Source organism: Hyalella azteca, unplaced genomic scaffold (assembly GCF_000764305.2).
Source record: "Hyalella azteca isolate HAZT.00-mixed unplaced genomic scaffold, Hazt_2.0.2 contig278, whole genome shotgun sequence".
NCBI lineage: Eukaryota > Metazoa > Arthropoda > Malacostraca > Amphipoda > Hyalellidae > Hyalella > Hyalella azteca.
This window is the reverse complement of record NW_025930633.1, coordinates 163,198-235,286: the sequence shown is the minus strand read 5'-3', so window position 1 is coordinate 235,286 and position 72,089 is coordinate 163,198. Positions and strand designations below refer to the sequence as shown.

Sequence of the window (72,089 nt, the reverse complement as noted above, 5' to 3'; positions counted from 1 at the left end):
CATCATCAGTGATACTCGTGACTACCGACGCGACGCATGGACAGTTTTATGAGCTTTGGAAATTCTTACCGTAAATCTTTCGGGTTTACCGACAGGAGCACGTCCAGTCATTTTACGAGCCTTTCCTTCCATCGTTCACCGATAGTTTTCTCTTGAATAATAGTGGAAAATATAACTCAGTACTCACTGCAGTGAGTGACAGAGAGTGCATTTTCTCGTCGACGAAAACCTGAAGTCACGGACAGAAGGAAAGACGGACCTGACGAGCACAATAGCGCCTTTTTTCCATAAATGAGAAAATGTGCTAAAAATAGCATTAATTATTCTCTATGTGAGTATTGCTTCAGGTGAAGCGTGCTAAGTTGAGATACATTATAATAGTCTACACGCATCGTTAGAGGAGGAATTGTGATTTTTTATTGAAAAGAAGTCAAATGACGTCGTTGCAATGAGCGATCGCTGGGAATCAATCTCTAGTTGTTAATAAGAATATATCAAAGTATTTGAATATTGTGTATTTATATATTATAATACAATGCCGATAATTTAGAAAAAAAGGTGTGTTATAAACGTAATTATCAGTAAAATAACAGATGTTAAAGGGACTTGCTGCTGATTCCAGAACGATTAGTGTATAAATATTTTAATCGAAAATTTTCCATTGAAAACTTTATCCCTAGAAACTGAGTTACTCAGACACAGATTAATACCCAGAATATTCCCTTCACTCCTTTGTTCCGCATTATGTTCATCAGAGTTAATGACATCGCTCTGCATAATGCGTTAGTGATAAGACAGGTCGTAATCTCGTGACGCGGTGACCCCAAGATATCGTTGAAGCTGAGAATCACTTTATAAATTTTAAGTCACAAGGTTTCTGCATGAAATCTTATACACATTTTACTGCAGCGATTATCGTATATATGTGCAAAAAATCTTCAATTAGTCACTAGAAAAATGCGGTTATTTAGTTGATAAAAATGATTCTGCAAATCAAAGCATAAAAGTCACTGCTATACATACCCTAACATAATTTAGAAGCAATTTTGGAGCAGCTGGTTTAACGATCAATTCAGACAAAGATATAGATTAGGATTAAAATGAAGATAAGGATCGAAGCGGTGTACGCTCAAAATATGGCACAGGCGTACCTTCATATTACGAGTACATGTTTGATCATACAAAGTTAAAAAATTAATTAGACATTGCAGTCCCCGGCTCATTTATAAATCATTCTTTCCTTTTTACTAAAAAATAAGAAGTTTTAATTGTGCTTTAAGATTTCGCTTGTATCGATAGCATTATATTTAATTTATATTAATATTAATATATTATATTTTCTTACAGTTCATGCCAAACTAATGACCCACTCGCCACCAATTAAATAACGTCATTGTTCTGAAATTAATCGTAATTTTATAGCCTTTAAACGATATAATGAATGAAACAAAAAATCAGGAGAGAAAACATGAAGCAAGCACGTTTACTTTCGAACAAAACTGCCTTCCACTGGAGCTCTAAATTTGTTAAAGATTTTAACAAATTTAAAATATTTAAAGAATAAGCGTTTTTATGCAGTCAAAAGAATTGGAGCCTTCATAGTACCAATATAAAATATTCCTCGTAAATGCTTTCTCAGATCCTCGGACTGTTGCAATCTTCTTCATCGATTTCCGATTTTGTACACAGAAAGACGCAGCTTCTAAAGGCGAAACGAGCGTCGCACGTTCCGACGTGCTTGCTATCATTCATTATAATTGGGGAACTAATACATTATGACATAACATATTCTTTTATATTATAATTGGGAACTAGTTCATTATGGCATAACATGTTATTTTATAGAACTTTGTGTGAAAAATTGGGATATAAAATTTTATAAAGAATAATATATTGTTACCTAATAAAATGTACTGTCATAAAAAAAATAAATTTTCTAGTCTTCGTTCTAGCTTTTATTGAAGTAAGACGTAATTTAATGTATCGATCCTGAATCATGAAGATGGAGAAATGATAACNGAAGTGAGATGTAATTTAATGTATCGATCCTGAATCATGAAGATGGGGAAATGATAACTCGTAAGAGATCATTGCGGTTGAACCGACAATGTTGTCAGACATGCGGTGCGAGAGCTGTAACCTCGGTATCCAATCTGAGGTTTACTGAGAGTTATATCCGGTTAACTTATCTTACTCCATTGCGGCTTGTAAACAAAAGGGTATCTGACTACATAGCAGCTTGTAAACTTTTACTGTTGATCGTCCAGTTTATATTTGATAATAAAATAATCAGCAAGAAACTCGTTCATATTAAAGTGAAAAATTCCACACGAATTCTGTCTAAATATTGCTAAACAATACTTTATTTCAGTCAGTAACTTTTCTGACTACAGTTTTATGTCCAAACTTTTTAGGGTCTAAGTAAATATCAAATATTTTACATGTTTTTTCGCTTCTATTTAAGGAAAAACTGTGCGCTTCCGAGCTTCAGCAAAAGCAATCACATATTTTTGAACTGATATCTAATTGTTGGATCGTTGATGGCAGCTGGCATTGCCAGAATGTAAACGTAATGCGGATGTTTACAAACATTTTCCGGGCTCCACGATTTATTAGGCACAATCAGGCTTCCGAAACATAAATATAACGATAGTCAACATGTATGGGAAAGAACTCATTCAACAACTCATCTCTACCAATGTATGCAAAATTTTTTAACCATTTCATAACAAAATGTTGAACCTGATACTTTCAAATTTTGATAAAGACTATTGAACTCATTAAATTTTCCTATTACGGGCGATTCCCTCAATTTTTTTTGTTCATAAATTCTAACTGAATTTTAAAATAAAAAGTAAGACAGAAGATAATGCACGAACAAAATGTGAAAAACGGATGCATATGTAATTGTAGAGTCTGAACTCACACAGCGCGTTCCCGCTGACACAATCTCCGATCCGAGCACAGAAAATTATTTTCTGATTAATATCCTTACAGTATTTGTGAACGCTATTAATATCCTTACAGTATTTGTGTAAGCTATTAATATACTTACAGTATTTATCCACGGTTTTTTCTCAGACTTGATATAATCTGGTATTTGTTAAATCGCACTTGAAGGAATGTGTTTCCGATAAGTTTTCAGCGAAGGAAAAATATATTTCTGAGGAATAAATTAATTAGAATGATCCTCGAGAAATTACTCTCGAAATTCTACGAGTGGATATGACCAACAACTTAAAGGGATTAAGATTGTTTATATATAGGATACTTAAGATAATATTTTCATTAGATGATGCAAGCGATGACGTAAACTGATTTAAAGGGGACGTATCAATAACTATAATATGTCTAACCAATGCACAGTGTTGGTGTTTCTAAACATTAGCAGAATTTAACAACAGAATTTATTCAACTTTTGAAAAGTAGGAAAAAAATAAATAGAGACCCTATTTATTTAAACATTTCTTAAAAAATATGCAGTATCTTCACAGATACGAAATTCCGCAAAAATACCGAAGTAGGCAAAAAATTAGGCATTCAAAACATAATATGGTTTCATGCTCATGATTTTAATTAATTTTCACAACAGAGTAAGAATGATCTCAAGAAAACCACTAAAAGTGATAAATAAATATAATAATTCAGAAAGAAAAAGTTTCATTTTCTCCTCGTCAGCGTAACTTAGTGAATTTCAATGCAACTTCTTCAAGTTCTTGGGACTCACACTCGTTGAATCTTTAGTTTCAGAAAATATAATTTCTTTTATCAATCAGAAAAATATATGGGCCATATTGCCTAGATATGAAACACTTGCTTAACCAAAACATGAACAGTGAAAGGCACTACGTAGCACTGACGTGCGTCCATTTGCTAGGTCGATCTAGATCAGGATGAGTCTTGTTTCTTTTTGCAACTTTTACAAATGTACAACTTTTGCGCTGTTGAAGCAAGCCACATAGATGATGAATTACTCATTAATTTCCGTTTTTACTATTTTTTATTTGCTCGTGAGCTTATTGGGCAGTAAATGTTTGCGGCGTTGAAAACTTTTGGGTTTACTTCGTGACTTTTGATGAAGGCGTCAACTGGAAGATGGCCTCATATGTCCTCACCCTTAGCATGGCAATAAGGTTAATGAGATCAGACTCGCTTTTTTAACAGCTCCTCCGCTGTCATTACTGTCGAGCTGATCTGCTAAAAATTTGATTTGGAAGCTGCCAGATCTATTCACGTAGTTCCATGTCATGTGGTCAGATTTTATTTTCAATTACTTTTCGTTTCAACTGAAGTTCTTTCCTAAAACTTCGATTTAGAAGCTGCAAAATCTACATATTCAGGTGGTTCCATGTCATGTGGTCAGACTTTATTTGTAATTACTTTTCGTTTCAGCTGAAGTTTAAAATAATAATAATGAAGAGTTAGCTTTCCTACAATGTTGTATCTTTTTTTTGTAATTTGATACTGTTAAATTGTAAAGGCTCCTTGACATTTTCGATGTTTTCAAAATCTATCATCACTTGGAGTGATGATGTGCACTGCAGCACATTTACTCGTAGTAATGCTTTACTACTATTTTTCTATGACCTTTCATTAGTTCGTCACCTCAAGTTTGCGGAAACTACTCATCCTAATCCTTAACTAAATTTGGTAACCCCAATGTTTCGGGTATTAATTCGAAAATATTACATCTGCGAACGTAAAACTGTACCAAAATTATATATGCATCCTTATAATGTGACGAAAACATTTGGCTCATATATGTCTAATGAAAACTTTTAAATATTTTTATTATAAACTCCAAAATGGTATTGCCAGACTATATTGCTTCGGTCCAAGCCGTTAACATAAGTCAACATATTTATGTCGAGGTCTCTTCAATAACATCAAATGCTGAGTCAACTTTTCAATGGAATTTCATATATTCATAAGCAAATGAATTTGAATAAAGTGCTACTGCTGCTGTACAATTGACCCGGCTAGGCCTATTGAATATCAGAGGCTGGTTATTTCTGGTAATGGGAGGGTTTTTCAACTAGCAGTTTCCGCTGCAACACGTATACTGCTCCTGAGTTCTGTTAATGTTTTGCCAACGAAGTATCTGTGTAGTTAAAAGCAGCGTATCAACATGAATATTCAGATTATATTGAAAATAAAATATTTAAATTCTAGGATGGACCATCAATCATGCCACAAATCGCTACAAAAATGACACTGGGGTTCATAAAAATTACTTGCTTTGACGTGTATTCCATGTATAAAAACGGAAGCGTTTCCAATTTCTGTACCGTTTATTTATGGCGGGTCTAGAATTTCTTTTGAAATGCGTGGAAACCTGAGGAATTTCCATTTATTGAGCAAATGCATAAAAATTCAGGCGTCTTAACGGCCCATGTTTCCACAACAATGCTCGTACGTGCCACGGCCTAATGATGCGGAATCGGACATTATTTTTTGTCCGTCTCCGAAAAAGTCTGTGGAAAGAGCAATTTTTTAATATATGCGACAGAATACATTTTGAATTAGAAACATGAAAATAATAGCAACAAATATTTTTGGTTGAAAGTAGTCTACTCAGCATTCAACTGACGCAACAATTAGGCCGAAGATAAACAGCATACATGAAAATGAATATGTCATTTTGTTCAAATAGTCATTTCTGTCACTACCTTGCTTCGGGTCCTTTTCGGTTATGTGGATGCAAAAAGGATAAAAGTGACAAAGTCTCATTTTCATTCAAAGTCTCATCCATTTTGTTGAGTGAGATAAGTCAAGCTGTTAATTGCTGAGTAACTTTATGCCTCTGTTTATTTTCAATCTGGAGCACAAACAGCGTCAAAGCGATGACAGCTTAAATCACGGACCAAATTGAACCTTGGATCTGAAATACCTCGTTTCAAAAGAAGTTTATCCTATTTCCCACGTGCTGTATGAGGCATGTATTAGTAGAAATTTTAATTTTTTTCCTTTCAAGATCACAAAACATTTTTTGTACATGTCTCATTGTGAACAATGGACTCGGAGTGTTTACATCCTCGAAGGGAGTAACACGTTCGACCGCACTGGTGAAAGTCGCAGTGGTTTATTTTTGATTCATTCAAGGTTTGAAACAGCAGCTGAACACGAAGGGCTCTTTCATTGTCTTATGAATTTAACGTGCTGTCACACTTTTAATTTAAAAGCTTGTTTTTTCGATGAAGATGACGAAGAGCTTCTGCAATAATATCAAATTTGGATTGAAATAATAAGACGTGCAACTACTAACTAATACGGGCATCAACGATGAGCTGCCAATTATCTTGGTTACGCAGTCCCTTTAGGTGAACCGCAAAACATTCATATAGGAGATACACACTCACACTTCAGCGTATGCCATGCGAAAATTACTACAAGAACGAACCTTTTAAATCATATAATCCTGACATGGTTGCAATACGCATTAATTGTTTAAAAATGAAGATCTTTGTGTTTCTTACAATCATCCGCAAAAGGCAAAGGCAGATGTGATGACGGCCAAACTTCTGATCGTAAAATATCGATGCATAAAGCCTTGGAATGACTTAGGCGCAGCTCGTTGATTGTCCTTCACCTAACTTGTTTTTCTAACATGAAACTCAATTTATGCTGACAGTATTTTCATCGCTGTCGTTTCATTTGATATTCTCATCTCAGATTTGTATGACTGCCATCATCAACAAGTAGCGAAACTCTCAAGATGGTTCAGTTGTCATTTAACCGTTGATTGTCCTTCACCTAACTTGTTTTTCTAACATGAAACTCAATTTATGCTGACAGTATTTTCATCGCTGTCGTTTCATTTGATGTTCTCATCTCAGATTTGTATGACTGCCATCATCAACAAGTAGCGAAACTCTCAAGATGGTTCAGTTGTCATTTAAGCGCTAATGTATCACTGACTCGGCGATTCAGAAGCACGACAGCGATGTTTTTACGACCGATTGTGTTCCCGGGCTTACGACGCCCTGAATTCCATTCGCATATTGGATTCGGAGTGCAATTCTAATTTGCGTGCGAATGCTGGGATCCACTCCCTCCTTAATTTCGGGGAAATATATTAATTGCTTATAAATTTTTATTAGCTGTTCGAAAGCGAGAGTACTGATTTTGAGAATTATTTTAAACTGATTAAAATCCATGCTACAATGAAAAACCAGAGCAAATAATCTTGATATTTCAAATTTTTTCATAATGTTCGTCGTCCAAAAAAAGAGCGTCTTATTTTTGAGGTTGATGATTGAACGAATGTTCATAATCTTTGTCCTTAAAATGGTTAAAATAAATTTATGATGTTTTAGTGACTGGATATTTAGTTAGAATATATATATATATATATATATATTGCTTATAGTGATCTGGCTGTGATGGTTGTTTCATTCATTAAAGATGATAAAAAAAGGTGAAATAAATGATTAAATGAGTGAGAAAAATTAATGCTAAAATACACAATCGACGAAGAATTAGACGGAATGACTATTAGTAGAGAACTAACCGTTAATTTTTCTTAAGTTCATTAATCGTTTTCTACCAGTGAAATAAATACATAAATAATTATTTATCAATAATTACTCTAGCAAAATAATCAAATTACCGCCGGAGGCAGCTCATATATACGCTTAATATTATTCTAATACTAAAATATCTCCTGATTCTTGGTGTGTATGAACCATGGTTGAACAATATAATTAGTAGTGCAACCATGATCGGAACAGCCCGATGGACACGCAACGAATTATCGTTACACTATGACAAAAGTTTCGATGTACATTGTTTTCCGTTGTCGTGTGTCACGAAAGGTCAGTCAGAAACAAGAAATAACACGTGGCACAATATCAGTTAAGCTATTCCACGTGCGTGCAAATATCATAAGAAAATTTGTTGTACATCACTGTGCAATTTCATCAAAGCGACTAAACCTGAAGGTTAAAGACAAAAAAATACGATGTAACCACTTTCTACTTCACCGTGCCTCTAAAAGGTTGTGGATTAACTTGAAACGTGTTTCCCACAGAATAAAATCGAACGAGTTCTTTGTTGCATTTTTTATTCACTCTATGATAACAGTGCGCCTGCAGCGCGCTAACAGAAAATGTCAAGACTGAAGTCGTACAAAAAATCCCGTCAACCCAAAAAATCTTTATAAGCGGTTTTTACCGCATGTCTCAACACACATAAAATATAATCGAGTGTTAAATGTTGGTAGCGGTGAGTACTCTTCAGTTAAAAATTGGTGGTAAATCTTTTAATTTTTAGTCCGATATCCGAAGTAGAAAATAATTTTTATTGCCACCATCGGCTAATACTTTCTACGTGTATAAACACCCATACCGGGAGGTCAACGTCGTCCTGCTTGGTCGCTATACGACACGATCGGATTAGTTTCCATCCTAAGTCCTATATAATTTAATTCAAACAAAGAGTATTTTTAGTATTCAAATATTGAATATTACTGAAGATCTCATAAAATTATCGTATTTATGTAATTATTATCGATTATTCATTGTATTCATTGTGACCAAACATGATTAACATAATACCTGGAAAAACCCGGAATTCGGGAATATTTAATCTGCCTATAAATTGCCCATTGATATTTTGGAATAGGATTATTAATTGAGTATGAATAAAAATATCTTCGTTAGACAAGAACGTTTCCAGTTCGTTTCACTCAGGCTTCCAATACTGAATTGTTTGAATGTGTTCAGTCAGCTGCTATTCATCTAAGTTTTATGAATGGTTTGCCCGAAGTCGGAGTTTCATTGCCAATTAGAAATAAATTATTCAAGTATGCTTCAGTTGAGATAACTGTTTGTTGTCATGGTTTTTATTTTGAAAGATAATAAGAGTGCTTAAGAATTTAAGACTGTCCATGGCAAGTTGTTAATTGAGTTGAGCTAGACCACGATTTTCCATCCGCTATTGTGCTTGGCATGAGCAGTATTATTCTCATTTAACGTAGATAATTATAGTAAATATCATTATTCTCTATTCCTATATATAACTGCGCTACATATATAATAAATTGAACGGTGAATCTTAGCTGCCGTTTTCTGCGAGGCTGCTAACAAATTACGGGATTTGTGATGTACAAGCAAGGATCCACTTTCACTGCAGGTCCTAAAGTAAATCTGGCGTCTGACATGTGAGATTTATTTATGAAGGCACTTCCAGGCTCCCTAACCGCAGTAAGATTTATTGCTCGGCGGTCATAATTCCTGTCAAAATGCTTTGAAATCGCGCCGTTAAGACACTAATTAGTTCAATTAAGGAAAAGTTCGTTTTTCGAGTGCACTAAATGAGCATTTCGTAATTTTTCCGACAATCATTGGTTAGGAATTGATGCATTAAAATTTCATTGGATTATGACTTTATTGGTTATAAATTAACTTTATTAAGTTTATGATTCCTCTGTAATGCAGGAATATCTTAAGAATTCATGCGTAATAATAAGCTAAGGATACGTAATTTTCTTGATGATTTAAGGATCACCTGGCCAAGTGTATTTCGTTTTAAATTTGGTTATAGTATATAATAAACGGAATTTAAATAAATTTCGTATAAATTTCGAATTATAAAATAAATTTAAATTTAAAACGATAATAAACGAAATTTAAATTTTGTTGTGCATGAAATAATTTTCTAAGACTCCATTTTTAGCGCATTTTCTTATTTCTGGAAAAATGCACTATTGTGCTCGCCATGTCCGTCTGTCCGTCCATCCGTTTGTCCATATGTCTGTCCGTCTGTCTGTCCGTCCGTGACTTTACGTTTTCGTCGACGAGAAAATGCGCTATCTGTCACTCACTGCAGTGAGTACTGAATTATATTTTGTACTATTTTTAGATGTACTTATATTCTTTTATAACATGGTTGTACTTTTTTCTCCGGGTTGCAAGAGTCGGATATATATGCAATCAAGTGAAGTATATGTTGAAATGAAGATATTGTCCAAGACATACTCGTAGTAAAGCATTTCTGTGGACAACGAAACACAAGACACTTCTTAAGAACAGCCGAGCTCATTTGAATCACAAAACAAGCGTGCCTGGCTGTGATATCTAGCATGCATGCACACGCTTATGACTCCTAATGATGCTGCGAGTCTAATTAACACAGAATATATGTCTATAAAAAGCTTAATGCAGAGCCGCATGAAAGAGGCTAGCCTGGCTTCAGTCATGGCTATGCCCGTCATAAAACTGGCTACAAGAGACGCATCTGGTTGTGATATGTCGGTCATAATTACAGCTTATTTCATGAGGAACACTGCTATCGTTACAACGCACCATCAATGTATCATAATTTCAGTTCATCTGGTAAAAAGACACCGTTTTGAAATTGATTATATCTGTCATAATTACAGTATAGTTCAAGATGACTCCAGCTCTGAATTGCAGAGCGCCTTAAATGTATCATAATTTCAGTTCATCTAGTAACATGACACTGCGTTTCGCATGTTATTTCCGTCACAATTACGATTTAATTCATCATAATTTTAGTCCAGTCTGGCAGACGACATTGCGTCGCAAGCGTTCTGGTATTTATTATATTGTAGCTGGGATATGAGCTCAGTTTTCATGAGTAATGACGTAATTTATAGGCCACATAATTTCAGATGTTCTTATTAATTTTTCAGCGCAATTTATCAAACCAAGCAGCCAAGTAATTTCTGCCGCATTTTTGCCCCAATTTTTAAGCAGGAAAGACACATGGCAGATGTCGCCCACTTGTGGACGCAATTTATTTGCTCGACGCGTCCTGTCCACAGCCTCCGGCAAAACACTTACCTTTCCTATTCGCTAAGGAATTCGTAATTTTTTACAGAATAATAAATTTCCGCGCATTTTTTTTTCAAGGTAAAGTGTAGTTATCTATAAATTTCTATAATGTATAAATCTCTTATCAACTAATGACGGAATGAATTTTTTTGAAACGTCGTTTTCCGCTTCAATATTGGACTTTAGATAAAACATTTTATTCCTCTAGTAATATATTAGCCTGAAATGGATAAATATTTGAACAGTTTCTTTTGTAATCAAATGGAACTATTTTGATTCTCTATTAAGAAATTCTCCCAAAATGATTGAGCATTCCGCAAAGTGAAAAGGAAAGCTGTTCGTTTAAGCGAAGTTCATTTCATAGATCATTCAATCCGGGCGTAGAATAGAATGGATGGAAATCTTATTACAAACGTAGCGTTCAAAACTCCAAGGCAGAAGTTGGACGGCATAGAAAAGTCTAACGAACATGTGTGAAAACATCGATACAAAAATTCTATTATTATTGGATTTAGACGAAATTCATGACACTTGTGATGATTAATACAGAATAAATAATTTAGCGTAATGCAGAAGATTCTTATGACATTTATTAATAAATCAGAAAAGGTTTCCTAGCAAAATTAGAAAAATTCAAAAAATAATTTCTAGTACCATTGGAATATTTTTTTTATTTTCTACCACAAATTCGTTTTGTCTTGACCATAATTATGATAAAATCAAATTTTGTTTAAAAGAAGTTGAGGACACTGATGTTAGTTTGGGCAAAATACAAATAAAGAAGTACCTAAAAATGACATACAATAACAATCTATGAATAAATATTTAACAAGAAATAGTTTGATGGCGCCTATTCAATCTAAAAGTGATTTGAATCTTCATCATACCACCGCGCTATAAAATTGCGTTGCTATAGAAAAAAAAATATTTTCCGAATCATGCATGCACTTAAATTACTGTTCCCACTTTTTCGAGGTCCTTTAACAATGCAACTTCAAACAGCATTTACATTAATTTAAATTTCACCAAGAACCTAGAAGGAATTTAGCTTTCAATTCAAAATATTTTGGGAACTCAGTACAATTAACAGAGAAGAGCCATATTTGCACAAACGAGATTAAAACCAAAGTAACGAAAACCGACAGCGTGCAACGTTATCAATGAAGATATGATGAGTGTAATCGGTATTTTCGTCGCTTTTAAATTTCTAGTAAACTTTATATTCGAGTACTAATTTAACTAATGATATAATTACTAATTAAACATAAATTAAAGCATTCATGTGATCATTGTTAATTTAAACTCATATGCAATCCTGGCACTCTCACCGGGTATGATGAACCAAAATTTTATGCTTTTCGGGCCACGCAACTGTCCCCTTTGACTGCTCTGGTTTGTGCTGATATCGACAAGAATTTACGATGCGGAAAATAAAGTTTGCTGCTCGTCTTCCCCGGAAACATCTCCAGGCTGTTGCAAATTTTCTCACGGTCCATCGCCCTGAATTATGTCACTGCACATATGCAAATTTTCTCAATTTGCTGCTATTTCTCTAGAGAAAAACAAGCACAAGGAAAATATTTTTTTTAAGTTTTCAGAAACACAGAAATTTCCGGGGTGTAAGGGCCTACTGCAATAATTTGAAAATAATCTAAGCCAGTATAATTAGATCCCTATAAGTTGTGTAAAAAAATTACTGGTGCTGATGAATGGCGTTTTCCAAATAATAACTAAAGGTTACGTGTCGCTCCTAAGATAGTTAATATAAATTAGCATATAGCATATAACTGCTCGGTTGTCATAAAAATTTGGAGGGCGCTTGGGTAGAAAAAAAAACACTTAAACTTAATAAAATATTAAATAATCAGAACTTGGCGAGAATAAAAAGCGGTCAATTTTCTGCTCGCAGGTGAACCACTGCATTAAGGAACATAATTATAATAATAAACAGCTGCTGCCATCATAACCATTCCCATAGCTATAAATTATAACTCTGGAAGCTGACAGGTAGTTACAAATGCCTTCTCAAATCTTTTTCTTAATTAGGTGTAAGTGAGAGACGTCGTTACAGAAGTTAACTTTGCGACAACTTGCCTACGACCGTGTGACTGCTTGATCGTGTGACTACGATCGTGTGACTTATATATATATTTATTTATGTTTGGTTAAAAATAATGCCAGTTTTATTGAGAACATCTTTTGAGTTTAATCTCTCAAGCTTTCTGATAAGAGGAGGAGAAAAATCATTTCTGGAGGACCAAAAACACACGCCATGGACAACCACAACACCAAATTAACCCGGGAAGAATTGGTGCAAAATACAAAAATCCTTCGTCACGAACCAGACTACAACAGACTACAAATAATGGAAGCAATTCTAATCCAACGGAAAAAACCATACCTCAACAACCAAACGACTGGATCCGAACGCACTTTGAAACTTCATAACTAGAACAAGTGTACAACCGACTGTATAAGAACCTTATTCGTGGCCTCGTTCACTACCTACACTAGTCAAATTTATCGTTATTGCTTTTAAATAAACCGCTGATTCCCGGCATCTGTCTATGAGCCCCTGATGTCGCCTGGCATTTAAAAAAACTGCTTGCTTCGCATTTTAAATCCTTACATTGCATTGTCATGAAAGAAGATTAATTTTTGATAAATTCATTGCCAATACAGCAATATTATTCAAAAACTACATAAATGTTAAACAATCTATATTATGAGAAAAGTTGAACAATACACCTAAAATTAAATAATTGACGAGATATAATGTCTAATAATAATAATACTGCTAAGCTCCTATACGTGAACTTTGTGATGGTAAAACTCTGCGCTACTGATAATCCTCATGCACTTCCGATGCGACATTTTTGCAAGCAGATTAAGTGCCTTGTGCAGAGAAGTGCTGCACTAAAATAAACAATAAAACAACGCGTATAACTTCTAGTGCCATCAGTGTCGAATACTAATGTGAATTTTCAGCACTTACGGAGCTAGCATCTGAAATATCAGAGGAGTATTTTTCTCGTACACGCTCGTAATTTTGAACGGTATTTGTTTTTATGACAATGACTAATGTTAATGAAGTGAAGAGAGTTATGTGATTTAATATTCTCAAGGGTTAAGCAAATAATTATTTACGATGTTAAGGCTGCTAATTTTATAAGAGTTTGTAGATTTAATTTTTTTAACTATTAGGCATTTTTATATTTTCAATTTCTGGTTAATTTAATATTTTCATGGATTTGGTGGTTTAATATTTTCGAGCGGCATAAAAACTTTAACGATATAAAAGTTCATGGAAATAAGAAATCAGTTCTTCCTCAATTCGCTTAATAACAATCAGCGACACATACTTCACTCAACACTATAATTACGTCACTGCAATTTGCTCACTGCATTATTAAAAGTGACGAAAGCATTTTTCTCACTCGTTAACACGTTGACTACGCTTGCTTCATTTTGTACTATTATTTCATTTTTTGTACTGTTTTTAAACACGGTTGCCAGACGGTCATTTTCTCCGGACAAATTCCGCGGTTTAGTTTTTCTCAATTGCGTTGGCCGGCTAAAATTCACGATATGGGTACTTCCTAATTAAATTTTAAATTCTGCAAAAAGAAAATAAATGGAATTTTAATAGCGGAACCTACGAATAAACTAATATATATTGAGTTATGGGCCTTTTTTTGGCCTTTTTTGTTTTCGGATTTGGCCGATTTCATGGCAACCTGAATTATGTACCGCTACGTCCTGGAGAAATACATTTCGTTGTACGCATATGTACCACTTCGTAGTCAACGTGTTAAAAGTTAGTAAAAATAATAACTTGTCATCCAACGCGTAACCAGAAATGAGACCTCATCATAGTCAGACATTTCCCCATACCGATATTTTTGACAATATTGTCATCACCGAGCCGACAACTTTATTTCTTTACCGAACATTCAACGGTGAGTCCCAACCTTGCACCTCGACGGCAATAAGCTTCTACCGCCTGACATGAGTAACCGGAGCAATATTGTCACAAACCTACTTCCCGAAAAGGATACGTTCTAGTGAACGCAAAATGACTTGCACTGATGGCTGCCACCACGTACGACAACTTTAAAATGTTCTCTGTTGCATACAAACGTCCTCAGGTTGCTACACTCAATAGTTTACGTATAATTTGAGTTGAAAGTTATGTTCCCGGAGAGTGACATACAGCGGTAGAGAGTTAACATGGTTCGTCTAGCACGTGGTCAGCATCTGAGGCTTGAATATCAATTAAAGACAGTAACGAGTCCGTAACTCCACCATTGACAGCTTTTCAAATCAACTTGCCAATTCCGGACGAAAAATCTGCAACTACGCACGGTTTACTAAGCCGCTACGTTGTTAGGGGAATAATAAATAAATAAGCTTTCAGTGACCCCAGACATCCGACCAATGATCGTAAATAAAGGATGAATAAAACTGATGAACGAATAACTTTAATAATAAATCATCATACACAAAGGAATAGACCGAGTGCTTTCTTTCCCTGGTCTCTTTTTTTCGACTCGAGATTCCAAAGCAGGCTTCAGAGTCCCGCTGAAAACGCACAATTAAACCCAAATTAAGGACTCACACCAATCTAAAAAAACGAATGAAAATAAGACACATAGATAATAGACTAATAAACATTATAATATTCATTATTACCAATCCATAATTATACACCATTCACTAACTAAACTACTACGTGTATCTAGGCCGCTACGTGTACCTAAACTGCTACAAAGTGCTACGTGTATCTAGGCCGCTACGTGTACCTAAATTGCTACGTGTATCTAGGCCAGTACGTGTACCGAAACTGCTACGTATATCTAGGCCGCTGCGTGTATCTAAACTACTACGTGTATCTAGGCCGCTACGTGTACCTAAACTGCTACAAACTGCTACGTGTATCTAGGCCACTACGTGTACAGAAGCGCTTTATGATACCACGGCCCCTGGACATTGTTGCAGTCATTTCGGGCCGGAGTTATTTTGGTCTCTGAAGCCTGCCAATAATACGAGAGGAAAGAGACATGCGTTCATTTGTTGGTCACGAAGTGGGCTGATGACCGCATTACGGCATTGCATGTGGCGTAAGTCCAGACCGAATGGCAACAAGAATTTCTTCTCGCAGCACTCAAGAATTCCGACACAAGCAGGTTCTTACCGAAAATGAACAAGAGGGAAATGCAATTTTCGCTTTCTGCGTACAAATAATGTATGATAAGTGTAATAGAACGATATTTTATGTACACTCCGCGAAAATGTAGATTGAAAAACATTTCCCTTAATATCTAAATTGGAAATGGTTTCCATAAATATATTCATCACACTGATATCAAAAAACGTAATACGACCTCAGCTTTTGCATGCAAACTACACATGTGATAGCAACCTCAACCAACGTTACCAAAATTTTAACCAACCAACAATTTAAATAAAATGAAGGTGAAGTTTGACTTTTATTTAAAAATTCATGGCTCTTTCAAAATGGAGGAGCAGGATTATTCTCCTGCCCTGGGTACTGAAAAGTATTTTGTTCAAAAATTCTCCTACCATCAAAAGCGCATGTTCCCAGAAACCTATTATTATACATGCAAAAACACGATCTAAGCCACTCTGGAATTACGGTAAATTTAAAAAAATTTTAAAATGAGTTGCGAGTTATGCATATGGATGTAGTGTTGTGCATGCATGGATGTAGTGTTGTCATGCATGGATGTAGTGTTGTTCATGCATGGATGTAGTGTTGTGCATGCATGGATGTAGTGTTGTGCATGCATGGATGTAGTGTTGTGCATGCATGGATGTAGTGTTGTGCATGCATGGATGTAGTTTTGTTCATGCATGGATGTAGTTTTGTTCATGCATGGATCGAGCTGTGAGCTTGGGTTTCACTGATCTTGAGTATTACTGAACTGAACGCTAGAGTTTCATTAGTGAAGCACAATTAAAACATCCACTATATTAAACAACATTCTGTAAATTTTCAACCAAATTAAGTTCACATTCTACAATAAATATGTAGAATGTGACACATCATATTCACTTCTTTCAGGCGTCTTTAAGAAGGTATACCATTTGGCCTATAAACACATTAAAGAAAAAATATTTAAATGTAACATTTGCTAGTTACTTCATATTAATTCAGCTAAGACTTGGACTATCTGAGGCAAACTGGTTATAATTGAAACATCTAAGATTCATACCAGACTTGGTCACATTTAAATGCAAGAGACATTCATTGGTATCTAAATAGCTAAATATTCAAGGTATCGAAAGAGCTAAACGTACATAGGTATCTAAAGAGCTAAATATTCATGGGTATTTAAAGACCTAAACATTCAAGGCAACGAACGAATTAAACGTACATAGGTATGTATCTAAAAAGGTGTACCTAAAGGTATCTAAAGAGCTAAACATTCAAGGTATCGAAAGAGCTAAACGTACATAGGAATCTAAAGAGCTAAATATTCATATAGTTTCTTAAGAACCAAACATTCATATGGTTTCTAAAGAGCTAAACATTCGTAGGTATCTATCTAAATAGCTAAAGAAAATTTGCCAATACAGAGTACACATGCAAGTGCATTACAGGGCTTCAGTTTGCAAAGAGCTTCTATCGGCCAGTTTACTTTTTTTCCTCGCCCAATGTTGAGAAATTATTCTCCTCTGAAATTGATTGCATTTCAATATTGTTGAAAAAGCATCTTTTTATGGGTTTTTAATGGATAAGGGGAAAATAGATCTTCTAAGTCGTGGCTTTGGTTTTCCACGTTTAAAAGCTCTTCCATGGGTATTTGGTAATAAAAGTTTTCTCTTACAAGGATTAAAAGCTAACATGGATGAAATTTAATTGTTTCCGTACGTGACGTCATGATAAAAATCCACTTAATTCAACGCAAATGCATACCCTGAAACTTTTGGCAGTATCAACTATAAGAGAAAAATTGGATTTCATTCTATTCTAAAAGGTATCCGAATCTTGTCGACATCCAAAATGTCGAACGTATTTCTCTGTGCTTTTAGTAAACCGCCATCATTTGGTAGAATGCATTTAACGAAGAACAAAATACAATTTTGCATTGTATTTTACCCTTTCTCAATAGTAGAAGCTATAAAAAACTTGCGATAGAATTGTAAATGAATATGTATAATAAATTAAATAAACTAAATCGAATAAAATAAATTAGAAATAAATGAAGAAATTTGAATATAAATTGAAAATAAGTTCGGTTTAAGAAAATCTTTCATCAGTGAATGCGGCATTTGAGAACTGAATTTAACGCACTCGTGACAAGGACCTCTTCGCTAATCTTGCCAGCAGAACGGGTGTCGAAGACCAAGTCGAACGCGTCCTTTGATGACAAACAAGCGTAATTGTACAATGGGCATCCTAATCTGACAGTCCAAACACAATGCAAGTTGGCAACTGAAGTGCGTGTTTGAACTGGCGCATCAATTCTGGGACTCATCGGCCTTTACGTGTGATATTCCTATGGAAATGGATGATATATCTTGATATTCACGACCATACCGAGTCAAGATTAACTTATTCATAGGACCATGGAGACTCATCTCCACTTGCGTGGCATGGTCATAACCGCACTTGAGATAATCAAAAGCAGGCTGAAGGCAAGCATCAAGCTAATTTAATTTAAATTGCCTTAGGGTGCAAGCGCATGACGATGGTGCTTTACAGTTGATCAGACAATCAGTAAAATGAGAGGGTCATTGTTCAAATAGCGATGTACTTTTTCGTTTTTGTATGGGTCATCCATTTTGAGACTGCAGAAGGGTGCGTCATTGCTACATTTATTCCCTGCGCGTGTTGTGGGTAAAAATAATGCTCCATAATTCGGACAATATGGCTCATTTATTTTCATGAGTGTAGAGGTTGAGCCATTTTAGTTGAAAAATATTTTTTTCATCTCGAAAAATTTTTCTTCTGAAGTGATTGAAATTTTTTATAGCTTTTCAAACGTATATTAACCAATTTTTATCTTAAATTTCAGTGCAGTGATAAAGCGTTGAAATTTTTTATATTAGTGTGACGTCTAAAAGTTTATATTAGTTTTACAATGAAAAAGACTTGACATTTTTTTAATAAATTTAAATCATATAAATGATTTTAAATATTAAAATGTCAAATTTTGAGTAATTTTACAAATCTAATCAACAGTTTTCATCTCTCGTTCTGCTATGTAATGATGCGCAAATACTACCTGAGTTTATTAGTTTATTATTGTAGACACACTCATTTGTGACTTTGCCCAAAGAAGATAAATAACTTCAATCAGGCTATCAATTTGTAGATATCACTCGTTCCAAATGAACATTTGTGTAAAAATTATGTTTGTACTAATGTCATTTCAAAATTTCAAATTCACTTGTTGCAAAACTCGTCCTCTGTACTTGATAATGAATGAAGTTGCATTCGAAACGTTGTAAAATTAAAATTATAATAAAATTTCCCTTGGAAACCTGATATTTGACTTTTCAGTTCCTATATATGCATGTAGTGTTGTGCATGCATGGATGTAGTTTTGTTCATGCATGGATGTAGTTTTGTTCATGCATGGATGTAGTGTTGTTCATGCATGGATCGGCTGTGAGCTTGGGTTTCACTGAGCTTAAGTATCACTGAACTGAACGTTGGAGTTTTATTTGTAGAGCCTGATTAGAACATTCACTTAATTAATCACTTTGTAAATTTTCATNCATTAAAGAAAATCTTCTGCCAAACTACACCAATATATATATATATGTGTACAATTAATGGCCAGATAATGCATTATAATTTCCAATGAGTCAAACAATTCTTTAGATGACGTTGGTTGATCAAAAGGCATATTTAGCAACTAGAAATAATATATCAACGACGTTTCGAATGTAGCAACATTTATTTTCAAGTTAAGAGAAACATTTTATATAATGCTGTACGCATATAAACAAGAAAGTTCTACCATCTTATAATAAATACAATATATAATTGTGATATGAGTATATAAAATTAATTAAACTAAATCGAATAAAATAAATTATAAAGAAATTATTAAATTTGAAAATAAATTGAAAGAAGGTCGTTGTTCAAATAGCGGTGCACTTTCAGCTTTTGTATGGGTCATCCATTTTGAGCCTGCAGAAGGGTGCGTCATTGCTACATTTATTCCCTGCGCGTGTTGTAGGTAAAAATAGTGCTTCATAATTCAGACAATATGGCTCAATTATTTTCATGAGTGAAGAGGTTGAGCCATTACAGTTGAAAAACATTTTTTTATCTCAAAAAATTTTTCTTCTGAGGTGATTGAAATTTTACTCGGCATTATTCAATGAGAATAAGGAAGCTTTCAAGTAGAAAAAAGTGATCGGCTCACTTTTTACCGATTCAATTTCGGCAATCTTAATCAACAGAAAAACTTGAGCAAAATTCACGACACAAATAGCACCATATCGTAGAAATTTACGACGAACATACCGAAGCATTTTTTAATAATGTAAAACTTTCTGCTTAGTCTTCGTTTTAGTTCATAGAAGGTACGAGGTTTTTATATTTCTTCAAGTTAACCTATGTCCGAAAAACTATATTTAAAATGCCAATTTTTTTTCACAAAATTTTCAATTTAAAGATCTTAAATACATAGTTCAGACAATTTTAGCGTAGCAATGCCCACCGAACAAGGAGTGAAAAATGATGATCTTGAATATCATTTATAACTTTTCAAACGTATATGAACCAATTTTTATCTTAACGTGATAAAGCGTAGGAATTTTCCCTATGGTGTGCCGTCGAAAAGTTTATATCAGTTTTACAATGAAAAATACTTGAAGTTTATTTAATAAATGTAAATTATTTAAATGATTTTAAATATTAAAATTTCAAACTTTGAGTAATATTACAAATCTAATCAACAGTTTTTCATCTCTCGTTCTGCTATGTAATGATGCGCAAATACTACCTGAGTTTATTAGTTTATTATTGTAGACACACTCGTTTGTGACATTGTCCAAAGAAGATAAATAACTTCAATTAGGCTATCAATTTGAAGATATCACTCGTTCCAAATGAACATTTGTGTAAAAAGGTAATCCAAAATTTATATTTCGATTGTGCAGCTTCAATACAATTTAAATTCAAATCAACGTCATAATAATTATAATATTAACTAAACTCCAATTCTATTTGTAATCTTTCCAAGAATACCGTGACATCAGTATTCTACTAGAATTCTGCAACGTCACTTTGACGAAAGACGCTGCGACATCACTTTTATCCCGAGAAAAAAGGCGCTTTAGAGTTTCGAGTTTAATTAAACACGACGGAATCTTAATTGATTAATCGTAGATGCCATTGCTCTAGAATCACGGCGACTTGAAATACCTCGAACTCGATACAAAATATTTTAGGTGGCGCACCGGCGGCCAGCCAACGGTATTGCATTCAAATGACCTACAATTTTACTGACAATAATAACAATAGAAATTGCAAGCATTCCCCGTGTCCCTAACATATAATCCGCGGTGACCGCATAGGCTTCGGCCGAATAGTCACTACACTCGGCGCAAAGTCATTCTGGGTCTGCCCGGCCACCCGATCGCATTCAGTTTCTGGTCAAAATTTACTTTCCGACTTTATAGTCGCTTGAGAGTATGACAAGGGTTGACCGAGCCGAGTAAAACCGAGTTAGCAAACTGCCCAGAGTCTGCCATTCGGACCCTGAGCCGAAAAGAACATACAGCAGCTGACTTACGTCCCCCCCGAGACCTAGGCGGTCCTAATGCAGGGTCGCTCAAGCATCTAAATTTTTTAGGGGTGAAGTCGTGAACACTGAATAGAAGCTGGACTACTATAATGATTTACCAACGGCTAGTGATAGTTGTTCAATTTGAGGAAACAGTTTTATAAAGGCAACGCAACGGATTTACATTGACTTTTTTCGTCTAAAAATATCACATTTGTTATTCATTTAAATAAATAATTGGTATTTAGTCATTCTATACATGAGATATAAAAACCTCTAATTGAATTTCCAAATGATTGAAGTCTAAGTTTTCCAATCTATGACAGGCCTTCAGATTCCTAATAATATCAACATCATTAGCAATTTCCTAAAATATTAATAATATTGATATTTATTATAATATATATAGAATGGACAACTTTTATAATAATAACAGTAGTAATATTCCTTTTAATATAAATAGTAAAAATATTTCTTATAATATTCACAATTTTTCTAGTGGCTTAGGACGTGCAGGAGTTAATTTCTCATCTGAATATTATCCCCAAGACTCTTTCCTTAATACACACCCAAGAAAATCTTTAATATTAAGACCAGGACGTAGTCTCTTTATCTTAATAAGAACGAGACAATGCAATACCTCGACGCTCATCACAGGAGCCTCAGAGCTAGATTAGCTCAAACAGACGTCGTCATTTTTGTTTAAAAAATTTGGTGTTAAAAGAACTCTCATGTTACAGAGCAATAAACGAAATAGGGAAAAAGTGATTAAGAACTAAAGAAATAATGATGAAATATTAAATTACTATTAAGTGTGTTTAATACCTTGAACACCCACGATATTAAACACACTTAATATGCAGAGATCATCTGCATATTAAGTGTGCAGTATGCAGAGTATGTATACAGAGATCTTAGTATACAGAGATCATCTGCATACATGCAATTTAGATTTTCACTTGTAAATTGAATGATTTAATCATTGAAAACAATTGAATTCAATGAATAGACGTCTTATCTGCAGCACAAACTGCCAGTCGTCAATTCAATTCAATTCCAACGAACGTAAATCGAGTTACTGCTCATCCTTATCTGTGAATAAAGATGAAAGCAATGTTTCATGAATCTTTAAAATAAAAATAAAATTAATCAATTTAACTAATTGAAAGTGATTGAGTTCGTCGTAACACACGTGACTGTTCTATTCAACTTAATTGAAGCTGCACTTAGATAAATGTGTGAGACTTTGTCCAAGTAGCGATGGACTTTTTCCATTCGCCCTGTCATCTTCACCCAGTTTGGTCCTAAAAAATAAGTACTCATATCATTGCTACTGGTTTTCATTGTAAGGCACGGGATTGTTTCATTTATATTATTTAAACTGACTGAGTTCATCACAACGCACGCGATTGTCCCATTCAGAAAAATTTAAACTGAATGAGTTCATCACTATTCACGATACATTTATCGAGTTCAATACATTAATTTGTCTTCAATTTATCAGTGACGCAAACTTCCCAACATTGACCTTTGACCTCCGTACGCCGTTATAGGAACGCCAGGTCGACTGAAGTTTGAGCTTCAGCTTGTCAACAGAATTGAACGCTTGACTGAAGTCAAGAATACAGGTCGATACTCTACCCAGATTGTACTATAGTTCTCTATCTCAAATAAAAATAAATAAATATTTTTACTGCGAAAGTTTTCTTTTAGAATTAGTGAGATTAATTGCAGTCGTGCATCATAACATATTATTTCACTTGGTAAAAATTCCGACAATAAAATAGAAAAAAAATCTGCCGTGAGTTAAATAAAAATTCTTATAAAAGGGGCTAACAAGAAGGTTTTGAATACTCACACCTGTTATCTAAGCTTAAAGTTTCAATGAGCAATTCCAGGGAATACCCGTACCGTCGTCTGTAAATAAAGTAAAAATAAACTATGAAATGTCGTGCTAATTTTGTCCGGATAAAAAAGTTCGTATTGAACATCGTCAAAAACTTTCTTTTTCGTTGATGAACCGTCCATTACCAAACAATATCAAGCAAAAAAAATAAATTGAAGTTCGGTAGAGTTGCATAATTCTTTCCTATGAAACAAGGTGCGTGCATACATTACCCTTATCTCGTCTGCAGTCTGCACTTCGAATATTGCCTGCATTTAACCCTTGTTATCTGAGCCGGACGAGGCAATGGGTAACTGGAGAATCAATTGCCAGTTTAATTGCTGTCTGGTTTGGTTGTGATCTACGCAGCGTTTAGCACATGGGCATTCGAATGAATACTTAAATCCAGTGAATCCAGTGAATGAGTTATCAAACGTAGATGAATCTCTCATGATTGCTCAGTGAGCATTTTATAATTTTTTGCCATGGCCACAGTCGCCGATAGTCCATATAAAACTGACATCACTTCCATCATATCCAAACTACGCCACGCATTACACGCAAACACAAAAGTTGAAAATCTTTACGTATTATAAACATGATATCAATTAGATTCATTCTAAATCTTATCAAGAAACTAGCTGTTGTTTCAAAGTGGTAGTAATACCTTTTGATCAATTGAGAAACGCGAGATTTTGGAGGCTTACTCAATTTTAGAATAGTAAATACATTCGAAATTTTATTTTTTTTCTCAACGTTTATTCACCTCAATGTTCATCAGCTGATATTTGTTGACAATATGCTATAAATACGCACTCATACAGTGCATACCGTATACGAATAATAATTTAGAGGCTATACTATTATGAACCCTAAAATCTAAAAGTACGGATAATTTACTGAAGCCCTTCAGTTACATGGCACATTACATGTCATTCTGATCCAAATCCTTTTGTCAAGTAAACAACCAACCATCAGCGAATTCAATTTGCTGCAAAAAAAATCTCAAATAATCGGGTCGGTATATATAAACAGGGAATTCGACTGAATCTCTGAATTTCCATCGACCCGTTCCCTGAACTCTTCGAATGTTGTCGGTAGTGAAGAGAAAATTCCTTGGAGCTAATCTAAAACCTGTCCCCTTGTGTCTCAGGGCTGTCAGGGCCGCGTGGATTTCGGTTCGCCATTGGCACGTGAAATAAATGGCATTGAAGAATAGGATGTAAGTGTCAGTGAGGAACCCGCGACAAAGAACCGCCGTGCATGCGCTCAGAAAAATAAACGGGAAAAATTACTCAATAGGATAATAAAAGGGGCAAATTACTCATATAGTTACACACTTTTTTTATCCACAACACGAGCAAAGACGGAACGAAATTGTGTGTTTTTGACGCTTCTAGCATTCGGTGATCTATGTACGTGGTGTTGTACATGGTGTTGTACATGGTGTAGTACATGGTGCTGTACATGATGTTGTACATGGTGTTGTACGTGGTGTTGTACGTGGTGTTGTACATGGTGCTGCACAGAGTGTTGTACTTGGTGTTTTTTACCTACGGTAATTTTTTAATTTTTTTCAGTAGTATGTAAATGCGAGGAATTACGGTATTTTAAAAGAAAACAAAGTTTTATAGCTGTTATAACAACAAAAACATTGTCATTGCTATATTTATGTAAATATAGATTAAGAAAGTGGCACTTGCAATATTATAATTAAGTGTTTTATGTATAGGCGAGTATGACCTTACATCAGTAACTTATACATTTATATTTTTAATTTTCCATAAGAACTGTACGCTCACCATCCATCACACTTATTATGTACGCTTTTCCCATCACTGCGCTTACAATCACATTTTAAAACCAATTTTAGGAACTAAATCTTCGTGATTTATCCTGTTTTATTCGATAAATATTATGAAATTTATTACCCGAATTGCGTCGGTCAAATTAATAAATAAAATATTGTATAGTATCTTCGGCATTAAATAAATAGGCCTGGATAGGCCTGCCTAAAAAATTATCCTTCCACAGGCGTTGTCTGCAGGATCTCAGTACAATGGAGTGTCATCTCTCATAATCCCGACAAAAGGTTTTCTAATAACTCGTTTCATTTTAAAACATGAATAAGTTTATTGTTAGATTGGAAGTTTCCCTGCAATACGTACATATTGAACTTAATTGCCGATTAAAGTTGTCAAGAAATTCAATCACTTCACAGTGATGAAATTGTTCTGAGTTTACTAATTTTTTCTGAATGTTCTGAGTATTAATACTTCTTCAGAGTTTCTAAAAAGACCTGCTTAATTAATAAATATTATTTTAATGAGAGATTGATAATTCTTGTAGTTCAGGTGTAATGGGTAACAATTGCATTCAATTAAAACCAATTTCCTAATTCTGTATTGGATTTTAGCAAGATATTTAATTGTTGCCGATATTCACAAGCTGAGTTCACATGCAGTCAAGCCTTTGTTCAATATACAAATAAATTTCATCTACATTCAGGACCAATGCAATTCCTGCTGCTGAATTCGTTCTGTTTACGTCAAATACAAGAACATAAAACCTCTCAGGATTAATGAACACTGAACACTGAAACTGCGCGGCTTTAGAGACTATATATGGGATTGGGACCTGAATGTGTTAGCTCCTGGGATAGATGGAACTAATCGAAACTATTGTACGAAATTCAAAAGAATAAAGAACTAATCTCAGTTAGGATAATGAAATTTACAGGAGATATTTTCAAGTGAGAGCTGCAACAAGTTTTTTATTGAGTTAAAGGATAATTTATTTTCTTCATCCTCTATACCAATACCTTTAAATGACACTCAATTTTGTAAAATAAAATGATGTTGCTGCTCCTCACGCAGTGTGTAATTTGTTCAGTAATGATAATTTGAATACAAATTAAGGAATAGGGACTAATTGAATCTAATATAAAATTTTCTTTATGGCGTAGACTTCGAGGTAATTAAATATCCGAGTAATTGCAGCAGCGATATATTATCAAATTAGGAGAGCTTAAAACTGTACAATATTATCTCATATGCAAAGAAACGCAGCGCTTTGTAAAATGAGACGCCTTATGAAGGCGTTGCTTACCGTATAAGAGCTCAACGTGCTTAGACGTGTACTTCTTACAAGAGTTCTTCATTTTTAAATTTATCTCTACTATGGAGTAAGAGAAAAAGGTATACCTGTAGAGGTGTAGATAAATTTTGAGCAATTGTAAGATTTAAAGGCTTCGTTCAATTGCTGAAGTATTCAAACTTACACATGCGCTGCAACTACTAATAAACTACAAAATTATTTAACCTGGAATTATTCATGGGAAATGAATAACATCATTCGTAAACTACAAAACAATTCAATATTACTATGTTCAACAGGCTCCATTTCTTTCCCGACAAACTGGATGATTATAGTTACTAATTTGCGTTATTAATTACTAATTTGCATCTAAAATTAAGCGCAGCATAACTCTGATAATTTTGTAGCAAACTTCCTGAAACATCTAGCGGGTAAAGTGCTCAAATTTGAGACATCATTGTAGCAAAAAATTACATTGTAGCACTTTGTTTGTAATTGTGTAACTTTAAATTCAAATCCAGGCAAAGATCAGTTATTGGAATCCATATTTTAGATATGTTAAAGCAAATAAAGTTAGAATAATAAATTTTTTCAAACTACAAAGTTGGCGGCCATGATTAATAATTAATTAACTTCGAAATTACCGACTATGAAATTTTTAATCTTTGATGTCCTTGGCACTGCAGTCTGATGTATTATTTTCTAGAAATATTACATACGTGGCTTTCAAGCGCCGTCCTATTTACGCAATTTAACATGTCACAAATAAGTATTCTACGCATTACACAAATGTTCTCATCATTCTTGCAATGATAAATACGACTAAATATAAATGAACTTTTAATCGTTTCAGTGTGACTACTAAGTACTTCATATTAGTTTTTAAATGAATAACTTAAATTATCGTTAATTCTTTCATTGATAGATTGATCATTTTTGTAGTTCAGCTGCCGCCCCCCCGCCAAAAGCAGATTTTAAATGTCCTCCAGGAGGAATTTTTTCTTGTACTAAGAAACCGAAAATAATCGAAATTATTCGAAATTAATCAAATCGAAAAATCAAAATGCAAATAATCAAAATTATTCAAGCCCCCCCTTTAAGGAAGCCTTACTCACGACGCTGTGCCGCCAAATAGGATCGGGATCAGCAAATTCAATTAACGGACGCTCAAGTGAGAGTCTCGCCAAACACTTACGAGTTGATTAGCTTTGCTGGTGATGATGAGCGTTTTTTTTAATTGGGTTTAAGATTTGTTGTGTCAGAAGCACCACACCTCTGTCTGATAATTGTCAAGTTCCTCGCACTCAATGAAATGAGTGAGACTTTTGATAAATTGCCATGTATTTTATGCTCTTACATGAGTCATCTTGCCTCTGTTGAGCCAGTCAAAATGGCGTATCTCTGCTCGTGCTCTGGGTAAGAAAGCGTATCACTATTTGTACAATCTGACACATTCATTTTTCTGTGCAAGAATGTGGTGCGATGTCTACGTGCCGATGTCTGTATAAGACGGCCGACATATTTACTTCGGTGACCCAAATAATAATAGCAGATACTCTTTGCTGACTTTGACTTATTTAATGCATCTGCTTAATCGATCCAGTGCAATAAAATATCTTCAACTCATCTAGAAGTATTCCCTTAACGGTAATTTAATTAAAATTCGTCCCAATGACGATTGTCCCAATTTTAAATGTCCCTATTGAAACATTTGAAATTCGTCCCAATGAACGTCCCAATTAATGGCGAAGAAATAAATTGGACTATATTTGCTGCAAGCGATATTTGCATGCAGGTGCAGCATCTGGAGCCATCCTTTCAAAACTCGCTAAGTGAACGTAAGTACTCACGCTCTATTTTCTTTTCCATGATTGGTGGATTTTGCTTGAAAGGCCGTCAATGATTGGCTGATGAACTTACGATCTCTTAACTGTTTTGAAAGTATAGGCGCAGATCAGTATAATAATATCAACATTGGATTCTTGAGCAGCTCGCTCACAACACTGCTATTTATTCGCTTCTATAATAATCTGCTCCTCATATCATCAGTGCTTGGTAAATGTTAGGTTATCACGATCCTAAATCCAACAGGTTAATGTTCATAATTATTTTTCATGTGAAAATATTTTTAGGTCGTTTTCTTGACAGTTTTGTGTTCAAAATTCCATGTGAATTCTTCATGTTGCGTGCTTGATGCAAAGAAACGATTTTCGCATGCAAATGAAATTGACGTTATGAAGAGATTTACAAACCATTCACGTAGTCACTGCAATAAATAACGTTGTTGTTGAATAAATTTATTGTATCGATTTTGAAGCGTTATATTGGAAGTCTGAGGCTGAGCGGACTAGTGGTTGCTAAATTTATGAGGCCGTTGAAAATAACTCGAATGATTTGAAGGCAAATAATTTCAGTGTGTCTGATCAAAATAATATAATCTTTTGTAAATAATTTCAGTGTGTCAGGATACAAAATTAAACAAATTTTGAATTACTGTTATAGAACAACTTTAAAATAAAAATTTGTATTTAATAAATGGTTATTGCAATTATTGAGACAATGTACCAATAATAATTTTTTGACGATTAATATGTATTTGAATTAATGTACGAAAAGAAATAGAACATGTAATATGTTTGAACACCATAGATTAAATCGGTATTATTATTGCAATTTAGTCGTTACAATGAATCTTGTATATAAATTTTCATTTTTCGTTACTTTTTCCTTTCTTTTATTTCCAAAATGACAAAACACAACGAACTGTTGCAACAGAACAAACTGTTAGAACATAACAAAACTGTTGAAAATTCGTTGGAATGTTCACAGCTCATATATCTATTGTTACAAGCGGTTTGATCGCAATCGCTGCGTGCACTCGTATTCTAGTGATCAAATACCGTGAAAAGCCAATTCGTCCAGTCATCGAATACTGCAAGGCAGACTCGTTAAAAGTACGATTACTTTAAAATATTAAGTTGTATTGCACTTAATATCGACAAACTTCTAGAAAACAAACATGTCACTGCATCGCACACTCAGCTGATATGGAGTGGGTAAAAGTGGTCCTTTACATTCAAGCGTTCGCTGTTGCGAAAACACGGCAAATATGATACACGACTGATGGCAGTCGTACTCGAATCGTGTGTAAGAGGAATTTGTTTCCCTATCCAATGAGAGTCGTGGATACGTAAACAACATTGATTTTATGCAAGATTTTGAGACAAAATGTAAGAAAGCGTTTACTGTCACGGATACGGTATGTGCTTACTTTTAGCTCGTCGGACTATTCAAATGTACTAATGTTTTACTTATTTGTAACGAACTGAATCTCTCGTGCGGTTAAGAGTTTTGTGAGGACAAAGAAATATATTTAAATTTATCATACACTCATAACGGATTCGATAAACTAATTGTTTTCACGATTCATCGCTAAAAATTTAACGGCTGAGATCTCTGATAGAGATAATAACATTCTAATTGATTATTAACATGAAAAAAAGGTTTTCCAAGAAAATGATCTACAAGGAGTCAAAACTGAACATGGATTTTTATTTTAAAATTCGCAAAAAATGCTAATAGCTGACCACAGTGTGACTTTTTCACAGGCAGATAATTTTTCCGAATCAAATGAAGAATGTAAATCGTCATGCAAGGAAAAGCAGCTTTGAGACTTTTAAACGTTATTTTGGGCTTTTATGTTGTTGAAGTGTTAAGGTTTTTAAGTGACATTGGACAACCGTTGCAAGCTTGTCCCAGAGCTGGATCCATTGGCCTGCTTCCTGCGATTTGTTTATAAACCTGCGCCCGCTGGTCGGTCGGCTGCGCTCCTAAATATTGACGACTTACGAGCACAACAAATGCAATGCGGCCTTCGGTAGTGGGCGAGAGGAATGGCACGCACGCTGCATATCTTCACATTTTTGCGCTTCATTTGTATTGGATTTGTGTGGAAAAAAAGTTTGGTGGTTATCAATGAAGCACAAACAGTGTCTTGCAGCTACCATGATCACGATAAGATTGTTGAACGCGCAAAGATAAAAGAAAAGAAATCAGTTTATTTGAGACATTAAATATACTTGAGTCAAGAAGCCATTTAAAATCGCGTACGAAAATATAAAATTTAGACTCGATTGTTGATGTTGTGATAGATTTAAATGTTTTGATAAGATTCTCATAAAATTTCGCTTAAGAAAAAGTTCGTTTTATCGTTCTGAAAAATACTTAAAGATTCTAAAGGGAATATATAGTGAAGGATGTATGAAGAAACCTGCAAATACCTGCAAACAGACGATATTTAGTGGATTCTTAAAAAGTTCAAATTTCCTAAACGTATCCTTGGCTTAAGAATTATTATTGTTTTGAACTAAACTTACCAAAATATATGGTCAATGGTATTATTTAAACGCTCAATACTTTTTAATGTCCCGATAACATTATTATGAGAAGATTTATTTAAGGTCAGTAAATGGATTGTCCACCCGGACAATAATGGATTGTCCGCCCGGACACTGAGAGGAAAATATTGACCGACCTGCGCTTCATCGTACAGTGAAATTTCAACCAAATTGCAATGTTTTGTGAACTATCGTAGAGGATAAAATTTCACATGAAAATTACAACTTTTTATAGCAGTAGGCTCTAAAAATTTTTGTGTCTGAGAACCAATTAGGGACCCAGTGAAGTTTCTGCGTACATATTTTCATCAGTGAAACGTACCTGCTTCAATGACTAAAAATATGTGAACAACGTATTTGCTTCAATGTTTGTTTCGTAACAACCAATTAAAAAAATTACGCAGTAAAACTCTCGAAACGTTTCACATGAATTAAACCATATATGCTCTGAATAATAATATACGTTTATATATAATAGTATATGTGCTTCAATATATATACTGAATGCTCAACATGTATTCCCACTCAAATAAAAATAATCAGTACTCCACGAGTATTTAAAGCTATGCGAGAAATGAATGGGGCGTTTTTTTAGGGTCCGCCCTCGCACATGCGAATTAAATTGCGTTTTAAATGAATGGGGCTCATAAAACCAATGCGAACTCGGAGTGCATTTTGTTTCCCTGCTTACAGAGGCTCATAAAAATCTGGCCTTCTAACCAGCATGTTTACTTTAGGGCAGTAAAACACACAGGGGTTGCGGTTTGAGCGGAAGCTCGAAAAATATTTACAGCTCTGACTCCGAACTATTTAACCGGCATTGCAGGAGACAAAAACCACAGCACGATGGAATTCCAACATACAATTTATCTGAGGAATTCCTGTCTGATAAAATTTACAAATACGAGTGAAAGGTTTGATGACACACAAGGACTTAACAAACAAACTGACTGCAAAGTTCTGAACTGCGGGTGAGGTAAGAATGTCAAAGCTATTTACAATGATTGCTTCGTTCACTCATTTCAATTAATTGAATGAATTTGTTTGAAAACTAGGAAATTAATTTATTTAAAAGAAGTTTTATTCCCATAGAAAATCACAATATCTTGCATAATGGAATTCTTTGTACTGTCAGACTAGCGAACTGGAATGAATAAAGGAAATAATATTATTCACCCCATCAATAGAGGAAATATTCAACAAACTTTATATTATTGAGTGGAAAATAAAATATTTGGGCTAAGTTAGCTAATAACGGTGATATTTATAGCAAAATACAATTTATTCTTTCATGGACTATAAAAAGAAGATAAAATATAAAAAGTAGATAAAAATAAAAAGTAGATGAAAAATTGAATAAATAAATCTGTTCAGAAATATTATTCTGCAAGTATAGCAGTCAACAAAAATGCTACTCCAGTGAACCTATGCTTCATCTTCATATCATGTTACCTTCAAAAATTGCACTTGAGTAAGCAGGAACATAGTCAGCATTTTCATTAAAACTCTGAAAGTTGCCGGTAAATGATTTCCAAAATAAACGTATTATAGCCTGCAGCTTTCCACTGTAAACTTGGTTATTTTGCTGCAGATATCGGTATTCCGACTCCGTATTATCTAATAAATATTTATTTTTTTAATAATAATATTTATTTGGCGAATTTAAAAAGTTGGAAATTTAAATAAGGAGACGAGTGGGGCAATCAAATTTTTAATTGTTCTTTTTAAAAAAATTGTCACTACATTTTTGAGATTTTTTCAATAATAAAGACAAATTTATCATTTCCAGAAAAATATGCTTGTATTCATTCAAAAAAGCATGGGTTCATTTTGACCTGTGCCAGTTATTTTAATAATTTTTTTCGTTGTAAAAAATTTGTCCCTTCAGCATCTTTGAAGATTTTCGTTGAGAAAGAGAAAAATTATTTCAATCACCACTTAAAAACTCATTAACATCTATAATGTCCTGTGTGATTTAACTCTAAGAAAAATTTTTTGATAATTAATCTGAATTTCGCGTCGAGGCATCGAAAAATTTAATGTACAGCCTAATGACACAAATGTTTATGCACCGCATGAGACCCATTTTAAAATAAAAAAAATGAACACAAATTTATTCTCCTTTTTAGCGCATTTTCTCATTTATGGAAAAAATGCACTATTGTGCTCGCCATGTCCGTCCGTCCGTCTGTCTGTCCGTCCGTGCACGTTTTCGTCAACGAGAAAATGCGCTTTCTATCACTCACTGCAGTGAGTACTGAGTTATATTTTTTTCATAAAATTGACACTCGAAAGTTGCGCACGGAATGTTTTTTTTTTTTTTGAGAGAGAGGGAGGGGCTTACATTTTACTGTAGTAGCCGTCTAAAGATTAAAACCTAATGTGTCAGTATAATCTATGCAAACACAGCGTTTTCGAGCTACCGGGAAATTGGGGAATATTGACGAATATCCGTTAAAACAATTCTCCTGTGATATGGCTGAATAAATAAACTAAGGATTGTCTCCCTCACATTATTTATTTACACTTTACACTAAATGCAGTTTATTTATGCTAAATGCAGTTTTGTTATATTATGACTGTTCCGAGCGAGCCGTTCATGTCGTACGCTCTTTCGGGCAGTTAACTCGTATGGAGTAAAGAAGATGGACGGGGGTCTCCACTTTACTCGTAAATAGAGCACAACTATGGAAATTACCTATGAAACACTAATACAAAACATTTATACACATGAACCAGAAACAACGTTAACACGCTTTTACAATAAACACAATTATGGAGAAAACAATAAGTTGAAAGATTTTTAGTTACTATAGGTTACTTAGACTTACATAGTTCCTATAGGAGTACCGCGTAGTAAGTACCAGGTCACAAGGATGAATAACGTACGGCCTAACAGGTTCAACATCAGATTGCGTTGGCTATTTATTCCTTGTATGGACAGAGACAGAGAGACGGGCGTATGAACGACGCCACAATGACATACTGTACCTATTTAGTTAAATTTGATTTTGAATCAAATTCAAATTTGAATCGAAGTCGAGCTAATTTTCGAAAATTACACATTTAAACTTTTTATAAGTTTGTTTAAAAACATTGTAGGCTAGCTACAATTATGAAGTTAAATTAAGGGTGGATTTAATGAAAATTTTAATCGCCATACCAATAAAACCATATGTTCTAAACCACAATAATTAATCAAATGCAAACTCATAATGATGATGTTCTGCACGAGTAATTCGCATTCGAGAATTAAAGCTAACGAAAATGAGAGAAAAAATACCCAAAAACGTACCTTTACTTTTTCGTTGCCAACAATTTGCATTTCTTTCAATAAATTTTTAGAATAACAATTAAGAAATATACAGAACTCTACTTAAAATAAAATAGAACTCTCTAATTGGCTTTATTCACTGAGACATACGAGTCCACATATATTATCATTAACTATATCCATTAACAAACTCATTATCATTAACTAACTATATCCACATATATTATCATTATTATAGGTAAAATGTCGATATGTATAGTAATAATATTTATTAATCTTATTTATATTATCTTTTTTATTATTCTAGGAACAGCAATTTTGGCAGTAATTTCATTCCAGACAATTCTATCGTGTTAGTAAATCAAAAAATTTGAAGATGGAACAATGATTGCATCAAGAAAATCGAAACTTTTAGTTCAAATCTTTTTCGAAAGCCAGAGTAATTCAGCAAGAATTTATAAGCCGGCTTAATGCTCTTAGTGAGTTTGCTTTTCTGGTAAATGACTAAACGTTAGAAAAATATAACTCAGTACTCACTGTAGTGAGTGAAAGAGAGCGCATTTTCTCGTCGACGAAAACGTGAAGTCACGGAAGGACAGACAGACGGACAGACGGACGAACATGACGAGCACAATGTTGCTTTTTTCCCATAAATGATAAAATGCGCTAAAAAGCCTGCATGTGGTTTAGCTGACGTCTTGAAACGTCGAAACAATGAAGTGTAAATCAAAGCAACTTTAGATTGTAGATTGCAATTTGAAATACAAATAGACAAAAACAATGATTATTTTAATACCTGAGAAGTTTTCGAAAGATTAAATAAACGAACTCTCTAATCTTGCTTGACTCTAATCTTGCTTGATTGTCTTTTTTACAAAGTGTTGATGTTTTAATTTTTCTTTTTGCAGACAGTGATAACCTTACAATACTCTCAGGAATAAAAACCCTGTAAATTTGAGTTATTTTAGAAAAAGATTATTGAAAATATTTTCTATTTGTTTTCAGTCAATTTTGTTCAATGCTCGTTAATTCATTGCTATGAAGAAAAACAAGGCAAATACATATTCATGAAATATTAACACGATTCCATTTTTAATAGTGTTGTTCCCAGGGAAAGATCTGAAACTGAATAATTATATCAATGAAAAAAGTATCATACTAAAGTGTAGAAAATAACAGCTGAAATTTATTATAAAAAGAATAATCTCCACTGGATAAGTATTTTAAATGTAGTCTGTAAAAACGTTTGCACCAATGACTCCCAATAATAATTATCTAGCTTTCCCTAATGGGAGCTACTCATCAACTTATGAAAGCTCTCTACTGAACAATCATGATTTGTCGCAAAATTACTCATCGCCTACTAGCCAAAATATTCATGATTTTCTGACGAACGGCTCCAACATCGATCCTAAAATCCTGCAGCAAATTTACCAAATCCTAATGTATTACAAGATGGCGCATAATTTTACACATCAAGATGCCTCTTCTCCTGATCAATGGCAGAACTTACTTGTGAATCTGAGCTCCGAACTTCAAGCCACGCATCGGCCATGGCACCATTCAAGTCATAGTTCAGTTACCCCTGAAGAAGCTTTGTACGAAGTTCCAACAGGCATCGTTGTCTTGCTCTCAATGTTCTACGGACTTATTTCCCTAGTGGCAGTGATAGGGAACGCTCTAGTTATTTGGGTGGTGGCCACGTCTAGACTCCTGCAATCGGTCACAAATTATTTCATAGCTAACCTCGCACTCGCCGACATCATCATTGCTTTGCTCTGCATACCTTTTCAAGTAAGTGACTTGTTGATACTTTTTAATTTAGTCTACAACAAGAAGTTCTGGAGGAAGAACTTCGTCACTTTATTGTTTGCTACTTTATCGTTTTTATCGTTATCGTGCTGCCCTCTCATTCTTAATTAAGTACAAATTCGTTGAATAATTTGAATAAGTGAATCGATCATAATAGTTGATCTCAATTGAATCTACAGGTAGAATAAAAAAGTTTGATTATGTAGACATTAGTGTTCTCTCTACATCGTCATTGATATTTTCAGGTGTGATTACCGTTGCTGATTACTTTTCTAACCATGCACATTTTTATTATTATTCAATTTTTAATATTTTTGAACTCAGTACACAGAACATGTTTACTCACGATCTGAAATCTTTATTACACATTATAAGGCAAGTCTGTCTGCCCAATATAAAACGTAATTCAAGTCTTTTCCGCAATTTTTTTCCGCATGTCTTTTCCACAATTTTCGTGTTGCTGAGAGCCTTGGCAATTTGAAAATAACCAAAGATGTAATAAACATGTCATATAATTTTTGTCCTGCCTGGTCTTCAGAACATATAATTTATTATTGCTTGACATGTTTTGATGTTGGAATTTTAGATTAGATAATGTGAGTCTCTGATGAAAATTGGATGAAATTAGTTGCGGGCGGACCGGGGAGACTGAAAGTTATTTTTTTTTCTTCTTATCGTTTTCGTCTCAGAAGAATCCTGAAATATTTAATGCTAACAGTTCATGTTATTCTGAATTTCTAGCTTTGAACAAAACTAAATATGGCCGTAGTTGATATCACCCCGAATTAAAACTTTGAAAATTCCCAGATAAAAAGTTTGGTCGATTCTTGCCGAGACAACTTGCTTCAAAGTTCTCCAGCAAAAACTGTATTACTTCCCGAAATTGGAAACTTTAAAACCAATTTTCATTGTTAAGAACAATGACTTTCCGCAGGATCTCAAATAATTTTCTGCAAAATAAAAGTTTCAATAAGAAGCAAACAATTCCCGAAACTTTTTTAGTTATCATTTATTTGAGACCATACACACAGAGAAATGAGTGAAAAATTGTCCAAAAACCGCTAGATTTTTTACCCTTTTGTCGGCCATCCTGACTTTGAATTGGCCAGGGGCCATACTTTCAAAACTCGCTAAGCGAACGTAAGTACTTACGCTCTATTTTCTTGTCTATTATTGATGGATTTTGCTTGAAAGGCCGTCAATGATTGGCTGATGAACTTACGATCTCTTAACTTTTTTGAAAGTATAGGTCCTGACAACGTGTCGTGTTAGTGCTAATGCCACGTATATATGTTTTCTGCCCTTGCTGTGGGTAAGAAAGTGAGTTAATAGTAGACAATATGACTCATCAACTTTTCTAAGTGTATATTTATGTCTGTAGCCTTGTTGATCATGGCCTATACTTTCAAAAAAAGTTAAGAGATCGTAAGTTCATCAGCCAATCATTGACGGCCATTCAAGCAAAATCCACCAATCATAGACAAGAAAATAGAGCGTAACTACTTACGTTCACTTAGCGAATTTTGGAAGTAAGTATGGCCACAGAGTTTGATTGAAACTCCAGTAAAATTCACTTCACACGGACAGGGCTCTAGGCAAGCTGTTTGACCAGCCTTAATTTAAAAACATTATTAACGGTTGCATAGCTCTTATTCATATTATGTATAATTTATGTTAAATTTTCACTTAAATAATGCACAAATTATGAAAATGTATGTCCAATTGCTCGGAATATTAAACTTGAAAATAATACCACCCATTACCAATTATTGTTCAATGTAATCAATAAGACAATTGTCGTGTTTCAGTTCCAGGCTGCTCTGCTCCAGCGCTGGAACTTGCCGTACTTCATGTGCGCATTTTGTCCATTCTTCCAAACTCTGAGCGTGAACGTGTCCATCTTCACGCTAACAGCCATCGCCGTGGACAGATACCGCGCCATTTGCTTCCCTTTCAGCGCCCGGCCATCGAAATTCCGAAGCAAGGTAAGTTTTGGACCTGGTAGAATTGGCGCTAAATTTAGCAGGAGAAATGGGTGGGAATGAATTTATTTAGAAATTTTAATAAATCTGCTGGAGCTTTGTCGCTAAATCTGGTAAAAACTGTGCTGAATTGAATTTCTCAGCGAACGGCCATCGAAATTCCGAAGCAAGGTAAGTTTTGGACCTGGTAGAATTGGCGCTAAATTTAGCGGGAGAAATGGGTGGGAATGAATTTTTTAGAAATTTTAATGCATCTGCTGGAGCTTTGTCGCTAAATCTGGTAAAAACTGTGCTGAATTGAATTTCTCAGCGAACGGCCATCGAAGTTTCGAAGCCGGGTAAGTTTTGGACCTGGTAGAATTGGCGCTAAATTTAGCGGGATAAATAGGTGGGAATGGATTTTTTTTAGGAATTTTAATGAATTTGCTGGAGTTTTGTCGCTAAATCTGGTAAAAAATGTACTGAATTGAATTTCTCAGCGAACGGCCGTTGAAATTTTGAAACAGGGTAAGTTCTGGAGCTGGTAGAATTGTCGCTAAATTTAGCGGGAGAAATGAGTGGGAATGAATTTTATACAGAGAATTTAAAGAATCAGATGCATCATTATCACTAAATATAATAAAAAATGTTTTGAATAGTATTTTGATGTGATTTTGATTCGTCTGCTAGTTCGATTATGTTCGAAAATTAATTTATCGGTGATTTCGATGAATTGGCAAATTCACCGCATTATTTTTGCTGAATTAAGTAGGTAAAATGTTTAAAAATTAATGTTAATTGATTAGAATCAGAAGTTGTTAATATCAATTGGATAATATTCCATTGACAGGGTTTTTTATACGTAATATTTATTAACATAAATTTGTGGTTCAATTCGAGATTTTTTTCCAATGAAAAACATCAAGATCTAATCTTTTTACATATAAGGAAAGGTGAGATTAGTAAATTAAAAATTTCACTAATGCATATCTGTTTCTAAACTTTAATCAGAATTGTTTTCATTTGACACCTTTGAATATAAATTTGTTAATTACGCAATATATGGTTAAGAATGGCTTGTCGATCGAAGTTATATCACCTAAATTTTTTCGCTACTTTTTTCTCTTAAGTGTAAAATTCGCCAGCTCAAAATGCTTCGCCGCGGCATCGAACTGGCAGAGGGGATCGAGAAGCCATTGCTCAAAACGAGAAAAAATTCTGTCCTTGTCTCGATGGCAAGAGATTCAATTTAAGATGAAAGATTTCCCCTGAATTTGAAAAGTAACAATACTTTTTTGAAAATAATTACATTTCTGAAAATTGTAACCCAATAACATTATTCAGTTTTTACATTTTCACGTAGCTATACGAGCAGAAACATCAAAACAGGTATTTTGCAGTATCATAAAAATTACGTTGATTGCAATAAATCACATAATTTGCAAAAATCTTCGTCGGTTCTCGAAGTATCCGTTTCACGGATGCACATAAAAACTACAAAGTTTAATTTCGGTTAAAACTCCTAAAGTTACAGCACCAAAAAATAACAAGATAGTTGCACTGAGAAGGACACTGCAACAATCATAATCAGAACTCGTCTGTTTGAGATGAGATTCTTCCCTGAAAAAGTCTGACCTCAAAAACCAGCAACTTCAATGGAATTTATAGTTGAGCCGAGACATGCTCAATTCTCTGGTCGAAGATTGGCTTGTTGAGTGCTTCTTCTGAGGTGGTGGCGGGAAAAGCAGAAATGTCGGTGCACTTCTGCAGGGAACTTTTCGTTTTTAAATGTAAGATGCACTCTAATTTCATAATTTGAAAGTAATTTAGCAAATTGCAAATTATGGCAGATAAATTGACGCTCCATATTTACTTCACATTTTCAAGTTTAGAAGTTGATATCATATTTTGGGTTGATCGCTTAATCGTTCTATACGCATCATATCACACTCCATATTTAAGTGAGGGCTTCAGATGGGACTCCACCAATTTTTTATCAAAGCCATATTGCTCTAAACATCGGTTTCAAAAACTATATATAAGCCTCAGTGCCTTAAAAACCTATTGCACAAAATTTGGATTCATTCAACATTTATAGTCCAGAAAACATTCTCCAATGATGAAGGTAAGATTGTAATTTTTTCAAAATGATTCCAAACCTAATGGCCAAATTTTGATGTATGATGAAAAGCCTCTTTCGAGTATATCGACAGCGTTCAAGTGCAGCCAATGAGATGTGTGAAGCGGTTTATTATTATTACTTTTTTTCCTAAATACCTTGACTTTCCGAATGAGCGTCAAATTCTTTCCGATGTACTTAAAATTTACCCTTCTAATTTACGTTATATGCCTTATTTATGAAAAAAATGCTATTTCTTCAGCCATTGAGAACTGGATTATTCGTTTTAAAAGGAACAAGGAAAAATCATGAGAGAAAATTCTATCAATCCATTTCCATTTCGCCTCCATTGCCTTTCTAAAAATTTTTCTCTTCGATCAATCGAACAAAAAAATTCAATGCCTATCAAAATTTCTCATTTTTACCATAATGTTTTAAAAGTGGCTTCTAGCTTTCACCCGAGTTACGGAGAATTTAACTCAAATGAATTCAAATTTGGAGAGACCGAGAGTTTTTACGGGCGCAATTCCGCTGACATTTGGAGTTCAGAACGAATTTTTTTAATCAAAGGGTTTATCTCTAACAGATTATCTTCTCTACCTCCGGATTATGGCACAGACATAGACGATTTCTAGGGATCGGGGTTTACTGCAAGTGTCAAAAATGTTCCTGCTGAACGAATTTTTGGGAAGTTAAATGAAGATTGATCTGGATTTACGTACTGGCAGCTAATGTACCGAGTGATAAAAATTGGGATATAAATAATTCGAAAACAGATACCTCCAGGGAAGCAATAGGTAGTTATTTATCGTATTGATGAATTGAATGACGAGAATTTTCAGGCATTTATAATTTTGTAATCTAATGTAGGTTCAAATTTTTAATAGGCCTATACATATTTTACAAAATAATAACGATGAGGAAACGTTTTCATTTCAGCTTAAATTAGGATTTATAGTCCCAAGATATGACAATGTTCAACCAGCGACTCATCAGTCTTGAAATCAAAGATAATTTATAATTTCATGTCACAACAAAATACCTTCCTAGCAAGAGCCGGGCAAACTATTATATTTTATTTTAGTTTATTAAAACTCAGAAAATTCGGAAAAAAATTATGAAAAAGTTACTATGTATTAGGAACAAAGGAGATTGCCATTTGCCAAGACTAGGAACCATTTAATATTTTTTAATTTCCTCACAATATTTAAACTTGTTTAAAATATTGCTACGTTTTGTGCGCATCTCATTAATGTATTTTATTTTTCATCAATATCATCCGCAGTGAAAGAAACAAACGTCAAGGGATGAGATTTATTCGAAAAATCACATTAAGTTTAGATCATCCACGCATGAGATCTTTCGCCGGAAATTTAAATAGAGCTCAGATCTAGAAAACTTGAAATGAGTATTCATTTTTTTACATGATATTGCGGAAAAATCTTTTTAACGTGCTGCGCTTTATTGTTATCAAATGCTTTTGACTTCTGTCTATTATGAACCTGTAAATTGTGTAATAGAACTAATTAATAACATTTTTAACGGTAATAGGTTTTTTGATACGTGACGCCCATTTGATAATAAATAATAGTTATAGTTTTTACAATAAATTGATTATAAAAAATAATACTATTGATAACGATACTATTAGCATTAGTAGTACTGATTATAATAACATTAATATCGTCTTCTTTTTACATTAGATATCACTCATAACGTGCTATTGGTTCATGCTATTAGTCATACATACATACATTTATTTCTGCTCCTTTGTAACTCCAAATTTCTTTATATTTGCAAATGGTCAAACTGCATCACTAAAGTTCAGCTTCCACATCATTGCATAAATTTACCCCGAATGAATACCAACTTTAGTATTGAGACAACAAATTTTGAACTCGGAGCTTCTGTCGTCAAAAAAGGATCCAAGTGAGCCTTCATAAAATAGCACCTTGCATACCAAGTGCATTCCTCGAAACTTTTAACTTGAAGGCCTCAGTTTAAATTGCATTTTATAAAGTCAACTTTAAAAACAAACGAAGAGTTATTCATGTCCCTGAATGAATTTTGTGCTGATACATGATATTTTCAAGGAGGAGGATTGAATAACGTACGAAGAACCCTCCAACATAACATTCGCAACATCGCAAAATTATTGAAAATTGCGAATTTATGAGTTCCGGTTGCGTCAACAATTAAAGAAGCTTGTATGTCGTGAAAGATGTTTGATAATTTGGATACATATTTATTATGTGTTATTGAATGCGTATCAATAACACGATTGAGTTGATTCATAAGCAAAATTGATCGTTTTTAAAGGCTAAACCAATCTTGCAATTTGTACGCTAGTCAACTGAAGCCACTTTTAATTATTGCGCCAAGGGTTTATTTTCAGAAAAAAATCTAAAATTATGTGAATATCAATTTCTGAAACATTTCGGTTCAACTGATGTTAATTTCTCCGTGCACCTTGACAACTGAATGGAATTTATGAATTTGAATAATAAGATGACTTTTCATTTCACATGCATAATAATTTCTGTAGAGGATATCGTAGTTTAATCTATTCATGGGTTTGATTATAACAAAATAAGTTTGAATCTTAAGAATGAATCACTAAATTTTTATCGTTCCGTCAAGAGAAGATATGTCTTTCAGCAAAATATTCTTCGTTATTCAAAAATTGGAATTGTTTTTTAAAGAGAAACTTCGTGCATTAAACATTTGTCGATCACTGAAATAAGTATATTCCATGAAAGCAATAATTTACAGCAAAAAAATTAATAACAAAGATCGCTCGTAAATACAAAACAATTTCGCACTTCGGCAAAAGTTACAAGGATTGATTGTTCACCAAGACGCTCGTCGTTTATCAAAAGAGACGTTATTTCTAATAAATTTCGGCGTTCAACAAAAGATCCATCGTTCATAAGACAGGTAGTAAGAAGATAAAGTCAGTCATTTTCCAATAATTATATTCGTAAAAAAATATATAAGAAGCTTTATAAAGGATTCCAGAATATTACGCGAAGCAATAAGATGATTTGAGATTTTGTATCGGATTTATTGATGCTGAGTGCCTGTACATACGTAGATAAGACAATTTTGACATGTAATGAGACAAGAATGGTTAACTTGGTTATTGCATTACGATTGTAACAATACGATGCAATAATAAAAAAGCAAGACTACAATAAAAGAGATATCGAACTAAAAGCCCTTATCAAATGATCGGAGGAACTGGGGTAAATTTCAGCAAAATGGCGAATCGAATAGCGAATTCTTAGGGTGTTTGCGCTTGTAGATCTATGAACGTTCTGCAAAAAAACGAAACTAGTTCCAGATTATACCTCCTATCATTACATTAAGGGATATAATCATTTGTGATTGTAAATCCTCAATAAGCTTTTTAGACGAATCTATCAATGCTCAGCGAAATTAGTGACGGACATCAAATAATTTCAGAGGCTGCTAAACTATTCAACGGATGGCTTTCCATCAGTTATAGGCTGACGAATTTAGTTAAAAATAATAAATAGTTGCGAACTCGCAACTATTTCTGATAGTTCGTGACCACATCCACAAGTAAGTCGTACGGTCTACCACACATAAGCCAGGAGCCTAGTGTCTTTGACAGCCTAATTCCATTTGCAGTAACTCAGAGACGTAAAATTAAATGATTCCCGTGATACTGGCTTAGGTCAAAGACCAAAGATTGCCTGTGGCTTATATGAGAGACCCACAAAGTCCACAATCAATCATTGCAACCAAAATTTTTCGGCATGCAACAAAAATTATATTCTAAGAAAATCCACAAAATGGACATTGAATATTCTGGTCCAAAAGAAACAAATATAAACTTTAACTTGGCACATAATCATTGAACTGAGAAAATTTTTGACAAACCGTTGTCGATACACCGTAGCAGTGACATCAAATATTCATAGCGTTCATATTTGTAGATATACATTGTTAAAATTCGTACTTTATTCAGTATGTCAACAAAATAAAATTCATCTGAAATTCTCAAACTGCTGAACTAGATTCTTTCAGCCAATGCGAGTGCGATGAAGCACATCTTCATTCATTTCGACCTCCAACGATTTTGAGATTAATGAAGCGGTACTCGCGCAAATATCCCAAGTTTGTTGACCAGCTAGAACTGTATTAGAATTTTGAGTAAATCATGAATTTCTGAACAAGTTACTGGAAATTCTTCTTTATTAATGACTACTTCAAGTGTACCCAATACGATCAAGCGACTACTAATAACCAGACTTGCGAGTTAATTTAGACGGAACTATTTACATGAAAACTCTTTTGTGTACCAAAATTGATTTTCTCATAGCCATATCATTACAAGGCTTTCTATTTCTTAAATAATTACTCCTATTGGCAATAAATATTCCTGCTCACTGCACAGTTAGTGCAATAAATTATTTTTCCTCGATTTGTAAATAGTAAGCAAAATATTAATTAATTTCCTGCTCAGGATTTTCATATATCAGTTGCTTCCTGCTGCCAAATTTTTTAACTTAAAATGAAATAATGAAAAATAAAAATATGTGTAACCACGTGATGCTTTACAGACCAGCGATGCGCAAATTCTTAATTAATCAGCTCCCACGTGATTGCACTGCCGCTGATTAATTAATAATGATCAAAGCTTTCGCGTTTTTGTGTAACGTAAACTACGGTATAAACATTCAAATTGTTGATAATTGAGTTTCATAAAAAGGTTTCACTCAATTAATTACGAGTGGTTAACTTAATTAGTGTTAGCTAAAGCCGCGTAAATAACTGGCAGCGACGAGAAACGGACTTAAAAACCAAGTGGTTCATTCGCTTCCCATTTAATCTTCAGTTAATCGCTTTGACGGATTAGTGGTATCAGGATTTTCAGTTCTATTCACGAAGTGAACAGCCATGATTAAAGGCCAGGGTCCATACTTTCAAAAAAAGTTAAGAGATCGTAAGTTCATCAGCCAATCATTGACGGCCTTTCAAGCAAAATCCACCAATCATAGACAAGAAAATAGAGCGTAAGTACTTACGTTCACTTAGCCAGTTTTGAAAGTATGGCCCCTGGATACTTGCATCAGGTGCAAAGTGCCTGATGAACTTATGGTCTTTGTATGGTATTATCTTTAATATCATGGTATTAAGTTGTACCATAAGTACCATACCATAAGTAGTATGGTATTATCCTTAATATTAATCTTTTTATTAATCACAAGGACAAAAAAGGAAAAAAATAACAGTAATCGCAACCGTGCCACAGCCGTGCCAATTTTATACTTTAATCACCGATAAATTTTTAACATCACCAAAGAAAATCAAATTGAAGCTATTGATGGTAATTGAAAATTGAAGATATATCGATGGTAATTACACGATAGCATCAGGTTCATCGGGATGCTCTATACTGAAATTTACATGAGCAAGCCTATACAATTTTTGCATCAAAGTCAATCTTCTCATGAATGATTTCATGCAATCTGCATAAAAATCAATCATAAAAATCCAATCTCCATTATCTCTAATTAAGCGTCTAGCTACTGTATAGCCCACCAGGCATTTGATGTTGAAATAACGTTGATTAAACGTCGTTTAGACTAAGTAAACTCGCAATCAGCGTAGTTTCCATTAAATCAACTCGTAATCGACGTTGTTTCAACGTATGAAAAATGTAGGCGTTCATCAACAACATTGTTTTTTTAAGTAGCATCACAGAAACTAATCACCTTCACCGCGGTCATGGAGGTCAAGGTTGAACAGTACACTCTTAGAATAAAATGGGTCATTTTATCTAAACAGTGACACACTTTATTACCCGCAGCTAGAACGGAGAGCGGACTTAGCAAAGAACGAACGTTTTAACGGCCGGACTGACTAATAATAACCGCGGCAGCATTCTTTGGGACAAAATCCCACATACTTCTCTGAGTGTACATGGCAATCTTATGGCTCTCACGGAGGCGGGAAACTTCCATCAGCAGCCATTGTGTGCCGGCCTTGCCACAGGCTTGGCTAGCGTCGTCCGCGGTCTAATATTCTGTATTAATTTAATCATGGCATGATCAATATCTTTTCAATCTCAATCTTACCTGCAATCGCAATTTTTCTTACCTGTAATTTTTTAATTTTTCTTCCAATCTTAACCTTTCTTTTAATCTCCATCTTTCATTTAATCTCAATTTTTCTTCCAATCTCAATCTTTTTTTAATCTCAATCTTTATTTCAATCTTAGAAAATTTTCTTCAATCTCAATTTTTCGTTCAATCTCAATTTTTCATATCTCAATCCTTTTTCAATCTCCATCTTTCTTTCAATCTCCATCTCTCTTTCAATCTCCATCTCTCTTTCAATCTCCATCTCTCTTTAAATCTCCATCTTTTTTTAAATCTCCATCTTTCATTAAATCTCCATCTTTCTTTAAATCTCCATCTTTCTTTAAATCTCCATCTTTCTTTCAATCTCAATCTTTCTTTCAATTTCCATCTTTCTTTCAATTTCCATCTTCTTTCAATCTCAATCTTTCTTTCAATCTCCATCTTTCCTCAATCTTCTTTCCAATCTCAATCTGTCTTTAAATCTCCATCTTTCTGTCAATCTCCATCTTCTTTCAATCTCCATCTTTCCTCAATCTTTCTTTCAATCTCAATATGTCTTTAAATCTCAATCTTTACTTCAATCTCCATCTTCTTTCAATCTGAATCTGTCTTTAAATCTCCATCTTTCTTGCAATCTCCGAAACCTTTAATCTTCCGCGGTCTAATACTAACTGTATTAATTTAACTACATATACACAGAGAAAAATTAACGCACTATGATGTCCAAATAGTGACACTTTCTGCGCGTAGCACTGATACGTCTTTCGACCAGGTCAAACTGTGTCATGGTCACCCACCTAAAAGCTAGAAGTGTATCGCTAGTCGACCAACCTCATCCATTTTTTTCTGAGTTCGAAACCTTTTTTCGTTTAGGCGCTTTTGCTTCATATAATTTCGTCAAGAGAATTTTTCCAGAAAAAATTTAGAAATTTCCCATGGCTTATTTTCGCTTAGAGAAAAATAAGTCCTAATAGTGGTGCATTTATGTCTAGATCCAGTGGGAAAGTGGTGTATCACTATTTTAACAACATGACCCGTTCATTTATTTGACAAATATTTGTATTAATTCAAACATGGCATTAAATATATCAGAAAGCTTTCTTCTTTTCGATAATCATAATTCAGATAATTTCGTTAAAGAATTTTTCAGTGAATGTTGAGGAATCCTGAAATTTCCCAACTTTATGGACATCGTAATTCTTGCCACTGAGTCCGAAACTTGAGAAAATTATGGCATTCTCAAAAAATTTTACTAGGGCACTTTGGTGAGATATTATTTCTTTTTTATCACAAATTCTGAACATAAATTATAACATAGGAAATAAGCACAATAAATTTCGTTCATTTACTACACAATGAATATGATAATGTTTGTGCGCTGCATAGGAATATTTAAGATAAAATGTCAAACAAAAGGAGGGTTTCTTATTAATTTATCTTCAGATTTTCGGTTTCTGCCCGGGCAACGCAGTTTCAAATGTTAACATAATTATCGGGTAAATAGGGTTATTTGAGGGTATATGTCGCGTGAATGCTTCTCATTTTCAGTCATGATTCATCCTGGCATAAAAATTAAAAGGCAAATTTCGTGTTCTACATTAAAAATTGGAAAACAAAATTAAGTTTTCATTTGTGTCTCTATTTCTTTTCTTACCAGGATAAAAACAATTTTTAATGCTTATGTAGATACCTTTCACCGCGTGAAAATAAAAAAAAAGGTAGCACCAAAACATAGCTTCTAAAAACAAGATAAAATCCACCGTCTACAACTTCTACGAAATATTCGTGTCAAGGTTCGTAAACGTTTGGGGGTGGATGCAAAACCAAACAAAAATTCCAACACAGTGCTATCTACTAAAATAAACTTTAATTGAGCTTTCTAACATAAGTAATGACGAACGAAAACAACCATTTATATATTAAAAATACAACAAGGGCATATATTAATGGAAATGGATTTACGAAAACATAGTACAAGATTTCAAGATGAAGGAGGTATAGTTCAGCCCTGCATGCCTACCTATCAAAAAAGTGCTAATTAAGTATGGCTTGGCGAATATAGGCTTAACATTATACTCCATCTAGCATAATCTATTTCGAAATATTGGATGCTGCAAATGATATTAGATGTCTATAGTAAGTTTGAAGCGCACCGTTTGAGTGTTGGTGAGTGTGATCTGCGTTGATTGAAGACCCTATAGCCTTGAAGTGAAAATCGGGAATGAGAGAACAATTAAGTCTATTAAAGAAAAACTGACGTATTCCCTTACAACTTCGATCTCATTACACTTTCAAATTATTTATATAGTTATTTAATTTAATTTAATTCATATACAAATTTTCCTAAAATTTTCGAGTTAACTGACGATACCCCATCCGATCTTCATTTCGAACACCGACTATTGACACCGAACCTTATTTCGTATGAGACATTGACTTATTTGGCGCAGGCCTCGCATCCCCGAATCGTTCGGTCGTTGCAAATCCGATTCACGTAGATGTCCTCAAAGCCAATACAGTGGATACATTTTTGCGCATTCAATTGCAATTCAACGGGAAATTTTTCGATAGCAGATCATTTCCTCCCTCAATCCTCGCCTGAGTGCCCGACCGTCTGCTTAACTCGAGCAATCGATAGAATTTCGAAGTACGAAAGTGCAGCTGCAAGTACAATATTCGTAAAACATTGACTGAATCGGTTCTCACCTTCATATAGATTTTAGTTCGCGAAGCACTTTTTACTTTTAATGTTCAAGTATCGTTGTATTTTGCATCACAGCAACACTTCGACAATAGTTGAACGCTATGGCGTATAACCTTTTAGCGGATAAAACTCGAGTCAAGACTATATATTTGTTTCCATGAGTTCATTGGCACATATTTTTATCGGTCTAACATGACCGCCAATAATAATTTTTATTGTGCGGTCTCCTTAATCAGCAAGAATAGAACAACTATCAGTATTCAGCCAACGCTGAACCAGCAGTGACGCGTACGAATACTTCTCTTATTAGCCGACTTGTAACGTCTTCAGCTCCAGGCTGAAAAAATGTTCGCAGTGAAATAAACATTCTTTAAGGAAATACGAGTATAGCCTAAAAATACTACGAGTGGGGAAAAAGTGTATCTGGAATTTTAATTCGAATTGACGCGACTCTTTAGAAGTTAAAATTATAATAATTAATAAGAAAAGTAGTTTTAAAGATAAGATAATTAAGTAACAGAAATCTATGTGGCATTGCGCTAACATCGTTTCCGGCAATGTTCAGGACCATTCAAATTGGCTCTGAGCATGATTTGATTTTTTACGATGAAAGTTGCTCAACAGTACTTAACATTATCTCATTAACAATAACAATTATTAACATTATCTCATCTTTTCAGGTGATTGTCTGGCTCAAACCTACTTTATTTCAGTGCGTGAATTCCTATCAGAAATAACAACCTAATCAGTGTCGGCCAAGACATTTCCACGAGCATTTTCATTTTTTCATATATCTCCTAAAGTTTTAATTTCATTATTACTGCCATCTGGACTCAATATCATAATCAAATATAATTTGCAAATAGTTGCCAGACAAGATCAATCTTATTAGCTATCTGTTATACATACACGATGTTTAATTTATGACAGACAAGTCGTCTTGCTGATTCAGCATTTGTTCGCATGACGGCCGTCTAGGCAAAAGATTGATTCTAGAAATGAAATTCGAAGTCTGATATTATCTAGGTTCTGTAATTTGATATGCAAATCTATATTCAATATTTGAGGTCAATACAAAACTCGCGTCAGTTTCATTGATGAGATCACTAACATTGATGTTGACCTTATTTCAATTATGCAACGAATTGATCTAATTATGCTGTGAGTCGCCAGATTCATTATCAAATTAATTATTCAGCTTGTTAGAGTTTTTGACACGGTGATTGTCTAACTTGGAGTTAATATAAATCATACCTGAATTATAGAGAAAAGTGAACAAACTATTATATTTAACAACCGTGATATTCAAACAATTCAAATCTTTATTATTCTCCCTTGAAGGTAAAATTGGCCCTTCTGAAAATATTTGTAGAGTCATTGGTATAATTTTATGGCTCGTGTGTCTGAAGGGTTTTAACTGATTGTTATGTATTATATCTCAATGTGTACCAGCGGATCATAATTTGTACTTTAGACACTTAGAAACAACGTTAATTTAAAGGCTTTAAATTTTTAATTAATATAATTTATATAATAATATATTATGAGATATTATTTTCAATTTTAATTTTTATAAACCATAGAATTTAGTAATATTCATCCTCGCACGCTTCAATCTACTTCTAATGATTGAAATTAATGCCGAAAATAAATATAATGGGTTATCTTATGTACAAGCATTATTGACTCAAAATTTTAAATTTATCAACATTTCCCAATCTATTTCCCCAAATCAAAATTCACCGTTTGTTTCCACTCTCCAAGTTTTTGGCTGCGAAGTAAACTTTCTTCGTTCCCCATCTGCTGAAATTTCTTTTAATGTCACTGGAATTTGACTGAGACTCGCAATCTTGCCTTAAGCCGCCTTATGATCTCTCGTCCTGAGTAGGACGGAGGCTATAGGCTTAGGAGGCTTAGAATAATATTTTTGATTGCCTTAGTTGCCGCACTTGCGTGCGATGGAGGCAGTCAGAATAATGGTCACCAACGAAACATTAACGTGGAAGCATGATTGACAAAAGTGGCCGCATGGTTATAATGTTTGTCACATGAATTTTCCGTGTGAAGGCATTCGGAATAATAGTGATTGGAATTCACAACGCTAGTGATCAGATTTTCTGTTTGCAGGAAGGTAGGAATAATAATAGTGATACACAATACCAGTGATCAGCTGACTAAAGAAAGGCACTTAGAACAATAGGTGTTGTCATATAATGTACGGATTATGCGGAGAATTCACGTGCGCCTGCCGGATGTTGAGGGTCGTCTTGCAATAAAGCTGAGAGAACTTGAAAAATTAGAAAGAAGTGTTTTTCAATAGTAGGTTTTATTTTTATTATACTTCAGGGCCTATACTTTCAAAAAGTTAAGAGATCGTAAGTTCATTAGCCAATCATTGACGGCCTTTCAAGCAAAATCCACTAATCATAGAAAAGAAAAAAGAGCGTAAGTACTTACGTTCACTTAGCAAGTTTTGAAAGTATGGCCCCTGGGCCTTCAAGTGGGCGAGATATACTGTAATAACATCGCTTGATTGTTGAAGACGAAATAGAATAATATAGAGATTATGAAAATACCCCTTTATTTCCTCTGCCAATAATTTTAAAGCGAATCTCCACTCACCAGCTGCCGTTGACAGTCAGTACAGCATTGGACGTGACAAAAAAAGCTGCTTATGATGTACTGATTCAATGTAGGCTTGGCTCGAGCAACCCGAACAAATGTTTTTGCAATTAAATTATGAAAAATTCTGAACTTTATACGTTTTGAATCACTATAATAAATGCTTCAGGGCTCATTCTTTGAGTTCAGTGTGATTGATAATGCTTTCTCCTCACGTTTCATTGTAATTACCGTATGATAATGAAACGGAATAGAAGAATCAATGATATGTTTAAAATTAGTAACATGGTATTGATATTTATCCCATGGTATGGAAAATGCCACTTTAGTTGTGCATTTAATTTTTCCTAATGAATTGCGATTGCGCTTTATCGTTAACTACCGTACGTCGTTTTCCACAACGCATCCTAAAAGTCGTATAACCTTTTCTCATTATTTCACGCCGCATCGTTCGAAGCTTAAATCATTGGGTTTCATGTATTTTATAATTTTGTGACATAAGTAACTGTCAAATATTATATCGGACAATTGTATAGTTTGTCGCAGCATGTTACCTAATCTATCATAGTTTTTAAAGTTATGATTATGCTAGATTTCAGACTTTCCTATATGGTCCTTAGGAAATAATTTATTAAATATAGCTTTTCTGCGTACGATTTAAAAAAAAGGTAGAATGCGTAATCGCGTTTGAATTTTCATCCTATTAATTTGGTGTTAAGATCCAATGATTGTCAACCTCGCAATTTCTCCACTTTTGAGTTTAAAGTCCGGCCATTTTTTTCATTTTCGTCTGCTTTTATTGCCCTAGTTAATTTAAATTTTTCAAACTTGAGTTTTATAAGACAAAAATTCAATGATATCAACAACTTTAATTTTTAATTCTGTCGAAATTTAAAACGAAATCTTATTCATTGCAAATGATCAGGTCATTTTTTTGGACACCATAATCGGCAGGGCAACTTACTCCTTACTGCTTTATTTTTAGTCAAGACAGTAAATTATACATCAAGATCGACTGTACATTTCGTCGTCTTTAAGCCTCAATTTCGTAGCTAAGATCATAAACAAAATAAAAATTAAACAAACAAAATCCTGACCTTCATGCAAGCCTTTCTGATAGTAATGACACAATAGCGCTTTACGATGCAATGTTTGTTTTTTTTTTTGCAAAAAGTTCATAAATCAACTCATATATAATGAAGTATTGGGTTTGCCTTTAGTTCTATATATGATAAAGGGCATGCCTTCAGTTTCATGTAAACTATTTTTTTCATTTGATTGTGAGCAAATCTCCGCTCATTCGCTGCCGTTGCACGATAATAATACTACTTTAGCGCATTAAAAATATACGCAGCTACAAATATTAACTTCTTATTTTATTAATAAATATAATGACGTTCATAATGTATAATAATAATGACGTTCATAACAATGATGTAGACACTTCAGTGGCGGAAAAATGCATGAATACAAATCAGTACAATGGAACGTGATTCAGACGCTGAATGTTGTTTATAAATTACCTGCTATTATGCTTTTTACACGCATAATAAAAGGAAAGAGAAGTACACCGTGAATAATTCTATCACCAGAATAATGGCACGAACGTTACAGCTCCGGCGAAAACTGGATGCTTGACGGCATTTTGCTCGTAAGCAAGATATTAAACTGCTGTTTATTTTTTACTTAAATTTCCATTTTATTTTTAAATATAATATTGTCTCTATTGCTTTTTGTGTTTTCCAGCTTTTTTGTTTTATTTTTTGGTCAGTCATTGGAGTGTTTTAGAAAATAAGTATTTGAAATTATTAATTGATTGAATGGATAAAGAATTGATTTGTATTGCACATAATAATGTAAAATGCGAACCCCTTAGCTGAATTTTTATCAACTCATCAAGTTATTCTAGCTTTTTCATCAATTCATCAATATATACTCATTCGTAAATATTTATATTTTCAGTTTATGTGAGCACGGAGCATTGTTTGTGTTATATATATTTTAAGACTTTACGCTACCTCAAGTGACTCTTGTAACTTAAAAAATTTAATACCTTCACATTGAAGAAGCCATTTTTGGTTTTATGGTATGAAATTTTTCAGCCTGGTAGAGATGAAATTTTTTGTTTGTCATGTCATTTATGTTCCCTGATACAAAACTTAGTCTTCAACAATAGAAAGGCAAAAACATCCGATAGTTTAGTTAAAAAACATCCAATTGTTTAGTTGAGAAAACACCCGAATGTTTAGTTAAAAAAACACCCGATTGTTTAGTTGAAAAAACATCCAATAGTTTAGGTAAAAAAATCCAATTGTTGAGTTGAGAAAAACTTCCGATTGTTTCTCTGAACTTACATCTGCTCCATCCGAACAACAATTCCGAATTTAAATATTAATTTATAAATTCATAGTCCACCTCTATGATCAATTGCAATTCTGGAATGTCAAATCAAAATTCGATTCAAAAATTGATAGAAAATTTAAAGTTTAAAAGGATGATTGCATTTATCATTGGTGCAAGATTGCTGAATAATATCACTGGCGTACGAATGAAATTTTGTCATATCGGTGTTTGGATAAAATCAAATAAATTTGAATATCTATATCAGTTAGAGATTCAATTATTTGTGGCCTTTCGAATGGACATTTAGCTTAGCGTAACATTCGTTAGAATGAAAGTAACCATTTTGCTTTCGAATTTAATTTAAATCGAAAAGATGTGAGAAAAGTTTCCTAGTTAAAATGGAATTTTACTTCCTCATTTATAACTCTAATCGTTGAAACTTTATATAAGTTATTTCAGTAATAAATTAATTAAAGCTCTGAATTCCTGGTATTTATGAAAAGATGCAGCATTTATTTTGCTGTATTTTTAAATCTGTATTTTTAAATCTTTCTATAAATATTTCGTTTTCTCCTTGATTATGATTTCCGTTTCCATTTAGTCGCAGGAAAATAAAATAAAATTAAAGTATTTAATTTTATAATTTTCTTAAGATGACTTTATTTTATTTCAGTCCTTTATTGCATTATACTATATTATTTTACATTCATAACATAATTTGGGGACCGCCCAGGCTTCGGCCGTATTGTCACTCGGTGCAGAGTTATTCTGGGTCTGCTTGGCCAAGTGACCGAAATCAGTTCCTGGTCAGAATCTCCTTACGAGAGGAGAGTCCGAAAAAAGTTTTCCGGGCCGAGTCATACCGAGCTTGCAAGCTGCCCAGGGGCTGCCCTTCAAACCCTGAGCCGAAGCGGTCATAGAGAAGCTGATTTGCGTGCTAGACATCCATGTGTATCAGTCGGTGAGCCGTCCCTCTGTAATACGTACGAGACATCCATGTGTATCAGTCGGTGAGTCGTCCCTCTGTAATACGTACGGGACATCCATGTGTATCAGGACACATCAGGGTTCACGGGACATCCATGTGTACGGGACACATCAGGGTTCATCCCTCAGCACAACACATCAGGGTTCATCCCTCAGCACAACACATCAGGGTTCATCCCTCAGCACAACACATCAGGGTTCATCCCTCAGCACAACGCATCACAATTATTTCCTTAGTGGTAATTATTATTATTACGTTTAGCTTTACCTTGTTATCATAATTAGCTGAACGGTATTCAAAGCTTCGCTCATTCACCCGTGCAATTGAAGCAGTATTGTTAGAAACTGATGTACGGTATCTTCCGTGATAATGTTTCCATAAATTTAATTTTATTTATTTATGCACACAGGAGCACACGTTACAATTAAATATATAAGAGATGTGAAATAAATAGCAAGGCTTCAAAGTGAATGCCCGTATAAGCTAAATATGCTTCGCAGGCAACATAATAGGTATACATTTCTATTCTAATGATAATAAGATGACGATGAAAATAATATAAGTAATAAATTTCTAAAATAATTAATCAAACCCACTGACAGAAGCCTTAAAAAACTAATAACCGCATGTCATAATGAAAAAAAATCAGCATAAAAGAGGCAATATCAACATTACACTAAGTATAATAGGGTACAACTGCAAACATCTAGCAAAAATGCTTAAAACTTGCGTAATAATCGAAATAGAATTAATACTTGTTAATGATATAATCACGGAATTTTGACTTTTAACTTCGCTCATCATTACTAATTGCATCCGAAGGAATTATTTTTGAATCTCATTGAAAAAATGCAAAAACTTGCCATTAATTCACTTGCACTTGAATCTTGAATGCAAAAATATTTGGATACAATTTTCAACAATAATGTTAAATTTAACTGTGAAGCTATTGATATACTTACTCCCTCAAAGGCTCATTTATTTTATTGCCTTCAATTTAGTTCATGGATGAAGAACAAACTGCAATAAAAATTTACTAAATAGCCTTCAATTCATAAATGAAGAAGAGACTGCAATAAAAAAAAATCATCGCTCCGGATTGGAATTCCATTCCTCACGCTAATTCAATTATTCATATGACTTCAAAAGCCAGTCCGTCTTTTTCTTTCTCCTAGGAAAAAAATGTAATGCGCAGATCCAATAGAAAATTTCAGCATGATTTTAAGCTGCAGCACATGATCATTTTCGGCCGCATATAATATACGTCGCTTTCGCGAGAAAAACCTGGTTTATGAAAAAATCTGGCCAGACCGATGATAAATCGATGATAAATCGTCCCAGATATTTGAACGGGGGAACGAATGACTGAATGATTTATGGAAGGTTTCTCACCCTCAAAGCTATCGAAACTTACATTAAATCTTATCGCTCGTTCCAACATAGTCATTTTAGGTATTTTTGCAGCTCGAGCTATTTCTAATAGCCAAAAATCGCTTAGCCCTCTCCATGATCTCATAATCAACACTTTTTAAATGATCACTTCCTTGAACTCTCTGATAGATATAGCATTTCATCAGTACTATCCGATATTTTTCATCGCGTATTCAATAATATTTAGCCAGATAAATTCATCAATCTGGTCTTGGTGACGTTACAAAGAAATGCTATCGGGAAAATCTTGGGCGTAATCTCTTCAGCAGGCCTTCAGATGAGGTTTATCCACTACTTCAATTAAGATTTGTTCAGCTATTTCCACCCCTATTATTAAGAACTCAGCTCTGAAGAATGATAATAGGATGATAATGAAAAAAAATATAAGCAAAAATTCATAGATAATACATTTGTAAACTAATGTATCGTTGTAGCTGCGCTATTTGTCCGTCATTTGTTTACCAGGTTCACGCTGGCAATGTGTAGAGTGGGCTGCGTTAACTCTCTATTATTTTATTCGCTCAGCGGTTGCGGTTGTGGTGGCCAAGACCTACACAAAAATGCAGACCCATTAATAAAAATCAGCAGAACATATATCAACTCAGGGGTCATTAATATCCTGGATTACAAATTAATTCTCTCTATGAAATATGACCAGCTGACATATGAGAGGTTAAGTACACCCATCGACCAGTTCCAGGAAACTGGGCGTGTGTTATTTATTAACAAACACGAGAATATAACATTTTAATGGTGAAGAAACTGATACTGGTCGGTGCGACAGCTCTTAAATGAAACGCTTCGCTAATGGTTTCGTTATTTTCGAGACTGGTAATCGCTCGCTTGTCTACGACCTCAAATAAATTTGATGTTTTTTTGGCAGGTGACCCAGGTTAGACCGGCAAGGCCTGCCATTAGTTTCAACAGGGTTTTAAAAATATTTTAATACATATTTTTTAAAGTAACCCCGGTTTGAGCGGTGGAGTGCTCTTTCTTTGCAGCATTATATCTACCGGGATATAAATTGTAGCCAACGATGTAAACTTTTCACATTCGAAGTCATTACTGTTCTTTAAATGTGAATGGCAACCGAAAGCCTGATGTTCATTAGCCCTCAGAGCTGTTACCATCAAAATTATTTGGTCCAATTAGTGGCACACATTATATAAATTTCACTGACACGAGTTGTGCTACTGAGTTTCGTTAAATTCAATTTTTCGTTGAATCTTAATACACTAATTATTCACAACAACATCGGGCTTTCAAACACAGAAGCATTCGGCACCGAATTTTAGTTAATATTTTTACAAATTTAACAAACGTTTGAGTTACGCTTGTAGATGGAAATTTATACATCAGGGTTGAAAATTATTCATCTGTTTACGGAGCTGCGGAATAGCTTCAGGCCTTTAAGGTTTACGAGTATATATAGCAGGGACCCCGACCCACAAAGCCAGTTTTGTGTTTCTGGAACAGCGAGGCTAAAAGTTCATGCAGAATAATATGATTTACATCTTTTGCCAATATCTTATAAACTATATTACATAATACAGAATGAGTTAAAATTGTAAATTTATGTTCATTTTTTATATTGCGGTACCAAAGATATATTCAAATAAAAAGAGCTGAGAAACACACACAAATGTATCCTAGACGATCAATCACGAAAAGTATTGTTGAAATCAACACCATTAACATATGACGTTACTATGGTTACGGTACATTAAATTAGCGTTACATTCAAAATGAAACTAAATGACGCACTTTGGACGTAATTGAGGATTTTATACAAATTTTACTACGGGGGAATGGTTATTATTTGGGGTTAAATTTATATAGTGCACACAAATACTACACTTGAACTACATATTTTGCTCTACGGCATATGGAGTAACATTCGAAATGACAACATCGCGCAAAGTTTATTATCGTTCGTTACCCGCTATACGACAGAGATTTCGCTCCAAGTGAGACTGAATATTTTAATCCTTTAATTCCACTTATTCTAAAACTACTTTATGTCATTTTAAAAAATGTCTATAGCTCTTTCTTGATAATAATTAATTACAAAAAGTAACAACGAGTTGCTGCATGGTCCTTTCCCGCGTCAGTTACTTTCGTCTTGAATATTTATTCTTGTTGACTTAATTATCATTGTCCATACTCAGTATCTTGCTTGGGAAACAATGAATTAAAAAAAAGTCTTAACAAATTTAATTTGTAATTTAATTTGATTCATGGTATCAAATTAAAATCCAGTACTTTTTGATCATTTTGCTTATCTATTATGCATTTACATTCTATTAATTTTTTTAGCGTTATGCCATAAAGTATCATTTCGACGCCAACGTTACTTTTTTTAACCGGATAATAACCGGTGCTCGGGGTGAATTTCTATTATTTACTTACGTCTGAGTTTTTCAACTCGACGCAATTTTAGAAACTTATACCGAAAAATGTGACTTCCCGAAAGAAAGATATTAATTTCCTGACTTTTTTCAATTCCAGCAAAACCTGGACAAGGATTTATTCACGACGTACACGCACCTGTTGGTTGGCATCCAGTATTTCCTGCCGCTGTGCATCGTCTCATTTGCCTACTTGAAAATCGCACGCAAATTGTGGGGCTCCCGCACGCCTGGCAACGCTGAAGACGCGCGGGATGCGCATGTACTAAAGAACAAGAAAAAGGTAATGCAGTTAAAATAGGGTGCAAAATATTGTGTATAAGGTATAAATTGCACGTGTTTAGCAAAGTATATTCTGCAAAAATAGAAATAAGGTATAAAATGTAGTAATGTAATAGAATGATGGAAGAGAAAGGTTAGAAATGATTCGGGATCGTATGATACGGAATGTCATATTATGTGATAATGATTCATGTTATGTTTTATTTGGAATTGAGGAAAATTCTGTAAATTTTATTTGTATGCTCTTTCATGCAACGTTCGCCTTCATAGATTAGCCCAGATATTTATAATGGATCAGGCATAAAATTCGTCTATGGAAGATATTTTCAACTAATATTTGATAAAATCTCCTTAACACATTATGCACACTATTCCAGACAAATAATTTTTATCATGAATGGTATACTCGAATTTCATCTCATACATATTTTTCCAAGTTCATTCGTAATTGTGCGTTTCAAGCCTGGCGCCAGAAATATATATAAGGGATGTTGGGGCTCGTACCCAGGATACTTATCGCGTCGTGATGCTACCTGGACCTGAAGGTTTATTCTCAGCGTTGGAAGGGCGAGTCGTTGTAAAACTAAGAGAAAACAGAGTTAGATCGAATAGAAATGTTATTTCTCTATTGGCTTATTAAATTTATTATATAAGATTTTAAATAGTTTTTTCATTTGTTCTTAAAAATCTTGCTTGCACATTCTACATTACACATACATTATATATTATATATATTACACACACATTACACATTTAGAAAAATATAATAATGAAATTTAGCTACTCGATAACTTGGGCCTCGCAAATTGTATATCGGCCGTCACAATAAATTCTATGTTATTTTTTCAACTCAGTCTGTGCACACTTTCCTTTATAGCTAATACTTCATATTTATCTTACAAGTTTTTTTCTGTTTAAATAATCTCAATCTTGCAAATACCTTATTAGCACATAATTTGTGGATTCGTACGGTCGTTCAATGGTATCCAAAAAATTTGCAAGGGATTTCAATAAGGGAAAAAACCCGTGTTAACAAAGGCTTTCACTAAGACTGGCGCTACAGTGTCAGCTACAAGATACAATATTCTTGGCTGAAATTCATCGACCTGAAGTTTTTTGCCCTTGCACAGTCGTAAAATTGGCTTTATCTCAAATTCAGAAGTAGGAAAAAGGAAGCAGGATGCCTCACATGAGGGAATTTACCGGAATGTACTGCACATTCTTATCTGCTCAACCTGCTTGGCATATGGTCATTTTTATATTAGTTGTACCTTTAAGCCCTGCATTTTCTTTGTTTCTTTGCTGATTATCAATTGACTGAATAAATAGTTTTGAAAATTTAAATTTTTTAAATAACGCCTTCATAGATTAGCCCAGATATTTATAATGGATCAGGCATAAAATTCGTCTATGGAAGATATTTTCAACTAATATTTGATAAAATCTCCTTAACACATTATGCACACTATTCCAGACAAATAATTTTTATCATGAATGGTATACTCGAATTTCATCTCATACATATTTTTCCAAGTTCATTCGTAATTGTGCGTTTCAAGCCTGGCGCCAGAAATATATATAAGGGATGTTGGGGCTCGTACCCAGGATACTTATCGCGTCGTGATGCTACCTGGACCTGAAGGTTTATTCTCAGCGTTGGAAGGGCGAGTCGTTGTAAAACTAAGAGAAAACAGAGTTAGATCGAATAGAAATGTTATTTCTCTATTGGCTTATTAAATTTATTATATAAGATTTTAAATAGTTTTTTCATTTGTTCTTAAAAATCTTGCTTGCACATTCTACATTACACATACATTATATATTATATATATTACACACACATTACACATTTAGAAAAATATAATAATGAAATTTAGCTACTCGATAACTTGGGCCTCGCAAATTGTATATCGGCCGTCACAATAAATTCTATGTTATTTTTTCAACTCAGTCTGTGCACACTTTCCTTTATAGCTAATACTTCATATTTATCTTACAAGTTTTTTTCTGTTTAAATAATCTCAATCTTGCAAATACCTTATTAGCACATAATTTGTGGATTCGTACGGTCGTTCAATGGTATCCAAAAAATTTGCAAGGGATTTCAATAAGGGAAAAAACCCGTGTTAACAAAGGCTTTCAACTCGCTCAATATTCATCAACGTTGTCAGTTTAAATTTCCGTGGCTGACTTGTTTTCTTGGTACTTGCAATTTTGTAAGATTTATTAAGCGCGATCACGGCTTCAAAATTGTTCCGAGGTCACCTGTGCTCCTTGCCGCTAATGACCGCGACAGAGGAGCGGGTTGATCACCAATATTCTACAATTTTGTTTATTTTATTATTTATTTTAATTTATTCTACAATTTTCTTCAATTTCAGGAAGCATGCTTCTTCTAACTTGAAATGAATGTTGTCACATTCGAAACTTCTTAATACATTAAGATTAATTTTTGAACCTGAATTTCGATCTACCAACGTCATCTGAAAAATATTGTTCGACCCTAAAAATTGTAATCAATGTTTTCTCTTGTCATTAACTGCACATATTTAAACAAGCAAATTCAGCCATCTAATATTAATATTAGAACTTATAGCCTAAATGTATAATACAATTTTGAATTGAGGTCACACATTATCATTTACACATTGGAAAATTTAGACTATATATTCTCTAATTTTACATTAAAGTCACACATTATTTAAAATATTCACACGTTTAAACGAAAAATACCAATGTCTCAGAAATTGCCAAAATGCGATGTCGTTATCCGTGCTGATATTTCTAATAATACATTCAGACCCCCGAATAGCTTTATTGTCGTACAGGGACTTAAATAGCTATTTGGTACCAAAATTAAACTTCTCATTTGAAAAGAATTTTACGAATAATTCGCACAGTTTTAGATGTTATTTGTCAATTCCCGTACCACTGATATATATATATTTATTAAAAAATTCGAACCTCGATCGCAGTAAAACGGTGAACGTTGTTTAAATGTACAGTATATACTGTATGTCCCTAATTTAAGTTTCTCTTCTTTCATTATTTGACCAACTCATGGGATCATTACTTGAATCGCGAAATAACATGAATAATTATTACTTACGTCATCCCTCACGACCGTACTATCAACACTCTTACACGCAGCGACTAACTTGTACGTAGCGGCCGAGTTCTCATCTGTGATTGGTGATTTTAGATTAAAAAGCCGGCTGACTTAGTTGCGAACTCGTAATTCTCGTAGCACGCTTCCATTAACTCGTCTTATAATCTCTGAATGAATTATAATCTCCGTATGTATAATCTCTGGAGAGGAATATAATCTGTTTATTTTTTAATATTTTAGTCTATTAGGCATGTAGAAACGAGTGTAGCCTGTAGAGAGACCTGCAGTCTATACCTTTAGTTGGCTGTAGAGAGGCCTGCAGTCTATACCTTTAGTTGGTTGTAGAGAGGCCTGCAGTCTATACCTTTAGTTGGTTGTAGAGACCAGCAGTCTATACCTTTAGTTGGTTGTAGAGAGACCAGCAGTCTATACCTTTAGTTGGCTGTAGAGAGGCCTGCAGTCTATACCTTTAGTTGGCTGTAGAGAGGCCTGCAGTCTTTACCTTTAGTTGGCTGTAGAGAGACCTGCAGTCTTTATCTTTAATTGGCTGTAGAGAGACCTGCAGTCTATATCTTTAATTGGCTGTAGAGAGGCCTGCAGTCTATATCTTTAATTGGCTGTAGAGAGGCCTGCAGTCTATATCTTTAATTGGCTGTAGAGAGGCCTGCAGTCTATGCCTTTAGAGAGACCGGCTGCCTCCAGAGAGGCATTTGATCCGCACAATGTTCAATACAAGCCGTTATTATTAGCCTGATCTCTTGATATGCTGACATCGTCCAATAAATTGTTTGGTCGACATACGCAGCTATGGCAATGTTGCCAATTTCCTACAAATAACTTGCCAATCCGAAACCTTCTGTAGCAAAACTGCATAATTAAATTATCGGCTGGAGACCTTTATATACCGGCTGTATATCTATTGAATTTGATTATTGCTCCGTGTATGTTATGGAAAATATGACCATATTACGAATTTCGAATCGAGGTCATGATGAAAACATGCACTAATAAATTATGTATTTCGCAAATTTGCATATTTTTTTAAGCCTGTCACCGTATATATTTAGGGGCTGTTGGAGCGCAGATCTACTTTATTGCCTTGAAAGTTTATTTTTATTTGTGGAATGTCGTCAAATTGAAAAATGTTGAAGAGAGTGGCATTAAAATATTTTTTAGCTTGTTAAGCGCAAATTTTATTTATTAATGAAACGGTCAAGTTTACTCCAGATTACTAAGCAAGTTTTCCCTAATCAAAAATGAGTTTGAATGATCATCTCTTCAATTACAGATGCATTAATTTCAAATTACTACCTGAAGAGGAGATATTACCGATGATGGAATTTAGACTTGCGGCATTTTCATATTGTAGAGAACATCTATAAATGGCAACGCCAAGCGAGCAAACTTGCTTGTACAATACCTATATAATTTTTTGTTAAAAATATACACTTTCCGGCTGCGGATGAAGTTTTCCAACAGGAAATGAATAAAAAACTTTAACCCTCACTTTTAACTTTAAAAAACTGGAGAATATTGATGAGTACTGTTAAGATATGAGTAATAAGTGACTTTCATCCATAGAAATTTTCCTTTATAAAGTAAAATCAATACTCGGATAACTACGAGATAAAAACTGTGAAATTAATAATTTATAAGACCCAATTATCTATTTAATATTTGAAAATATTCTTGCTCAATATTAGTATATTTTGTATGCAGATGCATATATTTGAAATGCAAATGAATGTGATTTGAAATGAAATGAATGTCTGATAATTATATAATTATCGCGGTATTTTCTCACAGTTGTCGGCGCCAGTCATTTATGCCTCAATCATTTATTAATGTTCGACCTTAACTTTCCCTTAATAGAACTAATGTCAACAAAAAAATTCGGTTTATTAAATGTTAAGTTTTTAAGAAATATTTTGCATTGACATAATTATTAAGGACGGTTGCATTATTTCTTTGCTATGTCATCGTTACTGCCTTTATTTAAAACTACCTCAATCAAATTGATTTTCACCAGTGAAACTATTTTTCGGGATGATACTTAATTGGTACAATACCTCGTATCTTTGCTTCTAGTGTTTTATTTAATGTATTTAGTGGATCATTTTAGTTGAAATTGCTTTACTCGGTTTGATTGGGTTTTAAACACGCGTCGGTTGATTAACAATTCTTAGGTTTCGAAAAAACTTTGCTAATTATACGCACGTGTGCGATAAATGTGCCAGACTAAACAGAGTTGTGCGGAGAACAAAAAAAAAGTAAAGAGAAAGTTGTTCATTTTTGGGACACACTGTGGGCAATGAGACACTGTGACCCATTCATTTTTCACAGTGTAACTGAGACGAACACAGAAGCCACAAAATTTACTGCCAAACGCAAATTACTTTTATTGTATTGATTTTCCCTGTTCAGTGTTCTGTCCATAAATTTTTCGCTACGTGTGAAAGATTCAAATTAATTTATATTTTGATAGAAATTTAATCACTGTGTTGGCTGCCGCTGCAGGGCTACCAGGTGCTGCAAGCCATCATTCCGGGCATCAATGAGTGAGTCTACCTTGGTATATTTAAGCATTAATAATAAATAATAATACTAATTATAGTGAAAATAATGCTAAAATGAGAATAAATAATAATACCAATAATAATAATAATAATAATAATTATAATAGTAGAAATAATAAAAATACCGATGATATGAAAAAGAACTATTTAAACTCGATCTCCTCCGTGTTCGAAAGTTTTTCTCTCCTATATTTTTCTATTTCTGTTAATTTAGATAATTAATCAAAGTCTGTGTTAAGATCTGTTAATTCTTACTCTTTCGCATTGCACAGACTTCGAGAAATTAGGGCTTGTAATATATAGTAAATATTCATATTTAATATATGTAATACATATTTTAATCTAGCCCTAACGTGAAGAAATTTTCAAAATTGTAATATATTCACCTGACTCGTGAGTGAAGACAATTACATTATTTAGCTACCGAATGTTTTTCCTTATCGATGAGAGTATTAACGCAGGTTTTTCAACAAGCTACAATAAAAATATGGTTATTTTTTGTGTCGTGGTTGAATTATTAATAGATTTAACCGTATAGATTTTAATGCGTTATTCATTGCAGAAATTATTCATCAGTGCAAAAGTCATGAGATTGAGTAATATTACGTAAATAATAATTCGCAATAAGTAATTAATTCGTGATTCGTAAGTAATTAATTCTTAATGAGTAGGTAATGATATTTGTTGTCTTTACCAAGATTCCACAAAAGTATATACGTCATTAAATCAATGTGGAACCTACTACTTCAATAACATAACAATTGAAAAATAATAATCATGGCAGGAAGTTGCATTATTACTTTTAGATTTTTAATCACCTATTTACTATGAGTAGATTTTTAATCACAGTTATAACTATTAGATTTTTAATCATTTTCCTGGATGAGAAAATTTAGGTTTTAGCTTATTTACAGATGAGATAAGAAGCGAATACAGTATACTCAGCATTATCGAGGATACTCTTTGGGAAGTTTAAATGTATTAAATAGCTTTTCGCTGAAAGCTTTCTCAAGCTTCAAATATGTAAATTTTTACGCCCAGTTGCAGTGTACACACACGAAATATTTAAAATACCGATTTAAATTAGGCCGACTGATTTAAATTAATCGGAATATGTGCCGTTCGATTTTTACATCCTACACCTTCTTATTTTTAACCCATTTAATTTTCACCAAGTTGCTTCGCGTTTTTCTTAAAAATCGTTCGTTAGGCGTGATCCAGTAAAAAATTTTTAAAGTTCTTGCATGAGGGATATATTTCACTTTTTTATGTGTCCGATTTCTTCGGCTGTAAACAGACGTGTTTTGTTTGTTTACGGTAGAGCCTCGATCCCATGTGTATGACGGTCCTGCAAAAAATAAGGGCGCCAAATTTAAAGTCCCTTCGAAATATATGTAAATTTTATTTCGATTCAATTTGTGTTTTTTTATTGAATTCATGATTTTTTTTTATTTCGACAGTGAAAAAATGTAAACTCGATTAAATCATTATCTGATTATCGTATTTCTGTGCATTTTTGAAGGGACCCATGGAATTTTTGAGATATTATTCGATTATAACTATATTTGTACGAGCATCTCAGTTTACTGATGTTTATGTTAGAACAACATCTGAATCTGATGTTCATCGCTGTCAAAATCATAAGGAAATGAAGAAATACTTTTTGAAAAATTAATCTCTCTATTGTCGATTGCAGAATAAAATTTAAATAGAATTTATTCCAATTAATGCACTTTGACCGAAATTTCGCGTTTTCGGCCACAGTTCAGAGGGAGCGAACGATAATTTTCTCGTTCCTCACTCTTTGACTTTTTGTTCTTAGCATATATTGTGATATTTTGCAATACTTTGCAAATAAACCCCCTACATTGATTCAGTGAGATATAATTTATAATTTATTTCGAGCTTGCTTATCATCGATGTAAAACCATTTAGAAAGTGAAATTAGAATGGCAGAGATAAATTAGTTTCAAAATCCATTCAGATTCATTTTTTCATCTGGAAATTCTTTAATATTTAAAGGTAAGGCAATTTACCTGGCATTTCCATGCCTGTAAATTATTCAGCTGCTGCGAAAGTCGACCAACAGGTTTACAAACAACCTCGTCTCGTGCCCCGAAGTTCAAGTAACTTTTTTTCGCCTGCTAGAATTCTCGCTAACTTCAGTTCTCACTATCTTGTTGTCTCAGAAACATCAAAGCATTAAATTCCGTACCCAGATCGCCATCAAACTCGAGGACTAATTTTGAATCTACAAATTTGTTAAAAAATCCAGAACTTTATGTTGATCCGACTCAGGCTGCGAAACTAATTTTATAATCACGCCACTTTTATCTTCGTGAGCTTTAATCTTGGGGGCGCGAGTCAAAGATATTTTATTTCCTTGGTCTCTAGCTTTTCGTTCTTGTGAGTCTGGCTGTTCATTAATCCTGGATGCACATTTGGCACACGTTGCACATTTGGCACACATTATAACTTTGGCACACGTTACACATTTGGCACACGTTACACATTTGGCACACGTTGTACATTTGGCACACGTTGCACATTTGGCACACGTTGCAAATTTCGGTGAACTTACAAAATGAGTCTCCAGTAACAATAAATTAAAGAGCCTTTGAACACAAGAAGGTAAATAGCAAGGAAGAATAAATGATAACGATAAGAAACAAGTCTCACATGCTCGTTTAATCTATGAGATAAATATACCAGCAAATTCTCAGCTCTTTATGTATATTGAACCCTCAGTTTTTAATTTCCCCCTGTATTTAAAATGACACTGATAGTATCCTTCCAAATACGTTATAATGAACCCAAAATGAGGTCGATGCAATGGCGAGGAAATGTGTTCACATTAAAAAATCTGCAACGCGCAGAGTTCATTGATTATTATGTACTACAATACTGTATATAGGACACTTCGTCACGTCTTTTATAAATTGGAAACCTCGTCACGTCTTGCAGCTTTGTAAAGTTCTACCTTCCTAACTATTTAATGTTTGAATGGTTAATGCCATTGTAATTGATATTAGTATAAATTTCCTTATAGCACTTTGGACTTACGCATTGTAAGCAGCAAAATAAAAATGTCAATGAATTTACAGTTTAATTTGTTAGTAAATTTGAACTCTAAGAAAAGTGATTAAACAGCATATTGATGAATTCCTCAATCAAGTTTCCGTAAATTATTTCATCGCGTAATGGGAAGTTACACACTTAGATTTTCATTGTTTCATTTCAGGTCAAGATAGTAAATTTTAAGTTTAGCATTGTACTTCTCGCTTAAAACAAGAAGAAATAAATTTAAAATATATATATATACAATTGTTGAAAGACGACATGAGGCATTGCAGATGATAGTAGCGTTGAGAACGATGAAAATTCAATGTCGATATAACAATATTTAAAAAATAGATAATTTATTAATAATAAAGCAGGAATAATAACCGCAGTTGGCCTACAGACAGTACTATTTGCATATACTTCTACTTTTTGGCCAAAAATGAGTATCTGAAGCAATGATCTTTTGCATGAAAAAATAAACAGTAATGTAATATGAATAACTTAAAAAAGGGTTGTTCAGAGGGTTAAGCTTGGGTTGAAACTCTTATGGCATCAATGGAATAAGTGCATCATGGTTATTAAGTCTCTTGCTTTCTGAAGCTTTGACAACATCATACATTTTGCGTGCGATCAATGCACAAGTTCTCACGTGTTATGACTATTAATTCTTACTCAGGGTTCCGCATCCGTACTTCCCTAAGTCGTTTTTCCCAAGTCAAATTGAACTCCCTTGGATCGCCTCAATTTTCTCTCATCCGCACTGTAAACTATGGCAACATTTATACCGGTCATTTCTCTCACTATTAAAGACTGGTCATTAACCATCCATGACTGTTACTGAATGTTCGCTGATGACGAAGCAGCTCTAATATATACTACTATCTACAACATAATATGATGGATGCCCCAGAGATACTTATTCTCTCAACAAATTCGCCCAACTGCCTTAGGAAAAAGAAGAGACTTGGAAGTTGGTGCGTCCCAAGGAGCTTGTCTTTCATTTTTGTTCCCGCCGGTAACAGTGATCATCATACAGTGACAGGAAATAATGTCGGCCTTTCTTTGTAGAAGCATACTTTGTTAATGACCAAAATGTGCCAACAAAGATAATAACGGCCAAAAGTTCTCAAAGCTGGCCAAATCCTATGACCGGAACGCTCAACAGAGAGGCACCTGCAGATTTTTCCTATCGAAAGTTTCGATAAGGTTGGGGTATTGAAGTACCTAGAAGGAAAATTTTTGACATTTTGCCTTAGAGTTATTTTAAACTTTTCAAGCTGAATTTCGGAATCGGTGTAATATATTTTGGGGAAAACGTTTATAATAACGCAGTGACGTAAAAATACATGAAAAATAATTGAAATTTTGACAAATCATATTATAAAAATGTATATTCGTTTAAATATCAGTATTTTCCTTCCCAAAAAGTACATAGCAATTGTACACTCAGCAGCAGATTCGCCCATTTAACATGAAATTTGTCAGTTTTTCTATTTCAACCATTTAAATGTGAATCTTTTCAAATCGGTATTATTCTGATGGTGTCCACATTCGACCGTACTCCATCATGAAATCCTACAACATGTTGACCAGATTCTAAAACATTTCGTTGTGTTTACTCGAAAGCTGCTGTGATATGGGCTTCTATAGTATGACATACCTAAACCTACGTGACTCACAGGCATGAATTACAAAACCCAAACATAACAATTTTCACGAAATATTGGTCCAATTGTTACTCATAAAAGTATTTATTATATATAATAAATATATAAATCTAATCTTTCTCTAATATTTATATTTGTAAATCCTTGCCTCCCCAACTTTGGGCGACGTGGCAATGACCCGCTATTGAACATAGTCAAAATAGCAAAGAAAGAACTGCAAAAAACGATCGCATTTAATATATTTCAACTAAACATGAGCGCGCCGTAAGATGATGGAGTAGTCCATTGTGGGCCAGAAAATAAAATTAAATTCTGAAATTTATTCTTTCTCTCAAACTTCTGCCCCGAACACCTAATGCTTCTTGCTGCTTTTCCTAGATTTTCACTCAACAACAATGATGTAATGTTTTGAATTCTTTTGAAAAATATTCAGAAGAATGGTATTTGTGAAAAAGTAATGCGCGGAATACGATGGATTACTGCAATGAATGCCTCAAAGAATTACGACTGGAAATTTGGATATTGTGGATACTCGTCTTGGAATTATCCAATGCAGAATTTCAACAATGCAATTGCTTTCTTTGAGAATTGCAACACTCATAATAGCAATATTGTCTTCAGACATGGCAGGTTTTGAGCATCCGAGATGAACCTTAAGTTTCGAGTATGAATGCCATCACCGAATCTTCATTTGTACAAGTATAAACCATTGTTGAAATTCGCATTGTCTGAATTGAAAAGCGCGTTCCTCGGCGATTGTTTTTTATACTTCGCTTGAATGTTTTGGGGCAGTGTTGTCCGACAATGAAAGTATTTTATTCATTACATCCAAAACTAGCATTCACTATAAAGTTGTTTTATTCTGGGACCGCAAATTTTTCATAAATGTTCCCATTACTGAGTCAAATAAAATTTTTACAAAGGTTGTTCATATCGTTGCATGAAATGTTAAAGTTTATGAGGCAAAATTTCATAATAAATATAGATCTCATTCTTTCTTTGTCCATGCATACAAAACCATTGTTGCAAAAGCTCCAAACTATGTACAATTTTTCATCAACACTTCCCTCTCATCATCGGTCTCGTAAATCACAGCCCTAAAATGGGGCGCGCAAATATTATTGAGCTTGCGACAATTGCAATGCAAGGCTAGAGCACTAGTTCAACACTATACCTACCCCTACTAACATGAATAGATCACTCTTAAAATCCTATTAGTTAATTACTACTAGCATTGTAAGATCACTTTTTAAACCGTATAGGTTACATTGTTAGATCATTCTTTAAAATCGGATTGATTTCTACTAGCATTTTTAGACGAATCTTTAAAGTATTAGTTACTATTAGCATGGTTAGATCACTCTTTAACCCATATAAGTTACTACTAACATTGTTAGATCACTCTCTAAACAGTATAAGTTACAACTAGCATTGTAATATCACTCTTCAAAATCGGATTGTTTCCTACTAGCATGTATAGGTCACTCTTTAGCACCATCCTAGTTACCAATAGTATGACGCAAATACTAGCTGGCTTTGTGGGCTTCTGGAATGAAGAGATTAAGTGGTGCAGTCAATAGAAAATCATCGCCTGAGAAAGCATCGGCTGAAATAATTCAGTAATCTAATCGCATTCTGAAGTTACGCACACTGTTATCATTCAAGTGCTCACTCTATACAATGCGTGCGTGGGCTTCCACGTGTCATGCATTTTGATGTCAATCTTTAATCATTTTCAAAGTTTTTTAATGAAGCTTCCTGATAAAGAAAGTTCAAACTTTAAAGGAATCATTTTTTCACTCAATTGTGATTTTTTTGAACGGATGAAGCTCAGTTAACTTATGGATTGAAATGAAATGTAGAAAATATCATTGAATCTCTTCACATCACTTAGCATGTAAACCCAGCCTATTACATGAACAAAGTAGAATGTTGTTTTATTTTCGTTCATTAATTATTCATTTTCATTAAATTAACCATTGTTTCAATACACATGAGTTTGCTGTGATTTTTCAATTCATTTCAATTCAATAATTTAAAACATCATGTATTTCTACATGAGTTCAATGATCAAAAACACATGTTTCAAAATATAAGTATAAAAATAATTTAAATTAATCATAAATTCCTGACCTCAGGTACAAGTTCATCAACATCATTTGGTTCTGCTGCCACTGGCTTGCTATGAGCAACAGCTGCGTTAACCCTTTCATCTACGCCATCTATAATGTGAGTAAATGCAATCAATAATGTGAGCGAAAACAATCTAGTATGTGAGTAAATACAATCTTATATTATCAGTCTGCTTATATCCCAAGTTCACAAGGAATTTAAAAGCAAAGAAAACACCAAGCAAATTCACCGTAGTGATATTGAAAACGTTTCGGAGTCTTTCTGAGTCTGAAAACGTTTCGTAGTCTTTCGGAATTCTTCAGGACTCCGAAACGTTTTCAATATCGATATGGTGAATTTGCTTGGTGGTTTCTTTGCTTTTAAATTCCTTGTAAATACAATCTATAATGTAAGTAAATACAACAATAATGTGAGTAAGTACAGTCTAAAATGTGAGTAAATACAGTCTAAAATGTGAGTAAATACAGATTATTATCAGTCCATCATAATAAACAGATAATCGTTCGGAAAATTAAAATATCAACAGAATTATCAAATTTAT

The 72,089-nt window shown here is 33.9% G+C and overlaps 2 protein-coding genes across 3 annotated transcripts in view; both read left to right on the top strand.

Annotated features, from left to right (window-relative positions):
• Positions 1–35,242: 35,242 nt before the first annotated feature.
• On the top strand, positions 35,243–64,671 carry LOC108676738 (RYamide receptor-like). Its single transcript, XM_018164870.2, has 4 exons — positions 35,243–36,011; positions 37,838–38,014; positions 58,819–59,001; positions 64,627–64,671. The coding sequence occupies exons 1-4, from the start codon at positions 35,472–35,474 to the stop codon at positions 64,669–64,671; spliced, it is 945 nt and encodes a 314-aa protein (XP_018020359.2). The 5' UTR covers positions 35,243–35,471.
• A 6,888-nt stretch (positions 64,672–71,559) lies between these two features.
• Positions 71,560–72,089, top strand: part of LOC108676740 — a 4,015-nt gene continuing 3,485 nt past the window's right edge. For both annotated transcript variants that reach the window (XM_018164872.2, XM_047885719.1), the window contains exon 1: positions 71,560–71,644. In XM_018164872.2, the coding sequence (XP_018020361.1) occupies positions 71,600–71,644 (45 nt within the window). In that variant the 5' untranslated portion in view covers positions 71,560–71,599. The remainder of the gene's footprint in view (positions 71,645–72,089) is intronic.

Coding starts and splice junctions, on each gene's coding strand:
- LOC108676738 (XM_018164870.2), top strand. CDS start 35,472: ATGACTCCCAATAATAATTATCTAGCTTTCCCTAATGGGAGCTACTCA. Junction 38,015..58,818: donor CATCGAAATTCCGAAGCAAG/GTAAGTTTTGGA, acceptor TTTCAATTCCAG/CAAAACCTGGACAAGGATTT. Junction 59,002..64,626: donor TACTAAAGAACAAGAAAAAG/GTAATGCAGTTA, acceptor CTGCCGCTGCAG/GGCTACCAGGTGCTGCAAGC.